Source organism: Urocitellus parryii, unplaced genomic scaffold (assembly GCF_045843805.1).
Source record: "Urocitellus parryii isolate mUroPar1 unplaced genomic scaffold, mUroPar1.hap1 Scaffold_315, whole genome shotgun sequence".
Classification (NCBI taxonomy): Eukaryota; Metazoa; Chordata; class Mammalia; order Rodentia; family Sciuridae; genus Urocitellus; species Urocitellus parryii.
The window spans coordinates 142,156-205,120 of NW_027552900.1; the positions used below are offsets into that span (position 1 = coordinate 142,156).

The 62,965-nt window shown below is 37.2% G+C and overlaps 1 pseudogene; it reads left to right on the plus strand.

The window, feature by feature from the left end:
* Positions 1 to 436: 436 nt before the first annotated feature.
* LOC144251954 (broad substrate specificity ATP-binding cassette transporter ABCG2-like) lies at positions 437 to 28,658 on the plus strand (annotated as a pseudogene).
* Positions 28,659 to 62,965: the final 34,307 nt, after the last annotated feature.

Here is a 62,965-nt window from a genome sequence, read left to right on the forward strand (position 1 = left end):
CAGAAAGAATTTCTTCTGTTCACTTGGAAAAAGTACCAGAGGCTGGGGTTTTGGTTTGTCCCTGTGTGGTTAGGTACAGTCGTCATGGATTCCAAAGGAAGGTGAAGGTCCACTACTTGTGATCCCAGAGCTAGTTTATCAAGGTCGGTCAGGCTGCACCACGCCTTTTGCCTTCTGCCCCATCCCTGACCCAAGGAGCCCAAAGCCTGAGCACCACGGTGCGAAGTCAGGTTCACATGCCTGCTTGCTGTCCAGCTCGCTGCCCACAATCCTGAGCAGGGCTGCTTGCACCTTCCCAGGCGGACTCTGCTCCTCCAGTGAAAAGGGAGGATCAGGAAGGAGCAGGCAGAGACCTGGAGAAAGTGCTTGAGGATTCCCAGGGCAGCACTGATGCTTGGTGTCCTTGAGAAGTGCAAACTTCATGCTTCAAACTAACATGCTTCAGGGCATGTTAGAAGATCAAGCTGAAGCCTTTGGACCTCCCTATCCCTGCTTTATATCCATGTGCTTCAATGTTCTGCCTCTGAGCGCAGGCGTCCTGAGACTGGTGTCCTTGGTCAGTTGGACTATTATTAAGTGAGCAAATTTGTGTGACAGGAAAGGTGGATGAGTGTTAGAAAAGAGCACACTGCTCAAATGACATGACTGAGATGTACCCTTGGCAGTTTGATTTGAAAGTAGGAAATAAAAATTGCCCGTTCAGAATGTTTCTTCAGAAAATAATGTGGCAATGCAAGTGATCCTGGGTCTGGTGGGGAGTCCTGCACAGGTCTGTTAAGATAAAACTCTTTTATTTTACAAACATTGTCCCCAAATGTGTGATGAGAAGGAAAGTTAATAATGATAAATGAAATGAGAGCTACTGCTGGTGGAAGAAATACTTGTTAGCATTAGTGTTTTGAAGGAATTGTCCAAACGACTCTTTTTCTCATCCCTAGGACATAAAGTTTGCTCACAAGTTTAGGTAACTTACTACAGAGTTCTTGAGTTCTGTTTCAGAATTTTTCTGTGGCTACTTTAATTTTAGTAGCTAATTTTAAAATTTAGCCAACTATTTAAAACATTTATTAAAAATAATACTGAAAACATTCAAATATTGCAAAAATACAAACCAAAAATCTAAATTTTATATCTATCAGTTTAAAAAAGCATATGTATAACAATGATATATATATTAATTATATATATATAAATATATATAATATAATTTATATATTTATATATAATAATACATATTTATACTATATATTTATATTATATATTTATATTATATATATATATATATATAATATTAGAATTGTGAATGTTCACTCCGTTTTCAAAAAATGTTCACTTCTTTTTCAATAAACAGAGTTTCATAGCAACAAATGTTAATTGAGTGTATTTGTTCCAGGGCCCTGGACATTATTCAGGGGGTTCCTTTAGGGAACACTTTTTTTTTCCCATAAGGTGTATCAAAACACACACACACACACACACACACACATATATGCAAAACCTGTTCCTGCATTTATTGTCATTAGGCATCCATGAAACATTTGAAGTGAGCGTAAGAAAGGTAAATGGAAAATAAAACACCACTCAGAGAGGAACATTGTCCTAACCCTGAACATTGGAATGGATACAGGCGAACTGAAAGGCCCCCAGCACTTAAAAAAGTTGCATCTTGGAGGACATAATAGAAAGGGAATGATCATTCATTTCCTCTGAGGCTGACACTTTAAAGAAGCTTTACCTGGTATTTACTTTTTTTTCTAATTTAATTTTTTTTCTATATTTTTGGTGTATTATATTCAGACATAATGGTGGGATTCACTGTTACATGTTCATACATGTATACAATATAACAATATAATTTGGTCAACATAGTTGTCTAGTATATCCCTTTCCCTCCCCTCCTCCCTCCCACTGGTCTCTTTCCTCTGCTCTACTGATCTTCCATCCATTTTCGGAAGACTACCCCACCCATCACCTTTCTTTTTCATTCTCCTCTTTACTTTCCACAGATGAGATAAAACATGTGACCCTCTAACTTTTTCCTATTTTGTTTAATATAATACCTTCAAATTTCATCCTTTTTTCTGCACATGGCAGAAAAAAAGAGTTTTATTTTATTGTTGAATAAAACTATTTTGTATATATACCATGTTTTCTTTATTCATTCATCTGTTGATGGATACCTAGCCTGATTCTCTAGCTTGGCTATTGTGAACTGGGCTGCTAAAAACACGTATTGTGTGTGTTTCACTGTATTATGTTGACTTTAATTCTTTAAGATAAATACTAAAGAGTTGTTCAGCTTAGAAATATGAGGGTTCCATTTCTAGTCTTTTCAGCAGCCTCCATAGTGGTGGTACTTTTGTACAATCCTATCAATAGTGTAGAAGTGCTCTGTTTTCTCTACATCCTCTTTTTCAACATTTATTATTGTTTGTATCCTAAATAACAACCATTCTGACTAGGATCAGATGAAATCTCAGAATAGGTTGAATTTTCATTTCTCTAATTGCTAATAATGTTGAACAGTTTTTCGTATATCTGTTGTCTATTTCTATGACTTCTTTCTAGAAGCGTCTGTTTAGTTCATTTGCCCATTTATTGATTAGGTTATTTGCTTTTGTTCTTTTTGTTGGCGTTAAGCTTATGAAGTTCTTTACATCTTATGGATATTATTCCTCTGTCAGAAGCATAGCTAGCAAAGAATTTCTCCCATTTTCTAGGTTCTATCTTCACATACTTGTTTCCTTTGCTGTACAGAAAATCTTTAAATGATGCCATCCTATTTTTTAACACTTGGCATTATTTCCTGAGCTTTAAGAGTCCTATTGAGAAAGTAATTATATTTATATTGGTAGAGTGTTCACCAACATTTTTTCCTAGGAGTTGAATAGTTTCTGATCTAATTCCTAGACCTTTGATCCATGTTGAGTTCATTTCCATATGGGGTGAGAGAAAGGAGTCTAGTTTCATTCTTCTATATGCAGGTAACCTTTTTTCCCTAGCATTGTTTGTTTTAAAGGCTGTCTTTTCTCCCAGGAATGTTTTTTTTTTTTTTGTTTCCCCCGAAAAGGATCAGGTTACTGTATCTGAGTGGGTTTATCTATGTGTCTTCTATTTCTACCATTGTTCCATTTGCCTGTTTTTATGGCAATTATTTTTTAGGGAAATGTTTTGTGTGTGTGTGTGTGTGTCACATGGGGGTGTAGAGGGGACTTGGGAATGGCAATGGAGAACACCCTCAGTACTATCTATAACTCATGCAGTAGTACATGTTCTAAGTGCACGTTGTGAGATGGCTTGTTGCAATTGTAACTGTCCTTACCCTAAGTGTAACAGCACACACTTGGACACTAAGACTCTGGTCACATATGGTACTGTTTAATGGCTAGGCCTTATTTGGAGATAAACCTAGATTTTATAGAGGGATTGGTGGGCCTCCTGTTTCTTTCTTTCTCTCTATCTCTCTCTCTCTTTATTTTTTTAAAAAATATTTTATTGTTTGCTTTATTTTTTTAAGTAGGAGTAGACTCTGTAATAATAAAAGTATAGTAAATATCTAACCAACAACATCATCACTTACCATTGCTATAGAGTGTTATGTACTATACAGAACTTCATATGCTATACTTTTTTGACTAGCAGCAATATAGGTTGTTTATACTAATATCACCCCAAACATATGAGTAGTGCATTTGACAGAACAAGATGACAGCTTCCATGTCACTGGGCGCAGGGATTTTTCAGCTACTTATAATCTTTTGGGATAATTATAGATGCAGTCCATTTGACCAAACTGTCTTTATTATTTTTTAAAATTTATTCCACTGATTTTGATCACATAAAACTATGGGGGTTTTCTTCAATAGTCCAATTTTTTATATTTAATATTAATTATTTAATCTATTTCAAAGGATTTTTTATTACATCAAAAGTATTTAAGTCCCTAAACCAATGGAAAATTATTCTCACCTACAATTTTATCAAAACTATCACCACTAAAACTCTGATATATAACATACATGTAATAATGTTATAATTGATTACAAAGAGTAGTTTTCCATTTCTTTTTAAAGAAATTTAAAGATGTGACCTACTGCTTTTTCTAGTTCTCTTAAATTTTTTGTTCTCATAAGATCACAAACCTTTCCTTACTATTTGGCTGTTTTAATTTGTTTTTTGTTTGTTTGTTTGTTTTTATTAGTTGCTCAAGACAATACAATGATTTTGACATATAATATATTTGATTCAAATAGGGTATGAATTCTCATTTTTCTACATGTATAGATTGCAAACTGTCTTTATGCAACACAAGTCAGTGGTTTTTATGTTCAGTTCACACAGGTGCAATGCTGAGTTGAACTAGGTTGTGCTGATTTTATGCCACTAGATCTGTCCATTTCTAACAAAGGAATATTAAAGTCTTCCACCATGGATTCATCTTTTTCTCCATGCATTTCTACTAATTTTTGCCGCATATAGTTTAATAATCTGTTGTTAGACATATTCATGTAAAGGGATGTTTCATCTTCTTGAAAACTGACCATTTGTCTTTATGTGATAGTCTTTTTGTCCTGATAACTTTACATTGAAGTATGCTCTGTCTATGTTAAATATAGCTATTTCTTCTTTGGTATTATTAGTGTAGGCATGGCATATTTTTTTTCTGTATGTATATGTATTTACTTTTAACCTCTAAACAGGTTTTTTTTTTTTTTTTTTTTTTAGTGCCAGTAATGGACCCAGGGTTACTTTTGCCATTGAACTACACCTCCAGTTCTTTTTATTTTAACTTTCAGAGACTGCCCTTGAAATTGTGATTTTTTTCTACCTTAGCCTCCCAAGTCTCTGTGAATACAGGCATGCACCACCACATGGCCATGTGCATCTTTATATTTAAAGTAAATTTCATGTGGGCAGTTTATAGTTTGGTCTTTTTGTACTTGTGTGTATCTATTTAATTTATCTATTAGAAATCTTAGCATATTAATCAGACTTTTAAAACTCCCTATGATAATTCTAACATCCTTGCCATCTTTGTTTCTGATAACCACCTTGTTACTTCAAAATGTTTTTCACCATTTAGAAAAGTTTTAAAATTTCTTTTCTAGCACAAAATGCTTTTAGTAATGTGGGGGTACAGCGTGAGGGGAGAGAAAGTTTTAAGTCCAAGAAAAAGAGCCAGCAGTTTCCATGTACACTGAGGTCTCTTTACAGAGAGCCCCTCTTATGTGTTTTTCACAAACTGGAAGGGATAAGAAAGTCCCTTGGAATGTTTTTTGATGGCACTATTGTCATTCACTAGGAGAGCAACCTGATGGCCTGACCACCTCCAAAAATCACAATGTTTTAATGCTTGCACTAGGCATTAGATTTCAATATATAAACTTTCAAGGGACACAAATATTCAGACATTAGTACAACAGTTCTATAATTCTATGATTGGTTAACAGCCTTCTCGTTGGCCTTTGACCTTGTAAATTTCACTAATGTGTCCCAAGTTTTTGATTCCCTCTAATAAAACTTCCTGTTTCTTAAATACTCTGTAAATGTCATTAATTTTCAAAACATGTGTGTTTGTGTATAAATATAAGATTGACCCATAGAAATTGAACATATGTATAGTAGTATATGTTGTGACATTTCCTTCCACATCTGCCCTGTGTAATGATCAGGAGAGGGTAATGATCAGGAGAGGGTAATTGTTTTATCTGTCAACTCAGACATTGTGCTGTTTTTGATATGGATTTGGTAGCAGATAAAGACAGCATCAATGAGGAAGCTTTACATTGTGTTAGTATAAACCACATACTATAAAATGAGAAGTTAGGATTGAATTTTTTAGTAAAATTAAAGAGCCTGAATGGCCTCCCTATCTGTATCTGTGGGTTATATAGACCTACAAAACCTCATCTGTTCTTGAAAATAATCAATGCTGACTTCAACTCAGAATGGGAAGATTGATAATCTAGATGCTTTTGGTCTCATAACATTTTCCTTTTCAGTAATGTCTGATTTTATTCATGTACCACCCATCTCTCCTACTTAAAGTACACTTCTGTGATTATTAACATATGTTAACATTAATATTATTATATAGTCAAAGTCATTCATGCATTATGATCCCAAAAAACCCATACTGATGAGTAAACATTCTCCACAAGGGATAGGAGACTGATAAGAGTGGATATCTAATTCTGAGCTACACAGTTATCTGACATACAGAAATAAAATATTCAGTGAATAATATTCAAAATTAGTAGTGTACTAGTTGTTTAAGTCAGGAATAGGTGATAAATACAGAGAAGAATTGCTATTCTACCTGATGCTTCCATCCTGGACTCTAAATAAATTTGTTTTCACAAGATGGGAATACAATCTTGGCTTGGTCAGAGACCCTGCTGAACCAGAGTTCCTGCTCTTTGTTGCTCATAGTTCCATCTGTTAGGTTTCTGACTGAAAAACCTTGCTGCTGTTAAAGACATATATAGCTGGAATTTAAATCTTAGGCCCAGCTTGCATTTGGTAATTCATTTCAATTTTTCCAAAGGATGAAAAAGTAGATTCTAGAAAGGAACGTGTCTTATGATCTCCCATTGAAGCCAAGGGAGGTAAGAGACTTAGAAAGAAAGAGGAGGAAATGACTGAGAAGTGCCAACTTTATTTACCCTCTCACAGAAGGTCTAAACAGGGTGCCAGTAGGGTGGGGTCAATTTGGTGATGAGAGGAGACAAAGGGTGAGGACTTCCCAGGGTGTCCTCCTGACTACCCCTCAGACACACACTCCCCCAAGTCTTAATACCTACTTCTCTTGTTTGGATTCAAAGGAGTGAATACATGAGTCTTTCTCTAGATTCCATGGGACCAAAAGTCAAACATATTATGTATGTACTCTTTTTATTCCCCAAATTGATCATGGGCTGGGTGAGGCAGGGTACTGGGATGGTTTGGATCAAGTTAAGATCATAAAAAACCCTCACAAATCCTCTGTTGGTTATGTCCTTGATGAGGAAATGAAGTTCTCCTCTTAAAGTTCTATGCCTTTCCCACCTGCACCCCCATTTTCTTGTAGAACAGGAGAGAGTGCTACAGGTGATGTGCTCTTGGTGTGTTGTGTCTGATAAACCTGGTGCTGTTTCTGTTCTTGGAGTACCTGAGTGGTGTTGCACAGGGGCAGCACATACAGAGATAAAGAAGTCTTCCAAGATCTTCCAACAAAGGAGAGTTCAGAAGAGTGTACCCATGCTGACTCTTGGATTGTTACATTAGCCTCTTATGTGATCTCCTTGCTCCATCTCCACCCCTGATAAAACTCAGGGTGGTTCTTGTAAATATAGTTAAATCGTGTCATTTCTTCACTCCGAACTTTCTGGTACCTTTCAGTCTCATTCCCAGTCCACAACAAATTCCTTATTGTGGTCCATGGTAGGATCTGCCTGAGGTGTCCTTCCTTTGACCTTATGCCCTGTCTTCTTGCCCTCTCTCACACTTCAGACACTCTGGCCTCTTTGCTGGTTCCTTAGACTAGTGCTTATACTGTTAGCACAAAATTACTGAAGGATCAGTAATTTTGTGCTAATAGTGGATCATGGATCAGCACAACCTTTAATCAGCAGGGGAGTCATGCCTCTGGTGGACTCACTTTCCTGATGGAAAATCATCCACTGGCCAAAGGGTGAGTCTGTGCTTACATATGCTACAATGAGAATGACTTAATTATTGACAGATGTGTCAGTTTGAGCACTCAGAAAACAGGTTTGTGAGAATTTGAAATTTGTTTTTACTGGGCAATATTTTTACTTGGGGAAGATGGAAAGTCTGGGGTCAGTGTTCCGTGCTTATCTCTTTCCCTTTAGGGTCCCATTGTACTGTCACTGGGAAAGGATTTATTTGGGGAAGGATCAATGCTTTGGCTTTCTCCCAGAGACTGCCATTCTAGTCTTGATGGGTATCTCCTTCCCAGGGATTGTTTTGTCACTGGATGATTACTTCCTTGCTAGGGATTGTCCCTTCACTGTGAAAGAATGTATTGGGAAAGGATCAATGTTATCAATGATCCTTTCCCAGTACATGCCTTCTTCCTCACTCCCTCTTCCCAGGCCACATTATTTTGGGGTTTGTTATTCTCTTTATTTTACATAGATTTGCACTGCACATCCCGATGGTCACCCTCAGTGACTGCTCAACAGCCTCATTGGAGAGCCCTTTTCTGACCGCCCCCCGCCCATCCCACCTCAGTCTCCTCTGTAGCTGGGTATAGTGATTTGCAACACTATGTCTAATTTGAATTTTTAACTATTTTTTTTAAAACTACTTACTTGGTGATAATGTATGTTTTCCTGAACATATTAATCAGTGGTTCTAATGTCTGTTTTATAACTCTAGTCTGCATTACCTCTGAGTCTTATTTTATGTTCTGATTTTTAGAACTTTAGCTACTATATTCTGGCATGCCTTGTCATTTTAAATTTTAGATTAAAAATTTGGATGATGAAGTATGTTCATGCCATTTTATGCCATTATACATGTGCTTTTTTTGCATTACAACTTTTAGTACAATTTTAATATACCACAATTTTTCTTATCTCTGTATATAAGGTATGTTGACACCCAATTCAAGTCTTCATACATGTACTTGAAAAATTGTGCTCTATATGTATAATAATAATTGTAATGCATTCCACTATTGTCCTATATTTAAAAAAATAATAATAAATAAATAAGTGGAAAAAATTTGGATGATGATATCTTATTTTGTTTCATTAACAGGGATTGAATCTGAGGTCCCTAACAAGTGAGCCATATTCACATCCCGGTTTTTTATGTTGCTGAGGCTGGATTTAAACTTGTGATTCTGATACTGCTGGTTATCAGTGACAGGAGTTCTACTTCTCAGATGTGAAGATTAAACCCCAGAGAAACACTAAGGCAAGCATAGAATTCAAGTTTTATTTAAATAATAATAACACAGACTTCTCCAGGAAGAAGGGGTCATAGGCTGGTGTCCTGGTATCCCAATAAGTGGGAGTGTCATGCCCTTTTTATATATTTTATATTTTCTTTGTTCTCCTGCCCTCTTTCTCCTCTTTTCTCTCCCCATCCTGTGTAGGTGACTAGGCTGGAGTAAGCCAAAATTTGGGAATCAAATGGCCAAGTGGTGGAGTGATCCAGGCAGGTAGCAGGCCAGGAGGCATTAATTCACAGCTCCTACCTGGAGGAATAATTCCTGGGCCAGGTTATCTCAGTAAAGGTGGAGGAAGGGCTCAAGATACATTAGCATATCAATCCCCAGAGGCAGACTCCAACTTCTCTGACCCACACCAGCTTCTATCTTCCCAATCAGACCTGATCATCCATCTACACTAACTTCCTATCTTTAATTCTTGCTTCAATACTCCTGCCTCAGCCTCTGAGTCACTGGGATTGCAGGCATGTGCCACCATGGATGGCTGTTGATATCTTTTTTTTTTTTTTTTTGAAAGTGGATTTAACTTTCTTCTAGCAAAGTCTGAGCATATTACCTTGGTCAAGCAGAGTATTGTCTCTTTGGGGTTTTCCCATATTTCCAGGCTACAATGTTTCTGGGGTCTTAAAAGCTTGGGTTTCCAGAATCCTTACCTTTGCTAGCCACAATCTTTCAAGGCTGGAAGACTGCTGAAATATTTTCTCAGATATATTAGGGGCTTCTGGATGATCCTTCTAGCAGTTTCTTAGTACCTGGCTCCAGAGTGAAGTTTGCACTGGCAAACCCTAGAGAGGAGAAGGCAAAGGGTGCTGGAATTGCCCAGTGCTGTTCCCTCCTTGCTGGGATTTTGGTTCCTCCAGTCTTTGTGGCTTTGCTGCTCTCATCAGGGAACTCTTCACGCACTCCTCATGTTCTGTCTTCTTCTGTGGCTGTTCTCAGGAGGATTATTAGTTTGGAGCAGCCAGTCCACCATAGGCAGAGAGAAAGTACTTCATAAATGACTTTGACGTTAAAAAATGAAAACTAGAATTATTGCATTTAGAATTTCAAACCTACTTAACAAGCTCAGTTCAGCTTGTTAAGTCCTTTTAAGGGATCTTTTGTAATTTTGATACTGCTGGATATTATTGATGAGTTCTGCTCCCTCAAATGTTAAAGTTTGAACATTAGAGAAGTGGCCAAGGCAAGTGTAGAAAGCAGGTTTTATTAAAAAAATTGTAACACAAAAACTCCAGGGAGAGAGATGGGAGTTGGGGGGCGTGTGTGTGTGTGTGTGTGTGTGTGTGTGTGTGTGTGTGCTCGCGCGCGCACAATAGCTGGTGTCTTGGTATCCCAAGAGGTGAGAGTGTCCTGCCACTTTTTTTAGGTTTCCTTTGTTCTCCTGCCCTCTTCCCCTTTATCTCTCTCCTCCCAGCGACTAGGCCCAGTAGATGCTCCTGGGAAGGTCAAAAGGTGAGAATCAGATGGGCAGGGGAAAGGGCCAAAGTGGAGTGCTGGGGCAGGTGGGGAGTGGCAGCCCAAGGAGCATTAATTAGCAGCTTCCTGCCTGCTCAGGAAGTGCTTCTTTAACAATCTTCTGGGAGGGGCAGTATAGGCAGGTAAGCCAGGTAATCTAAGGGCTCTGGAAGCATTAATATTTCAATTTCCCAGGGGTGGTCTCCAACTTCCAGAACCCTAACCAGACTCCTTTTTTCTATCTGACCGATTACCTATCTACACTAACTACCTGTTTTTAATAACATCACTCATTAATATTCAATTTTGTTTTATAGCCTTATTCTGCTTGACTATTGGTTAAATATAATTCATAATTTTCATATGTTTGTCCATTAAAGAAATATAATAATGTCAGTGCAAAACAATAAATGTTGGTGTTTATCTTTTTAGCTGATTGAAAGTGCACAATAAGGGTTGTACAATTTTGAACTATTTATTCAAAGAAATCTCTCCTGCTCCTGCCTTAGAGGCTAAGCTCCTTTTGATAGTAACAATATTATTAACTCTAACATTAAAAAAATACAGGAGCTGCATAATGATCATGTAGGCTGTCTCTGAACTAAAGTTGTATCAAAGTATGATTTTTAAGCCAGACAAGACTCTCAGGTGCCTTTTTCCTCTTTCATGGATTTTGAATAATTTACAGATTCTTTACTCATTAAGATCTCATAATTTGGGAATTTGACCTTTAACTGGAATGCAGGTATTCCAATTTTCATCTGCCTCCCTTTACAGATTCTAAGTATGTTCTTATCACATTAATGTAGTCTGTTCATTGTAAAGACCAGTTTAAAACAACCTTGGATTAAATGTGTTCTGTTAGAATAACTTTCAGTTCCGTCTGTGAAACCACATCCTCAGCACTTGTGGTCAGCATTGCCAAGCTATCAGACTACCAGGTCAGGAAACTGAGGGTCAGATGCTTCAGGGCATAAAACCCCCCAATTCATAAAGTCCCCCTCCCATAGGAACAAAGACCCTTCCAGACTGCCTTCCATCATGACAGCAATATTTAGTGCTTCCTCATAGTGTGGTTACATTAGGCATAAGATGATTGGCTTATAGATGTTAAGTTGCTTATGTGTGGTTGGCAGGCACACCCTACCTGAATCCTATAACAACTGTATGCATTCCAAAAATAAATTAGCTTGCCTGGAGGTTAACTGAAGTTGTCACCTGCCAGCTCTCACCAGCTCCCATTGTCAGTGTGTTGACTCCCTGTCTCTACTCCCTGCGACTGAGGTAGCAGAGTGACTATCGACCACACCAGTGACTAAGAACACATACAGTGTTCATGTGTTGTTATCTGATGTTTAAAATCTCATTTCCCTGCACTATCAACTTACTATTGCTTTTTTTTTTTCCTACAGAAATACAGAACTCTCCAGATGTCTTCCAACAATGACCTGGTTTTAATCCACATGTCACAAAGAAACTCTGATGACCAACCTGGGACGACCACCAGTGACCAGAAAGGGCCTGTGTTAAGTTTTCACAGCATCTGTTATTATGTAAAAGATAAGAGAGGCTTTCTGTTTAATCAGAAAACAACTGAGAAACAGAAACTATCAGATGTCAAGTATGTGCATGAACTTTTTTTAAAGGACCACTTTATTGAACTATAGGGAACTTCCAGGTTTGGGATATTACCAATAAATTGCTATGAATATTTATTTTTAAGATTTAGATTATACAGATATATTGATAAATGCTTTCATTTCTTTGGGGCTAAACTAGGACTGAAATGATTGGATCACTTGTTAAGTATGTGTTTAGCTTTGAAAGGAACTGAAATGAAAAAAAAAATTCCTAAAAGTGGTTATACCCTGGGCATCAATCTTTCTTTGAGAAACTGAACAATTAAAATGCCATTTGGTTTTTCATAGATAAGCCTTGTATTTTGTTGGAAAAAAGGCCTGGTGGTATAGTTTATTGCTTTTTGATTGTCGGGATATAATTGTAACCCTAATTTTTCCAAACAATGAAATAGAACATGTTTTTATTTCACTACTCCAATGTGCTTTCTGAGACAGACACATTTTAGGTAGTGATACCACGAGTTATCAATGATGAGTTCCACTTCCTCAAATGTTGAAGTATAACATTAGAGAAGCACGCCGAGGAAACAAAAGCATGTTTTATTTAAAAAATAGTAACTCAGACCTCTCCTGGCGGGGAGAAGGGAGCATAGCCTGTATCCTGGTTTCTCAAGAAGTGAGGGTGTTCTGCCTCTTTTATACATTTTAGACATTGCCTAGTAGATGCCTGGTGCTATACAAGATGCTAGTGACAGAGATATGCCCTCTGTTCTTGGAAATCTTGTAGTCTAGTGAGATTCAGAAAACTAGAGCAGTTTCCCTGCATTGTTTGCTATGATTGATAGAAATATTCAGACACAGAGCAGAAGCCCCTCACATTTCTTTGGAGAGCCAGGTGCATGGAGACTGAGAAAATGAAAATTGTGTGTGCGTGTGTGTGTGTGTGCATGCGTGCGCGCACGCGTTTATGTAGGTTGACTATGCCCCAGGAATGACATTTACCTCTTCTGACCATAAACAAAACAATACCAAAGAGTGGACCTTTATTCAGTAAAATGTAATAGATCCAACAGGTGTTATTTAGGTGTCTTTTATGTCGTGTACTTAGTATTTGGGATTCAGTGTGCTGTGTGTAATGGTGGGGAGCAGGAGGGAGAAGTGGTAACAGTAAGACACAGTCTGGTTGGCGCCGGTTTAGAGTATGAGGGAAGAGTTCTCCAGGCACATGCTGTAAAGGAGAAAATAAGGTGGGTGTGGCTTGTGAGGGGCTAGAAAAAGGTGGAGAGAGGATGGGGAAACCAAGAATGGTGGACCATAGTTGATGGACTTAACTGTCATTGTAGCATGAAAGCAGCTCTAGACTCTACTTAAACCAATGAGCATGGCTCTGTCCAATCCCAGTGTTTGTGAAAATAGAAAATAAGTGACAAGCTGTAGGGTGCTTATCTCTGGACTAGAATGTGTACTTCAGGGGTCTGGGACTTTGTCAGGTCTGCTTGATTTATTCTCACCACTAGCCCATGTCCTAGACCATGCAGAATAGGCAGGTCATGATTGTGTTGCCTGAATGGATGTGGAATTAGCCACTGTTCCACATTGGAACTGTGGCATTTAGGATTCTACCCCTACCACTGTTTGCTATAACACTGGGATTTAAGTGTTAGAGAAAGCCAAACAGCAGTACTGTGAAATGTTTTGTCTTAATACATTCATATTCAATTTCTGGCTGAGTCATTCAGGATGTCTTGTTCCTTCCTTGAGTTCATTTCTTAAAAACCTGGGGAGTTTTCTAGGCAATAGAAAATAATAAGTTTTGTTTCTGCTCATTTTAGAAGCAGTTGCTGGGTTAATAAAAAAAAATAATAAAAAAAAATGTAACTGTAGAAAAATGCACTTTGAGTGTTTACCCAAGCATTTTGAATTTGGAGGGTTGCTAATTATTGAACCTGAGACTTCATGCATGCTAATTACCCACTCTAACACTGACCTATATTCTAACACTGACCTATACCCCCAGACATACCCAGTCACTAGCATGTCTTTACACTGGCAGAGGAAGGTTACCACAAGAGTAAGATTTTTCTGTGTTACAGCCTATTCCTGGTTTACCACATCCTCATTATGGTAGTCCAGTGATTGAATGAGATCCTCCTCAGTCAATGAGCAAAGTGAAAATCACATTTCACCCCAGTCCCCAGCAGCCCTAGTATCATTGTGACACAGATCAGGTGTCCCAGGCCATGAATGCCAAAATCCTAATGGATATGAGTGCTGTGGGGCAGATGTGCTGGAACACATCCCTGGGAATCAGTATATGAGGAAGCATAGCTGTGGCTTTGAGCTTGTGCTTAGAATAAAGACTGATTTCACTGTAAAACAACACATCTTGATGTACACAGCAATTCTGAAGAGAGACTGGCATAGACACCAGAGCTATGAATGGGTGAAGTCAGACCGCTGTTTCATCATTTCTGTGCACCTGCAGTGTTCCTGCCTTTAGGTCTCTCCCTCCATTTGGTTCCTCTTGGTAATTTTACCTCTTTTATTTAGGACTAAATTCAGCTCATTTGACTTTATCTTGGCTCCTAACACAGTCTATACTGCTACTCTGACTTTATCTTGGGTCTTAACACAGTCTATACTGCTACACCTCCTTCTACTCTGAGTGTTCCCTACCCTCATGGACACACTTAATTTAATTGAAACATACTTGTATCTGTTCTGTTCCTGTGCATCCCTAAAGGACATCCATGCTAGAAGGATGCAGAGCAATTTCCAGTCCATTTATCAGAAACTGAACAAAGCAGTAAATCATCTATCATGGTGTGTGCTTTGCTTTGTTAATTGGTAAGATATTTTTCTCAAATGTAAAGAACAGGTGATAGCTTCTTATACTCTGGAGTGCTTTGTTCCAGGCTTTGATTGTTATAGTTAAAGGTTCATCCCGGGGTTTCATAAATTGACTTCCAGACCACTCATATATAATTGAATCAAGCCTTTATTGAAGCACACCGGTGGCGGCTGACCAGAACATAAAGCTGTTCCCCTGATCAGCCCCGAACTATTGCAAGGGCGCTCCTGATAAGCCTGAACACTGCAAAAGAAATGCTGGGGGGGGGGGTTGTCTAGCCAATGCAAGCAAGCCAGGTTACAAAAGCCAGAGAGTGCAGTCAAACAGCAGGAAGCCTAATCAATCACAGTTAGCCTAATCACCCTAGTTACAGAAACAATGTCCCATTAGGTAGTTCCCTGTTCTTAAAGGCTTCTACAGCAAAAGGAAAAGAACATCTTGCCCCAGTCATGACCCTTGTACTCAGCATTGTTGTTTTACAGAATGGAGTCACAAAACAAAATGGAGTCACATTTGCTTTTATTATCACAGATGCTACTTACGATATGTTGATTTTTGTTCTGAATACATTTTAAAAGTAAGAACACTACTGCTGATAGTCTACAAATCATTAGCTCATTAATTGTGTGTAACTTGACTGAGAAGCAGGATTTGAAGAGGCTGATCATCAAACATTATTCAGAAACTATTTTAAGAAGAGTAAGAGTCATGGAGATTATCCAAGAGAATTAGCTAATTATTTCATGGACTGTGGACATGGAATGTGTCATTTCCCAAAAGGGATTAGTAGTTTCAAGAATAAGTGAAAAGAATTTTTAGAGCTCTAAGGTATTTTTCTTATAGTTCCTGACTAGTGATTGATATCCTATGTATGCTAGACTTTTAATTAATGATGTTTTTCTTTGAGCTGTAATGCTTGTTATCTGTCTGCAATTTCATCAGCCTTCAATGAATGCAGACCTTAAACCATAGTGAAGTAGCACCTCCTTTCTCCACAGAAAAGCACTCTTAACCTGGCTGATTTTAGGACTATTAGCAAAAGAGTCTCTGAGAAAGAGTCTAATGTAGATTAACTTCCTATTTTTGTGTTGCCCTGTTTACTTGGCCACTGGCTGAGAAGATACCAGCACTCCAGGTGCTGGACACTCCCTTACTTGTTTTTCACAAGTATATCCAGTATAATATTTTGAAGAAATATTCAAACAAGGCCTCTGGCCTTGAGCTGGGCTTCATGGAGATGTCTACATTTTTAAGATAAGTTACAAATGGGCTCCATGGGTAACAGCTGGCAGGGGGAGGAAAGAAAGGGGAGAAGAAGCTCTCCCCTTCTCAGGTGTTGTCCTTGAAGAGTTAATTTGCCCAGAACAGTGAAAGAAAAAGCTGCTTTTATGTGAACTTCTGAGCTCCTCCCCTTACACACTAGGTATAAAACTCTGAAACTCCCTGAACTCAGGGTTCAGGGGATTAATTGATTACAGCAAAAGCTATGCCCTCTGAACCTGGCTGCAGCCAAATAAAACTTTTCTGCTAACTTCGGTGCCTTGCCTTCTTTGTCCCCACAACAATAGAACTCTTTAAAAAGTGAAATAATACATCAGTATGTTTTTGTGTTTACAGTGGGGTCATGAAACCTGGCCTTAATGCCATCATGGGACCCTCAAGTGGAAGCAAATCTTTGTGAGTACAAAAGAAAGTGTAAATAAGTCTTTTTGGTCCTGTTTCAGTGTGCTTTTACAAATCACATGCATTTTCTGTTCATGTCCTGTCTGATCCTAGGTCTTGAGGATAACTTGTATTTGAACTAGCTTTAATCTTAGGATCAGATAGTCTTATTAAATTTGGTGTTACAAACAGAGCATAATAAGATCATTAGCAAATAGCAGTTGGCCATGTTATGAGCTAATGAGGAAGAAAGATAAGGAAATACTATTAAAAGGGTAGAAAAGGAGCTGAAGGTCTCAGTGAAGGCATACATCAGAGATAAATGTGCCTACTGCCTGGATTGGGTCCATCCAGGTGAGGGTCATTTGAAAGGGTTATACTAGATAAGCCAGTAATGTCTTGCTTTACTGTTTTGGGGCTTTCTTATAGCACATAATGAAAAGGAAATAAAGGATTTTTGTGTGTGCATGTACACACACACATTAAAGCACAGAACTTTCTGACTAGTTCATTTTCTAACATGAACAGAATTTGAATTCAGAATAGGTGAGAGATGTGGCCTTTGTAGGAAGGAAAACTCACAACAAATATGTCCTATTATAGGTTGCTAGATGTCTTAGCTGCAAGGAAAGATCCCAGGGGTTTATCTGGAGATGTCTGGGTACATGGAGTACCTGAGGAGGCCAATTTCCAATGTAATTCAGGATATGTGTTACAGGTAAGTATTAGTGGGTTTTCCTTTTAGATATCCCCTGTTTCTGTTTAGGAAGAGCCTTGGCTTATAGTTTAGCATGCTTCCAATTGAACATGCTCAGAACCAACTTTCTTTACACAACCTTTACATAATCTCCTTTAAGACCAAGGGAGGAGTTAAAAGTAGAGGCAGAAAAAACCTGGAATATGAACCTGTAGGCAGTGATAGCAATTCTAGATTTCCAAAAGGTTCTACTATTGTCCTTTTTGCCCTTCCTTCACCATTCTTTTTATCCTAAAAGAAGCCTCCATGAAATCCTCATACAAAGCATTCTGGAAGTTTTTAGAAGTCATCACAATCACCTGTATTCCATCTGGGTGTGCAGATAGGGAAGGAAAATTATTCCCTGGGCTCTGAAGCTCTGTGTAGAGTCACTGAAATGTTTAGAGTTGAAAGTTCACCATTACCTAGAAATTTTTCTTGGGTTAGTTATTTTTGTGCATTAACTTACATTCACTGGAGTAATGGTCTGACAAAAAAAAAAAAATCAGTGTTTTTTTATTGAAATGGCATTTGCCTTCAGAATGACGTCATGTTGGCCACCTTGACAGTGGTGGAAAACTTGTGGTTCTCAGCTTCTCTTCAGCTTCCAAGAACTATGACTATCCTGTGTAAAAAAATAAGGATCTACAAGGTCCTTACAGAGTTAAATCTGAGTGAAGTGGCATATTCCAAGGCAATATGAAAATCAAAACCAGTAAAGAGGACTTCCCTCTGTGGGCAATGTGACCTTAATCAGAAGTTTCCTAAAGTTTAGATTTTGTGTGTGTGTGTGTGTGTGTGTGTGTGTGTGTGTGTGATGCTGGGAATTGAACCCATGGCCTTGGGCATGTAAGGCAAGCACTTGAGCTACATCCTCAGCCCCAAGTAGTTTCCTAAGGTGTGTGTGGTCAAAACTGGCTATTTTTTGTAGTGATGAGAAAAGTGACCAGATTCCTATTTTGAAGCAGTAAATTAAGTGAAGAAACAATCTCAACTATGGTGTAATCCTGGGGATGGAGAGTGGGCTATGTGGAGAGAGCCCTAAATGGCCTTTTCCATGGTTCTCCCACCCTCATTGTTAAGAAACAGCACCACATACAAACAAAGATGTTGTGTCTGCCAATAACTACAAAAAATAAATATTAAAAAATTCTCTCTCTCTCTCTCTCTCTCTCTCTCTCTCTCTCTCTCTTTAAAAAAAAGAAACAGATCATTTGATATGTTTGCACTGACTTTTCTTCTCTTTCCTCTTTTAGCTGCTCTTCTCCCTTTCATCTTCTGGGGGACATTTTTGCATGGTTTTTGAAATACACTTCTGGATTTGATAAGTGACAAGAATCTAAGGATTCTTTTTTCATGTGTTCTTTTAGTTATAGATAACACTCTGATTACTTTTGACATAATTAGAAAAGCATGGAATATGGTTGTTCTAAATCAGTCCCCAGTGATTCATTTAGGGGACTGATACTCATATAAAGGCAGCTGTTGGCTTCTTAGAATCTTATAAATAAATTGATTCAAATGATTTTTTTAGCTTTTTATGGTATTTAAGCATGACATAAATGTATAACTATAGCCTGATTATTCAAATGATATGATTGATTACCTAATAATTACTGTCACTATATAATTAATAATACCATTCCTTTGGATTTTTCATTTGTTTACCTTTTGTTACATAAGCACATTTCCTTACCTTACCAAAACCATTATCAATGAACAAACTGAAAAATGTTTCTGTATCATCAACTGTTTGAAGTCCATCTCTTTTTCACAATCATTTGTATTATTAAAGATACAATAGACAATTGCTTTAGATTAATGATTAATGAAGATTTAATAAAAATGATTTTTAAATTTCACAATTATTATGCTTTTCTTAACCTTAAAAAATATTTTTTGTTTTAAAGGTTGTAAATAAACATGGATGTAAAGGGAAGATGAAAAAATAGGAAAGACATTTGATATTCAATATCTTGTTGACTTTTTTGTTTGCAAATTAATCTCTGTTCAGTACTGACTACCTTCTCAAAAGCTGAATATCATAAGACTTCATGTCATTGGTCATAATTTGCTACTTAAAGTAGAAGAAAACTTCAAGTAAAGTCTCCTGTAGGCAAAGGTTTCCTACATGCCCAGCAATTACATTTTTAGTATATTTTTGAAGGTTTTTTAAATTTTTTATCTATTTAGGGAGCTATGTAAAATTAACTAGAGTGATAGTAGTGGTAATATCATGTATTTGTGTAGCACTTTAAAATTTTTAAGCATAAAGTTCATATTTATACTCAAGAATTTTTTATTAGTTTATAATAATTATACAATAATTATATAATCTATTATAATACATTTCATTGTGGATGTTTATAAATGTATATGACACTTTGATATATGTACCCAATTATCTTCTATTCTTTATTTGTTAATAGTACCTAATCCAGGGCCATGAGTAGCATTTGATTATGATGTGTTTGGAGACTCCAAATCCTGGATCTGTTTCCTACTTCCTAAGCCCCCAAAACTTTCTTTCTCCTCTCCCCCCTCATTTACTGTTATAAAGATTGGGCCAGTTGCCCAGTGGAATATCCACTTTTCTGGATTTTTCTGAAAAGATGAATCAGGAATTCTAAGGTAAGTTAAAGTGTAGAAAGCATCATTTTGGGAAAAAATTATGAAATTGAAGATATGCTAAAATGGCATAATATAAAGCATACACTCCTGGCTCCAAGTTGACTCTCTTCTTATCAATCTACTTGGGATCATGTTATGGAGGTGGTGTGTCAATGGGAGGTGGTTAGATCAATATGAGTAGTTTCCTTTTCCTCTCCTATCTTTATAGGTATTTCCTTTTGTCAGAGTCATATTCTTTAGTGTTGTACCTTATTAAAACTAAATACTTGACTCAGTAAGGAACATACAAGACTATTAAAAGCCTGAGCTTCATATCAGGTGCAGTCACTTGACAACTCTGCACTGGGCCTCAGCTTATGCATATGGTAAACTGAGAAATCTCCTCCTTCTCCCAGGTGTCATTTACTTGATATACAGAATAATCAGCATAATAAGATAACATATTTCTATGAGGAATGGTACAGGTTAATTCACCAAATGACAATGACCATGTTCATTTGTGTGGATGATGATAATAATTTGTATTTTAGGTGGAATCTAAAGAATTAAGAAAAGTGACTAGTATAGGAATGGAGCTGATCCTTGATCCTTCTATCTTGTTCCTGGATGAGCCCACAATTGGTTTAGACTGGAACACAGCATATAAGGTCATTAAACTCCTGAAAAGGTAAATGCTATGACAACATTGCTTTGTTTTTGTTTTTGTTTTTCCATTTATTTATTCTCTGATCACTTCTATGTACCTGGTATTCTTGGTGCAGGAGTTCAGAAGCTAAAAAAAAAAGTTCCTTCTTGGTTTGTGAGATACAATGAATAAACAAGAAATGGTTCAAGAAATATGAAACATTAGCACAGGGAAAGAAGGCCATGGTGAGAATGGGAAACTTTTTAAAATAACAGCAGGGTCAGGGAAGACCACAAGCATGTGACATATGAGCTGGGAGAGAGTCAGATGTGCTGTAAATTCAGAAAGACTTCTGGTTGAAAGAAGCAGGCAGTGGCCCTGAGGCAGAGCATGTCTGATGTGTGTGGAACATGAGAGAAGCCAGAGGGACACACCCAGAAACTAAGAGTAGCAGAGGTTGGCTGGGGGCTTAACAACAAAAATTAATTTACTTATGGCTCTAGAGGCAGAAATTTGAGGTGGATGCATCCTCAGGATTGTTTCTTCCCTGGCCTCTCTCCTTGGCTTGTAGATGGCTGTCAGCTACCTTGTGTGTCTTTGTCCTAATTTGCTCCTAATTGGAAAGGCAGATGACAACTTTCAAAGACCACATTTAACCTTAATAACCTCTTTGAAGGTGCTGTGTCCAATGTGGCCACATTCAGAAGCACTGGGAGATAGGGTTTCAATACCTGAGTTTGGGGAGTATGCAGTTCAGCCCCTCACAGGTAGATTAGGATGTGAGGTGGAGTTGGGCAGGTGGCAGATTGCATAGACCATGTAAGAAGTATGGCTTTTCCTGTCCCTGGAGCACACAGGAAGTTTTGAGAGTTTTAGAGCAGAGCAAAGGCTGTGCAGTAGAGCGAGAGTGAGAGAGGGCCCCAAGAAGGATCTGTTGGAGGATGATGGGGCTTTGACTAAGAGGGTCATGGTGAGAAGTGGATGTTTTCTGGGTCTGTTTTCAAGGGAACCAACAGGATCAGCTCAGGATTGAGTTGAGATGGGAGGATTGAGACAAACTGCTGAGCTTTGGAGCATGAAGGTATGGAAGAATGAAATTAAAGAAATGACATTTCCTTCAAGAAAAAAAAAGTGTGAAGGAACATTTATAGGAAAATTTTCAATAGTTGAAACTTAGATATCTCATCTTTAAAAATAAAGAAACATATTTCCAACTGATAGAAAGTCTCCAAGAACAATACAACTGAAATCCTACTCCTCTCACCTGGATTCCCCGCTGTCACAGTTCACTGTATCTGCAGCCTCTCCTTCCCTCTCTGATGCTTCCTTTTTTTCTACCCATGCCTGTTTACCCCAAATACACCTTACTGCAGACTCCAATCAGATAGGACACACTATTGTGTCTGCACTCCCCAGTCAATAAGCATGGCTTTGCCAGGTTCTAATCCAGGGCTCCTCAAATTTCACCAATCCTCCCTACTGTCTCAGTTTACATTCTGCCTCAAGATCCTCTCCAGAAACACACTTTTCCTTTCTTCTTCCAATCTGAAACAGTTCATGGTACGACTCTCTGCTGGGAGCATCCAGTGGGTGTTGCATGAGCTGACTCAGGCATGAAAGGATGCTGAGTTCTCAGTGCAACACACCTGGGAATGTGCCCCCTGAAGGTGGAAGCAGCCTCCATCATCTGATGGTGGTGGTGTCTGCTGGACATCTCTGCTCTGAAATTACTATTTTTACCCTGAGTAATGATTAGCATTTTCTGAGGGAATACAACTAGCTCTTATGCCTTGATTTGACAAGTGGAAAATTCTTCAATGTGGCTTTGGTATTTTCATATGTTCAGAATGATTCTTTTATAATAATTTACGTTGTGGTCACTATGCTGCTTTAGGCTTCTCTTGTACATTTCCTGAGTAAACAGTTTCTTCCCGGCGCCCTGGTTCATTCTGGTGTAGTTAATATTTAGAGATCAATATCTGGTTGCTCAGTGTGCTCACTGATCCTAGAGTGGCATTGCTTCTAGGTCCTTAGTAAACTGAGAAGTACATGTATAATGTGTTTGTTGTATATGTACACACACACATATATAATATAAATATAATTTCACATTTTACTTAGAAATATATTGATTACCAACATGTCATGTGGGCCTTTGTATGTGAGACTGAGATTATATATATATATATATATATATATATATATATATATATATATATATATATATATTGTTTGTTTGTGTTTCCAGTGCTGGAGATATCACTCAAAGCCCTGTGTATGTTAATTACCCACTGTATTAATGAACTACATCCCCAGTCCCTATCTATTTTTTTTTCTATAAAAATACATGCACGAACATAGATCTATAACTCTAGTTGTTTCTGTTAGTGTGTATATTGAAAAGCCCATGAATTCATAATACTATTTCTGATTTCAATCTAACACCTCTGTCTTATTTTTAGTCTTTGCCATTTTTATGTTTATAAGTGATTTCGAACAAGGAGAGATTTGGTTCCCATTATCTCAAAGTGTTTACTTATTTGCTCAGTGAATACTTCAATTGTTTACTGGAACCAGCCACCAGGTAGTTCTGGTCACTCCCTTTTGTCCATCACCCCTGGAATCTCTCTGGCCCATTTTTTTTTTTTTTTTTTTTTGTCAGCTGCCACACACTCCACCTTCATGGCTTCCCTTCTTTGTCACGACCTTGCTTTCTCTGATGCCCATAACCTTATAACCGAGTCTTTATGCTAGAAGAGAGGAAACAGCAGAAGGAAAGATATCTATGGGTTTAAACACCTGAAGTTTAAAATGTCATTTGCACATAAAAGTGAAGATGCCCAGTTATGGGTCCAGAGTTCAGGCCCCATTACAGAACCCATGTATGATATTTAGATTCATAGACATTTTCTTTGTGGTTTGCTCTGCTTAGCACACAGGCATCCTTCCTCATGCAGAGAGCTCTGATCTCTGCATGATCTCTGATCTCCCAAACAGTGCTGTGCACGTTCATCACCTGGGGTCTGGTTGAAATGCTGATCCTGGTCTCTGGAAGGGTTCAAAATTCAGGAGTTTTGAAGAGTAAACACTGACAGTGATGCAGCCAGTCCTCAGAGCACACTTTGAGTGGTATGGATCCGAGGCAATCCCATTTCCATCCTCCAGTCCTTTCCCAACTCTTTATGTCCTTTAAACTAAAGTTCCAGTTTCTAAGTGAAGGGTTCTTCATGGGCTTTTGCTGCCCATTAGTTATCTTCTTCACCCAGTACAGCACCAACAACAACAAAAGCACTCACATAAACACTGTTTGTTGTGTCACGCTGAACTGCTTCTTGTAGTCTCAAGAGTAGACCTGTCCACTTCACACTTTGTTCACCTTGTTGTTTCACTGTGAGTATCTCTTCTTATTTCACTCCTATTGGGACTTTCAATATTCTACTTTTATCTTTTTCAGATAGGGTTGTAACTCTCTTTTTTGTTTACAAGGAGCCATTAGTTATTTCTAATCCACATCATATTCAAATCAGAGATTCCTATCTCGTGTTTCTCTTTGAGTCAGAACATCCTTGGATATATTCCTAGATGCATAAGGTGCTTATAAAATTTTTAAATTAAAGTGATTCCTCTCTTAAAATATTTTAAATAACTGTTTTGAATAGTGATTGTGGCCTTTGTGTCTTCTACCCATAAGTAATAACTTCTATAAAGGATAGTTTAGAAGTGTTCCTAGCTTAGCATTAGATCAGAGCTCAGATCTCAAGCTTGCCCCATTAGTAACTGTGAGTCCTGGGTCAGTTGCTTGACCTTTAAGCCTTACCTGTAAAAAGATGAAAATAATAATAATAATAATAATAATAATAATAATAATAATAATATAACTGCCTTATAACAACATGTGTAAGTGGAAATTAGTCTAACTCTAAAGCATTTAGCAAAGACAGTCTTGCGTGCTTAGTAATAATATATTAACAGGACAGAAGAGTGAAAATCAATTCCTAATGAGCCAGAATTTTGCAAGGATCAATGAGAATTAGTTATATGATATTCTTTTAATCCTTAGTCAATAACTAGTCCTCAAAATGAGTGTACTTAGAGATAATCTGTGATGCTTATTAATAATATAGACTCCCTATACACACCTCCTGTGATTATAATTCACTGTCTGGGAAGACTATTTAGGAGTCTGCATTTTCACTAAAATTCTAGCCAATTCTAGATTTTTGGTGCACCAAATTTTAAGAATCTTTAGTCTTTTTAATAAAAGCATTGAATTTAGGTTACCACTTACCAACTATATAAGTTGAAATGAGAAGTTTGTAAGAGAAAATCAAGTTGAACTGAGAGGATAATGTTCTACTAGTAAGAATAAAATAATTTCCCAAGAAGTTTCAAGTTCATATGTTTAATGACACATTATTTTCCCTTTTTCACTTAGCATTTCAAAGCAGGGATGAATAATCATCTTCACCATTCATCAGCCTTCATATTCCATCTTCCAGCTGTTTGACAGCCTCACCTTATTGGTCTCAGGAAGATTAATGTATCATGGTCCTGCAAAGAAGACTTTGGAGTACTTCGAATGAGCAGGTGTCGTTGACCTCTTCATGTACTAGATCCTTCCTTCATAGACTCCTGGGGAGACCCGAGGGGTCAGCAAGAGTGCTTTAGACCTTGCATAGACCTAACTGGATTTTTACCACTCTGAAATATTTTGATCAGTTTGGTGCCAGAATTTTCTTCATTTTGCAGTACTTGCTTGTTGTTTAGATTTCTCTCCTCCTATTTGAGTATGCATGGTGTGTGTGTGTGTGTGTGTGTGTGTGTGTGTTTGTATGTGTGTATAAGTGTTTCTCAAGGAATTTTGTCTGTTCTCTTCCCAGTTATGGTGAACTTTCCATGACAGTTTAGTAATTGACTCACAGCTAGTTATTTTGTCAGTTGAACATTTTAAAAGTCTCAAATCATTGCTTTTATTTAATATTTATTTTTTTAGTTTTAGGTGAACACAATATCTTTATTTTGTTTCTATGTGGTGCTGAGAATCAAACCCAGTGCCTCACACTTGCTAGGCGAGTACGCTACCACTTGAGCCATATCCCCAGCCCCAATCATTGCTTTTTTGACCATGTAACAGATTGTGGTTTCCCAGAGCTTCCCCTGACAGGTGATGTGCTCTGCCTTCCTGGGGGTTCATAGAGATACTGCTGCATTAGATTGCATTAGATTGAAGATGAAGATTGTAATTCTTTTGACTGACTATTACTAAAAAGAATGGCTCTTTCTGAATCTGACATTAACGGGCCAATATTTCCAGGTTGCCTGGTTCTGTATATTTCAGATTGAAGTATTGTTGATTTTTTTAATGGCTTATCTATCTGCTTCATTTTAGAGGTTTTGGATATGATTATAGATGTTTCTGCATGACTCCAAATAAAGTTGTAATTAATCATTCTCTTTTTTAAAATTTATTTTAATTAAATCTCTGTCATTTAAAAAATAACCAAATACAGGTAAGTCTGGGGAACCCAGGGAAGATGAACTAAAGAGTCAGAGTTCAGGCCAGTTTAGATGATTGTGCCACAGGAAGTTGAGGTGAGAGCTCAGGTGTGCTGTGCTGGTCATGTTTTCTTGATAATGCTGCTCTGTAAATTTGTTGTCTCTTTGGAATTATAGCAGCTTGAGAGATGATCATTTCAATCTCTGATATTAGTAGGTTGTGAAGCAATCTCTGCTGATAAAAATTATACTGCTATCCCAACATTCTCTAGATGAATTCAGGCTGCACAATACACACATACTCAGTATTTTTTTCTTGGATCTATATTTAGATTTTTGAGGAAGTACTGAGAAGCACCAGAGCATATTGATAGCCACTTGGGATTTAAAGATTTATGAGAAGTAAGGACTAGTGTAAGATGTTCTAAAGAATTCAAGAATGTTTTGAAATATGCTTTTTTATTTACTGGAAACAGATTTGTTGAAATATTGTGTGACTGAATAAATAAAAACACAGGATATATTAGTGATGGAAAAAGAGAACAAGAAGATAAGGAAGAAATTATTGAGTCAGTATCTCACCTCCATCAGGCTTAGTGAGTCCTCTCTATTTTCTAAGACCTAGGGTGAGTTTTGGGGGGTTTCTTCTTATCTTCCTTTCTTTCTGTATTAACTTTTTAAAGATTGTTCTTTTAGATACACATGACAGTAGAGTACATTTTGACAATATTATACATACTTTGAGTATAAAATATTCTAATTAGGATTCTTGCAGTTGTAAATAATGTGGAATTTCACTGGTTGTGTATGCAGACATGAGTATAAGAAAGTTATTTTCAACTCATTCTACTGTCTTTCTATTTCCATCTTCTGCCCTTCCCTTTATTCCCCTTTGTCTAATCCAATAAACTTCTATTCTTCCCTCCCCCACCTCTTATTGTTTAGCATCTGCATAACAAAGATAACATAACATAACATAAACATTTTGGTATTGAGGATTAGTTTATTTCAATTAGCATAATAGTCTCCAGATCCACCCATTTATTAGCAAAAGGCATAATGTTATTCTTTTTATGGCTGAGTAATATTCCATGGTGTATATATAGCACATTTTCTTTATCCATTCATCTGTTGAAGGATATCCAGGTTGGTTCCAGAGCTTAGCTTCTGTGAATTGAGCTGCTATAAACATTGATGTTACCATGTCACTATAGTATGCTGACTTTCAGTCCTTGGGAATAAACCGAGGAGTGGGATAGCTTGGTCAAATGGTGGTTCCATTCCAAGTTTTCTGAGGAATCTCCATACTGTTTTCCATAGTGGTTGCACTAATTTGCAGTCCCACCAGCAATGTATGAGTGTACCTCTTGCCCCTCATCCTTGCCAATATATTTTATTACTTATATTCTGCTTTTTGGGGGGGTGGGTACCAGGGATTGAACTCAGAGGCACTAGACCACTGAGTCACATCCCCAGCACTATTTTTTATTTTATTTAGAGACAGGGTCTCACTGACTTGCTTAGTGTATTGCTTTTGCTGAGGCTGGCTTTGAACTTGCAATACTCCTACCTCAGCTTCCCCAGCCACTAGGATTACAGGCGTGCACCACCTCTCCTGGCTTGTTACTTATATTCTTGATAATTACCATTTTGACAGGCGTACAATGAAATCTCAGTGTAGTTTTAATATGCATTTATCCAATTGCTGAAGATGTTTAACAATTTTCATGTATTTGTTGACCGTTTATATTTCTTCTTCTGTGAAGTGTCTGTTTAGATTCTTTGCCCATTTATTGATTGGGTTATTTGGTTTTTTGGTGCTAAGTTTTCTGAGTTCTTTATATATCCTGAAGATTAGTGCTCTATCTGAGGTGCAGGTGGCAAAGATTTCTCCCATTCTGTAGGCTCTCTTTTCACACTGTTGTTACTTTTACTGTGAATAGATTTTTCAGATTGATATCATCCCATTTATTGATTTTTTACTTTTACTTCTTGTGCTTTGGGAGTCTTTTTGAGGAAGTTGGCTTCTAAGCCAACATGATGGAGAGGTGGGCCTCCATTTTCTTCTAGTAGGTTCAAGGTCTCTGGTCTAATCCCTAGGTCCTTGATCCAATTTGTGTTAATTCTTTTGCAGAGTGAGATATAGGTTCAATTTCATTCTGCTGAATATAGTTTCCAATTTTCCCAATAATTTTTGTTGAGGAGGCTGTCTTTTTCTGATATATTGTTATGGCACCTTTGTCTAGTGTGAGATAACTGTATTTATGTGGGCTTGTCTCTAAGTCTTCTATTCTGTTCCATTGGTCTTCAGGTCTGTTTTGGTGCCAATAGCATACCATTTTTGTTACTATAGCTCTCTAACAAAATTTAAGGTCTAGTATTGTGATGCTTCCTGCTTCACTTTTCTTATTAAGATTTGCTTTGGTTATTTTGGGCCTTTTATTTTTCCAAATGAATTTCATAATCACTTTTTCTAATTCTATGAAGAATTTCATTAGAATTTTAATAGGAATTGCATTAAAACTGTATAGCACTTTTAGTAGTGTGGAAATTTTGGGGTGTCTTCTTTTCTGGGTTACTTCTGTGATAGCTATATCAGCCCTGCGGAATTCTTCATGGGTGTCATTACTGGTACAATAAAGAGTCAGAAGACCAGGAAGGTATGTGTATCTCTTACATATCCATATTTTTGCCCAATTGAGTTGGTTGAGGTTTGGTAATGCAGCAGCTCATTAAAGCATGTCCTTGTGAACTTACACAACAGTGTGCTGAACACATAGATTTTGTTGTCAGTGAGTGCTGTGGGTATTTTTATTTAATTTATGAATGAGTATGCTAATTTTTTTTGTACTCAAGTTAGGAGTTATACAAAATAAGAGGAAAAAGAAAAACTGGTGAAACCAGTAGTAATCTGTTAATAATGAGGCAGTAATTTGTGACCTGTTATCCACTTTTATTCCAAAGCCAACAAGACGCAAGTGCCTTTGAGTAGAAAAGAGTCAATAATAGAAACATTAGCTGGTTTTTATGCCAAATCCTCTCTATATGAAGAAACTAGATCTGAACTGGATAGATTCTCAAAGGATCAGAACAAGAGGAGCTTATTCAGGAAGGAGATCTCAGATGTTACTCCATTTGGTCATCATTTTACAGTCATCACCTGGCGTTCATTCAGAAGTTTGGTGGGTCATCCATCTCCAGACCTGGATAGTTCAGGTAACTAACAGATTCTTCTAATTATGCTGTAAAATTATTATACGAGAACAATCTGGTTCTGATATGGACTCCAACAGGATTATTTCATCATCTACCCATCCTTCCATTTATTTGTCATTTCCCATTCTATTTGAGATATAGAGAGTCAACTGAACCAGTGTTATGGTTTGGATATGAAATGTCCCCCAAAGACTCACGTGTTGAAGGCCTAGCCCCATAAGCAGCAGTGTTCAGAGATAGGGCTCTTGGAATGTGGCTGGATCATCTGACCTCATGTATTGATTTATTGATTGAGAGTATTGGGAGGTGGAGAAACTGTAGGAGGTGAGGCCTAGTTGGAAGAAGTAAGTCACTGGGGTAAGGGGTGCCCTGGAACAGTTCATCTTCTCTCTGGCTGCTTCCTTGCCCTCTCTGCTTCCTGGCTGCCACAAGGTTAAGATGAGCAGCTCTGCTTTATCATGCCCTCCTGCCATGATGTTCCACCTCACCTCAGGCCCAAAATGACGTAGCCAGGAGACCATGGACTGAAACCTCTGAATCTATGAGCCAAAATAAATCTTATCTACTGTTTTAGTCAGTGTCTGTGTTTCTGTGACAAAAATGTCAGACAAAATAACTTCCAGGAGGAATAATTTATTTGGGACTCACAGCTTCAGAAGTCTCATAGAGGACTGACTATTGTTCTGGGCCCAATATGAGGAAGCACATGGAGTGTTCAGGAAGCAGGGACCCCAGGAAGATCAACCCTGTCAGGGCATGCTCCCCAGTGACCCGTCTGTTTCCACCACATCCCAAATGACCACAGTTACTACTCAGACATTCCATTCCAACTATGATGGACTGATTAGGTTACAGCCTTCACAGTTCATTTTACCTCTGAATATTCCTGCATCATCACAGAGGGTTTTGGGGGGATACTTCATATCCAAGTAAAAATATCCCCTTTAAGTTGATTTTCAGAGCTGTTTTGTCCCAATGACAAAAAGCTGAGTAACACAACAGGTAACAATGCAATTAAACTTTTACTCATGCAATGCCTTTTATGTGCTTTCCTGGACTACATAACTCAAAACTTTTGATGATATAGGCAAACTCTAATGGAGAATCTTCATCAAATTTTATTTTTTTTTAGAAATGTGAAGCAAAGAAAATATCAAGTAAATATGACATTTTCTTGAAGCTGTCATTTATCGATTCATTCCAAAAATTCAACCCAAGTGCTCATGCTCCATTTAGATACTCTACTACAATAGTGAATGAAATGGGTAAAAATAAAACCCTCTGCTGGAATAGATCTTATTTTCTTAAGAGGACAGAGATGATAGTTGAACAAAGAAAATACATAGCATGCCAGATGGTAGAAGGGACTATGAGGAAGGTTTAAGGAGAGAGAGGTAGACAAAGGGGAGGGAGAGGCCTGAAGGTAGATTGATGAGGGTTGATTTGCCCTTGATATCAGGTGTTGAAAGAACCTAGTGTCATTGACTACACCTGTGTACTGTCTGAGGGTAGAGCCTATAGGTAGAATGTTGTTCCTTATTATTAACCCTCCTCAAAGAGAGATTCTGATGTTGGTAAAGCAAAAGATGTCTCATTGTGCAGTTTATGCACAGGAAGTAACCAGACTGAACAAGAGTATTCACTGTCCACATAACTCCCTTGTTCTTTTACTGGTTCTGTGATAGTTACTGATTATCACTCCTCAGGGCTTTTTGTTTCTCCCCAGTGCTGGGGACTGAATCCAGGGCCTCACACATGCTAAGCAATGGCTCTGCCCCTGAGCTAGAGAGTCAGCCATTGTTTTAGTTATTCTTAGCCCTTATGTCACACAAAACTAGTTCTCCCAGTTCATTGGCCCATTGTTTATAAGAAAATTAATTTAGCTGGCTATTTGGTGGTTATTATTTCATTATCAATCATTGACGTTCTGTGGAGTAAACAGATGTGTCATGTTGTTGACTTTCCTGCGTGAGCACATCACTTTTTATATTTCAGTACTGTTGCTTTCTGAGTGCCCCTGGGAGCCAGCATCCCCTTTTCAGTCATGCTGTCCATCCTGAAAACATTTTTTTTTTTTCTGCAAACATTTTTGATCCTTGTGCTTTGGTGTTTCTCCCAGAGCACAGGCATTTTTGTGTCCTACAGTTTCAGTCAGCTTTTTTGCTGCTGTGACTAAAGGATCCTACCAGCACAACCTTAGGGGAGGAAAAGTTTATTTGAGGCTCACAGTTTCAGAGGTCTTGGTCCAGAGAAGGCCGGCTCAAGGTGAGACAGGACATCATGGCTGGAGAGTGTGACAGAGTGAAGCAGTTCACATCACAGTAGTCAGGAAGCAGAGAGAGAGACAAGCCACTTACCAAATATAAATATATACCTCAAAGCCACACCCCAATTCCCATCTCCTCCAGCCACACCCCACCTGTCTCCAGTTACCACTTCAGTAAATCCCATCAGAGATTAATTCACTGATTAGGCTAACTCTATAAACCAATAATTTCTCCTCCAAACCTTCTTCTGTTGCCTCACAAGTGAGCTTTCATGGGACACCATGTCTAAACTGTAACACCTATCAACCAAAGGTAACATTGTATTCTTTCATAATAGAACTGATGTCATTTGGAAAATCATCAGGTGAATTAGATCCATGAACCAAGAGAAATAATATAGTGAATTGATACTTTAGAGTGATTTATGTATTAGTTTTTTTTTTTCTTGCCTCTACAATGGGTATGTAAGTGTCTAAGACAGTTATGGGTAAAGCATGATTACAACACAGCTCCTTGTAATACATTGGGACTGTGTGTGTTTTGCATCTAACCTTCCTTAAGGTGCAGACACCAGGCCAAGAGGCTCCAGGTTGCATGTTCAGCCTACTTGCCTCATCAGTGAACTCAATTTCACAAAAGGAATTCCAGCAATGTTCAAAGAAGAAGCAACTTCTAGACTAAGGGTAGAACATTGTAAGCTACCTGAGTTTAGCAGGAAAATTCTTTTTTAGAAAATTTGTTTTAATTAGTTATACATGACAGTAGACTACATTTTGATACATCATATATAATGAAGTATAATATCTCATTCTTCTAGTTATACATGATGTAGAATCCCACTGGTTATATAGTTATATATGTTCATAGGATAATAAGGTCTGATTCATTCTACTATCCTTTATACTCCCATACCCCCTCTTCTCCTTTTGTTCCCCTTTACCTAATCTACAGTAACTCTATTCTTCCCTAGATTCCCCCCCTCCATTGTGAATTAGCACCTGCATATCAGAGAAAACATTTGGCCTTTGGCTTTTTAGGATTGGCTTATTTTGCTTAGCATGATATTCTCCAACTCCATCCATTTACAGGCAAATACCATAATTTAATTCTTCTTTAAGGCTGAGTAATATTCCATCCTGAGCTACATACATACGCGCGCGCGCACACACACACACACACACACACACACACACACACACATATAGATATATAACACATTTTTTATCCATTCATCTGTTGAAGGGAACCTAGATTGGTTCCACAGTTTAGCTATTGTGAATTGAGCTTAGCAGGACAATTCTTATCAGCTTTGTACATTCTGGAATATTAGCTCAGGAGAAGGCAAACATTTTTTGGTTAAAGGCCCAGAGGTAAATATTTTGCACTTTGAGGGCCACATATGGCATTTGGCATTTGTCTTGGGTAGTCAACCCTGCTTTTCTTTATAAAAGCAGCCACAGCTAATACATATATGATGAACGTGGCAGCATTCAAAAAAGTTTTATTCATGGACACTGAATTTTGAATTGTATAGATGTTCAGTATTGCACAAAATATTATTCTTGACCTGGTCTGATGTAGGAAAGACAAGGCTGGACACGGAGGAATCAGCAGGAAGCAGGTTTATTGGCTGCAGCCTGTCCAGAGGGGCTTTCACCTAAATCAATCCATCCCTCTGAACCCCTAGTCCAGAAATTTTTAGAACTTTATACCCAGTGTATGGGAAGGGGGATGTGCTCAGAGACTCACAATTTGCAGAAGTCTACATAAAAGTAGGTTTTTTACTGTAGTGGGTAAGTAACCCAGGCCTGAGTACAAAAATAAACCAAGGACACTCTCTCTGAAATCAGTGCTTGAGAAAGGGAGGGTTCCTCTTCCTTGTCCTCCACAGCTGGTTTTGGAACCTAATTAGCACCATTCTCTGGATTGTAAAGGACTTTCCCTAGGATCTAATTACGTTCCTTTGAAGTGTAAATACCCCTGTGCAGGCTCCAGGCTCAAGGCTTGAGGCCTTCTGAACTGAGCCAGTCTCCCTGGAACACTCTCTTGTAAACACACTTCCCTCCTAAAAACTCTTACTAACAATCATAGATTGTTTTAGACTAGAAAATTTATGACACTAGGTAGCCTATAAATGTTGACAAAAACTAGTAAGTGGTGCTCGGAATCTGGAGTGCTGATCTCCTCCAGGCCCTGGAACACCTTTAGTTGTTGCAAGATAAAGCAAAAGGAAATCAGAAGCCTAACCACATTTTCTTTTGCAGAAATTCTTGCTGGTCCTCTAAGAACAATTATGGTGAGGGTCTCTGGAGAAGCTTTTCTGTGGAGGAGAGAATGCCACTACAGTTCCTCCCAATTATCGGGAAAAAAAGAAAACCATTCTTTGTTCATGGGCTTAGGAAAAATACAAGCCTAGCCCTGTTTGGCCTGTGGCCACAGTTTACTAACTCTTGGCATAAAGTTTTTATTCTTGTATTATTTTTATTCCTCTAAGTTTTTGAAAATGGAGTTGCTAAAGTGAATTATGGCTTCTTGATGATAATCCTGTATTTATTGCCTCATTGTTCTAATTTGTTCTGGTCTAGTTATTTATTGACATGATTCAGACTTGACATCTAACCAGATGGTGTATAGGGAAGATGTAGGTATGCATGGATTACTTGAAAAAGGTTTAGTGTTTATTTAATGTGCCAAGTTTTCTTATCAAATCAACTTGGACAACATTATAATTAATCATTGGGAGAGTCATTGTATTTGCATATTTACAAATTAAATATTTTACTTTTTTTTTTTTTTTTTTTTTAGTGCAAGCTACATTCCTCAATCCCTCAGAACACACTTTGAGAAATGTTGTTTAAGTACTTCTGAACAAATGCAGAATAAGGTGTTGGAGAATTTCTTTTTTTAATCTGTTTTGAACAAATTAGAGTACAGACACACAAAGATCATAGATAGTGTCATTTAGTCTATGGTGAAATGTTCATTTTGCTCAAAGATTTTCTTTTTCTTCATGGAAGAAGGAACAACACATGTGAACCTTGTAAAAATGTGCTATGATCTCAGGATTCATCATTTTTCAATATGTTTGAAAATAACTAGAAAAAAATTCTAATGATATTAATATCTAATGATATTAATGTAAAATGTCAAATTTTAATGCAAAAAAAAATGGAGAAAGCAGAGCATCTATTGGGAAGTCTGAATATCTTAGAAGCCCTACTGTGTAAAAAAACAAAAACAAAAACAAAAAAAACAAAAACAGATTCTTGTATACATGAGCATGCTGCATGTCCATGGAACCATCTGCATTTATTTTGAAAGTCTGATCTGTTGAAATGAAGCAAAGCATATTCTGAGGGTGTTGGAAATGGTAGGGTAATGGGTCCCCCCCTAAATTTCTCTTATTAGCAGAGGGATTTTAAGGACATGTCATGGGTGAAACATTTAATTAACATTGTTTCCAGAGTCCAGTTTTTACAAACTAGCCTTTACAGATCATGATTCTGTTTTTGCATTTTGTTTAACTTCTTGCCATAGTGTGCTTTACAATTTAGTTCGTGGCTTGATATTGTGGTAACACTGAGATTTTCTTTACTCTGACATTTTCAAGATATATGGCAGGATATTTTGCTTTCTTTACATTACAATTTTCTCTATTATTGTATTTAACCCAAGAATAATTATAAGTAGAATTCCTCATGTTGACTATATCACAATGTAACCTTTTGCCAATTAAAACTTTTTTAAGTCACTTTTTATTCTATAAACAAGTGTGATGGTGGTTCATTCTCTCTGGGACCCATTTACACAGACCAAATATGTGAAGATGGGTGAGGATGGCAAAGAATTGGAGGTTCAGGTGTGCCAAGTATTGTAGACCTCACTGACTGGGGTTGACAGACCAGCAATGTCAGAGGAGATGGTAATGGAACCTTTGAGTGTACTCAGCTGGCTGAATGCATTGGTGACAGTGACAATGCCCACCAGGGCAGGTGGAGACTCCCCACCTGAATTGAATAGGTGCATGTTGCTACTTCTGTATCATTCAAAATTCCTTTGTTAGGTGTGTTTGGGGGTATTAAGTTTTTATTTATCTGTCCATTTTGAAGAGATGGGGATCAAAGTCTATATGTGTCACATGCTAGGTCAGCATTCTTTTATTGAAATTTTATGTATTTGTACTGATCAGAGTGAAGCTTCCTGTTTTCACTTGAACCTCTTCAAGCATAAAGCTGAAGTTCACTGGCATAAAAGTTGAGAACTTGTTCCATCAAAACTCTGATTTTGTTTCTGAAATTACTTTCCCCACACCTGCATCACTCTGCTGCAGCTCACTATGCCTAGAGAATCTTACCTTGTCTAGTCCTCTCTCTCTTGTCTTTTCAGTTCCCAAACAACAGAATCCTCACATTTTCAATATGACTTAGAAAGCAATGATACTGTGGCCACATCATTTAAAGTGTGCATCTTAGTGGAGAGATTTGATTGGGTAGCCATATATTTTATAATAATGAAATTTTTACATGCAATTGAAACTCTTTCCTTCTTATTTTCATTTTTCTCTTTGAAAAGTAATTGCCACATTCATTCTTGGAAAGTGATAGGTACCACTTTCCTTTTGCTGAAGGATTATTCTATTGAAATCCAACTTAGGTAAGTAAATTTGGATCTTGATTTTGAGAAAATTCTGACATTTTGTTCAATCTCAAGGATACCCATTAAGAATTTTTATGACAATACAGGGTAAATGTTGCTGTTTTATTGTGGGGTAGCATCAGTTAGTGTATTACAAATCAATGGAACAGCTAAGTTTGGGTTTTGCTCAGGTATGAATATGTGTGGTGGTAAATTGCACACATCTTGTATACTTAACCATTTTTAAGTGCATATTTGGGAGGCATCAAGTATATTCACATAAACTGTCATCCAATCCAGAGCAACTTCATCTTCCAAGGTAGAATCTTCAACCCACCTAATGAATAAGCACCCACACTCACCTTTCCCACCTCTGTAACCATCTTTAACTTTCTGTCAATTTTTTTTGAACTTGGCTATTACAGGAACCTCACGAATGTGAAATCATATAGTACTCATCTTTTCATGACTTCTTTATTTTCTTTAGCATAATTCCTCAAGGTTCTAAATTGTAGCAGGTATTATAATTTCTTTTCAGTTTTAAGGCTGAGGAATATTCTATCATATGTGTATTCTACATTTTATTTTTCCAATTATCCATTGCTGAAAATCTGTTATTTACATATTTTGGCTATTTGTGTGATGCTGCTATGGGCATATACATACATGTTTGAATTCTTTGTTCAAACAGATACCCAGAAGTAGAATTTCTGAATCATGTGGAAATTCTGTTGATTTTCAGAACTATTGCCATACACTTCTACTTCATTTTACATTGGGTAAAACCAGAATTGTACAGAGTTTCAATTTTTCCACCTTCTCATCAAAACTGATTCTTTTTTTTCTTTTTTGAAATAACAGAGGTTATAGGATCTTTAGAGATATGTCTGTTATAAGTCCTTTGCCAAATTTAAGATAGAATTATTTAGTTTTGGGTTTTTTTTTTTTTTTAGAGAGTGAGAGAGGAGAGAGAGAGAGAGAGAGAGAGAGAGAGAGAGAGAGAGAGAGAGAGAGATTTTTAATATTTATTTTTTAGTTCTCGGCAGACACAACATCTTTGTTGGTATGTGGTGCTGAGGATCGAACCCGGGTCGCAAGCATGCCAGGCGAGCGCGCTACCTCTTGAGCCACATCCCCAGCCCAGTTTTGGGGGTTTTGTTGTTGTTGCTGCAGAGTTGGAATCCTTTAACTTATGAGTTATTAATGCCTTTTCAGATACATGACTTACACATATTTTATCCCATTTCATGGGGTTCTTATCTCTGTTGATAGTGTGTTTTATGCACAGCTGTTTTTAATTTTGATATAATCCAGTTGATCTGTTGGAGTTTGTGAGCCAATTTCTTTTAAGGTTCTATTGGAATGACTTTGGAGTATAGGGCTCGTGGATGGGACTGAGTTCTTTCTAATTCTCATTTGGAAAGTACTTGTCAATGTTATGATCCTTTCTAGTTTCAGTCATAATGTGCCCTAGAAGTTTTCATTCCAGGATGTCATTTTAAACAGCTGCATCATATTCTGAGTTAGATTCTCAACAATATCAGAGATCTCCCATCGTAATGCATGAATAGAGAACCACTTCTCACTAGGCTGGTTTTCACTGTCAGTTCAGTTGTTTGGTTAGGAAGGGAAGCCCCTCCCTGTTTCAGGGATGTTGGCATGCTCTTAGGAAATCCTTATTTCTGTTGAAGTGTAAATTAGGTGAGCGCTTTTCTTTCTAAACCTAAATTATTTATGAAGAAATAAGCATTAATAGTCTTCATACATGTGATCAAATTACTTTTTTATTATGAATAAGCATGAGATTGATTTCTGTTTTGAGCACTTTGGAAATCCTGTAGGAAAGTGGCTGTCCCACATGTAGGATAACTGTCAAGTCTACTGATGGTCCTGTCCTGGGTGACTGCAGTAAGGAGCCGAGAGCAGGTTTCTTTCACCATCTCATTTTCTTCCACATGTCTTACTTTCTTATTACTTCACTTTAAAATCACCTCAATTGATAATTAAATATTTTAATCCTTGGGAGCTTTATTTAGGTTAATGTTTCACTTTTCGTATGTTAGGAATGATACTCAGCATTTTTGTGAATTAAATTGAAGATGAAGAGGGTTTTTGTTTTGTTGTTGTTGTTACCTCAGGTTGTCATAGCAAAATCCCATGTTTTTTTTTGTGTGTGTGTATTGTGTGTGTGTGTGTGTGTGTGTGTGTGTGTGTGTGTGTCTTATACAACAGAAATTTATTTTCTCTCAGTACTGGAATCTGGAAGTCTGGGGTCAGTGCTCCCTTCCAGCAGGTCAGGCTCCCATGAAGGTGCTTCTCTGGCTCTTAAATGGGGCCTTCACTGGGCATCCTCTCACGGCAGAGAGCAGCTGGTGTTCTTCCTCTCCACTAATTCACTGATTCCATCATGGGGGCTCCACTCTCATGACCTCAGCTAAACCTTATTACTTCCCTAAGGACCTACCTCCCAGGACTGTCACGTTGGGGACTATCTCCTCAACATACAAATTTTAGAGGATACAAGTCAGTGCACAGCAACCCCAAACTGGTATTTCAATATGTGCCATAGTGTGGAGTCACAGGGGCACCACTGAGCTGGGGGAGCAATTAGAGAGGGTCATACCTTACCTATCTGTTTAAATTTAAAGAGCTCTACTTTTCTTTTTAAAATATATTTGATGTTGCATTATTTCTGGAAGGAGTTCTGTGGGAAGAAACCAACCTAAGAGTGCTGAGTTGACTGAGGTGCCTTTGTTCCCATTCTGTCCTGGCAGAGCAGCAGTGCTGTTCGTCCTGATGGTCCACCAGTGTCTCAACAGTGTGTTTGCTGTGAAGCTCTTTAGAGTCCAGAAGCAGCTCTTTATGTGAGTTGGTCTCAGTGGGGATTGCTGACTGGGGAAAAAGTGTTTCCATTCAGAATTGGACCAGAAATGTGGTTCTGGGGATTACTGAAATTTTTCTTTTATTTTCCCTTGTGTTCTTTATGTTTTAAATTGGCATATATAAGTTGTACTTATTTAACAGGTATAATAAAAGCTTTTTTTTTTTTTTTTTTTTTTTTTTTTTTTTTTTTTTGGAGGGGAGGTGGTACCAGGGATTAAACCCAGGGCCATTTAACCATTGAGCCACATCCCTAGTCCGTCCGTTCTTTCTTTCTTTCTTTCTTTCTTTCTTTCTTTCTTTCTTTCTTTCTTTCTTTCTTTCTTTCTTTCTTTCTTTCTTCTTCTTCTTCTTCTTCTTCTTCTTCTTCTTCTTCTTCTTATTATTTAGAGACAGGATCTCTAAATTGCTTAGGGCCTTTCTAAGTTGCTGAGGCTGGCTTTGAACTCACAATTCTCCTGCCTCAGCCTCTAGAGCCACTGGGATTACAGGTGTATGCTACCACACCTGACACAACACAAACTTTTGAACTAGGATAAAGATAATCAATATTAATTGAGGAAAAGCAGTATTGATTGAGGTGGAAAATCAAGAGTGTGTGGGGCTGCTACAAAAAAAAAAATTTAAGGTGAGGGTGTGGTCAGCAAATACCAATTCTACAGAGAGAAATAAAGGGGCTGAGAAGTATCTTTTCCTTTTAGAAAATAATAGGTCATAATGACCCTCTCAAGGAAATTTTCAAGGACTTTGGTAGAGATTAAGTGGTGGATTAAGCAACAAATTGAAAATGGGATATGAAGTTGACAAAGTAAGTGGCCAAGCACAGAGCCAGAGGGCAGCCTTACAGGAAAAAGCAGGATGGTTTTGTCCCTTGTATTTTTCAAGGATGGAGGAAATTTACCCAGGCCTAACATGCCCAGGACAGGAATCTCCAGAAAAGGAAGGAATAAAGACACTGTTGAAAGAGTTTGGAATTGGGGGAGAAAGGTGTCAGGAAGAAGGGAGACAAGGGTTTGATTGCTGACAGTCCCGCACCTTGGAGGCAGGGTCACTGGAGGAAGAAGTCTTTCTTAACAAGGGAGAAGTAAACAAATTTAGCCATCTGAATCTGTTTGTGGGCCTTGGAAAGTAACAGTGTTACTTTCACACTCAGAAGTGGGGAGAAGAAAAGCCTGTTACCACCAAGATTAGCCCCTGAAGCGTTCTCTTTAGGCAGAGCTAGCCTCAGAGGAGAAGCAGGGTCTCTGAGGAGAGTGAGGAGATGCAGACTCTGTCCCTGGAGGGGTGATGTGGGGTGAGACTGGGCAGCAGCAGGAGGGGTGCTGTCATGAGAGAAGATCACAGCAAGAACCCTGTGGGGGTGATGTCCCAGGGAGGCTGCACCTGAGGTGGAGAAGGGTGTGGGGGGTCAGGCTAAAACCCAAGGGCATCTGCAGTGTCAGACCTGGTGGCAGCAGGAGACTGCACAACAGCATCTCATCTTGGCTGTGCCTTCTTGGACCAATCTGGGATGTGTGGTGTGTGTTTTTCTTTCTTTCTTTCTTTCTTTCTTTCTTTCTTTCTTTCTTTCTTTCTTTCTTTCTTTCTTTCTTTCTTATTCTGTAGACAAGAGTCTAACAGTGGATACTACAGAGTGTCATCTTATTACTTTGGAAATATTTTATCTGATTTACTATCCAGGAGGTTCTTGCCAAGTTTCATATGTTCATGGTGGGTAAGTAGCAAGACTTACTAGATGTCTCTGTCTTAGATATGTGAAAAATTTAAGTTCTCTTTGCAAACATGTTTTTTGGTTCCCCAAACTATAAAACAAGCTATAAGGGAGGAAGATAGACTTTTTCCCAACTAAACTTTAAAATGTATTCACAAAAGTATATTTTTCTGAGAGATGCCATGTGTCATACTCAAACATGGAAAGCATTTGTAGAACAAAAATTTGAGAATGCTCCAGAGATGCTGGGATATTTATTGCCTATCTCTATTTTTTTTTCTCTTCTTACTACATGTATCTCTATAAAGAGATAAAATATACATAGGAGGGTAATATATCCAATGTATGTAGAGATATGTAGAGACACATAAAAAACAGTATATACATATATTCTCTCCCTGATTAAAAAAATTACTTGTTTGATGAAGTAGACAGAACATTTCTGCATTATGCTCTGGCTTTACCTAGGGTCCTTGAATTACCATTTCTATATGATTCACTGATATGCACATGCACAACACACAACTCAGAATTTCCTTTTTTGAAAACACATTGCAGGAGAAGAACAAGTGATGGAGCTTGAATTTTTCATTTTACAAATCAGAGGTATGTTGTAAGAATTAGACTTGGAATCTAAAGTTGTAGATACCTCATCAGTGTTCTTGCAGCTGTTTGGAAATCTTCAGACCATATCACACAGAGCATTAGCTCATGATAGTTATAAAGCAGTTTAAGAAACTTAACAGCCCCATTCTCAATCACAGAGCCATGTGGCAATTATTGTAGGGGGACTTTGGTTTGGGAAAAACCTCCACTCATTGAAGGGAAACTGTGAAATTTGTGACCCAGGGTAATTGCATAGTGAGTGAGATTTTTGTTCTCTTCTCAGTTTACTGAGTGCTATTGGCACACACACACACACACACACACAAAAAAAAAAAAAAAAATAGTTCCAAATACACAGTGAGCTACACAGCTGAACTGATCTCTTTCTTTCTTTCTAAGGATCAAAACCATCAGTGGAGGCTTTCTTCATTATTGTCTTTACCCTCATGATGGTGGCTTTTTCATCCATTTCCATGGCACTGGCCATAGGAGCAGGTTATACTCACGTGTATATATAGGAAGAGGTGCCATGGATGATGGTGAGTGTGTTCTGTGCTTCTCTGTGACAGAATTTTCTCCTTTGTTTGTCCTTGTACCTTCCTGTCATGTAAAACCAACTTTGAGGATTTTGTGAGTAGGATCATGATGCTTTCAGGAGGCCCTAGACTGAAATATACTTTACAATATACAACTTAACCACTTTCCTCTCTGCTCTTATTCAGTTTTTTTTTTTTTGCTAGTTTCTAATATAGTTATTTAACTTAGGGTCCATGTCATTAATAATGAGCTTTTAAAGGAGACTTCTTGGTGATATATAAAATCTTGATAAATTAGTAATTAAAAAAAAACAGAATAATTGTCTGATTACCTCACAAAACCCACAGGTTCTCCTCCTGCTGGTGTTAGAGAACTGATAGCTGTTTAAGCAGCAGAGGTGGTTTGGTTAAATTCACTGCTCCCCAAGGTTAAAGTCAGCTTCATGAGAAGTGTAACAGGGGGTCTGGCTTGCACACCTTTTATAACAGCAGTTCTAGCTGAACATCTCTTGCTTTTAAAAATGTTTTAAAATTACTGGAAAATACTAAAGTCCATAATATTAGCTCACCTCTTGTCTGGGTTCCTAAGAATCTCTTATGTTAGTATATTTCCATTTCATCTTTTTAAAATAATGGTTACTATGTCTTAATTTTTCATGCTCCTGAAATTTGTACTCACATAGATGAATCAACAGATGAACAGAACCCATTACCACATTTCCCCCTTACAACATCAGCCAAACAGACATGCTCAGCCTGATAGGAAGAGATGTCTTTCAGAGACACATATATAGCACATGCACTTTAAATTTTTTTATTGGTGTGTTATAGTTATCCATAATATTGGGATTCATTTTAACATGATCATATAAGCATGGCTTACACATACTCTTGCCAAAGTTTAGTTCTTTTCTTTCTAAATTTGGAATCAACCAGTGTATACCACTGAGAAAGTGATATTTCATCTACTGTAAAGAAAATTTCCTTCAATAAATAAAGATGTTTTGTTTGATTACTTTGATACACTGATTGTCATTTAAAGGTTTCTATGTAGAGTTTTAAAAGCCAGTCAAAACTTGCATTTCACTCAGATGGTGTGTTATATACCAAGCACTTGAAAGGTCAGTTCTGGTACATTCAGGCAAACCACAGCACCATCCCTGTTGTGCATATTCCAGCTCACCTTCAAGGTTGGGACATATGCTGTGCGGGCCCCTTAGCTGCCTCTCATTCATCTCCAACATTCCTTCCTGCATCAGCATTGCAATACCACTTACTCACAGCTTTAAATGGAGGGAATTACTATATTTTCTGCTGTATTACATGGCATCATGCTTTTATCAGTTCTACATTTTGGAAAGTCACATTCTGAACCCCAAATTATTTATTTATTTCTTACATACATGAAAATGGTGGAATGCATTACATTCATAATTATCCACTCATAGTACAATTTTTCGTAACTCTGTATGTAAAGTATGTTCACACCAAATCATGCCATTATACATGAGCTCTCTTATTTTTTTTGCATTACAATTCTTAATATACCTTTATACCACAATTTATCATATCTCTGTTTGTATATAAAATATGTTGACACCAAATTCACATCTTCATATATGTATTTTATATAATGATGACCATCTCCTTCCACCATCCTTGCTATTCCCCTTCTCCCTCCCTTTCCCTCCCACCCCTATTCCCTGTCTAGAGGTAATCTTCCTCCCATGCTCTCCCTCCCTACCCCACTTTGAGTCATCCCTCTTATATCAGAGAAAATATTCAGTATTTGTTTTTTTGGGATTGGCTAACTTCACTTAGCATAATCTTCTCTAATGCCATCCATTTCCCTGCAAATGCCATGATTTTATTCTCTTTTATTGCTGAGTATAATTCCATTGTGTATATATGCCACATTTTTTAAAATCCATTCATCCACTGAAGGACATCTAGGTTGGTTCCACAGTCTAGCTATTGTGAATTGTGCTGCTATAAACATTGATGTGGCTGTGTCCCTGTAGTATGCTGTTTTTAGGTCTTTTGGGTATAGTCCGAGAAGAGAAATAGCTGGGTTATGTATGCCCCAAATTATTTTTAATGTCATGGATACAAAATGCAAGCCCTTGAAAACAATGAATTGTGTTGCTCTTTGGAAGAATGTAATGCTCAGGAATGTTCTTATATCTATTCCTAGTTTTTTTTAGGATTATTAGGGGGTAAACGTGTTAGTGGTATAATTAGCAGAGTAAGGAGTCAGCTCTTTGTGTCTGTGAGTTCTGCATTGGAAGATTCAACCAACCATAGATGAAAAACATATTTTTAAAAAAGAAAGAACTGTGTCTGTATCTACAGCATGTACAACCCAAGAAATGAAATGTTGTGCTCCATTTGTGTACAATAAAACAAAATGCATTCTGCTGTCATGTATAACTAATTAGAAAAAAATTGAAGTTTTAAAAAAGCATGATTTTCATATATGCATTTTATAATGTTGAGGAGGTTTCCTTCTATTCCAAGTTTGCTGAGGATTTTCTTTTTTCCTCATAATTGAATTTTAGATTTTGTCCAATGTCTTTGTCTGCATCTATTGAGATGATGATTTAGTTCTTCTTTTCATATTATTAATTTTAAAATGATGAACCAACTTTGTATTTACAGGATGGTACTCAATTGATCATGCTGCATTCATAGAGCATAAAGGATATACTTGGGTTTACAAATTTTCAAAATATGATACTATTTTAAAATAAAGGGATTTGATCATCTGCATTATTTGGTATCTATTTGTGGACCCTGTAGCTAGTCTCCCTTGGACACCAAGAGACAAGTGTATTTCTTAATCTTTTATTGTGCACAAGTACAGAGAACATTGTTGACAGAGGATTGCCGATTAAGGATCTTCCAAGGAAGTGGAATATATAATAGACATTATAGTCTACTTTTCTTAACTTAAAATCATAAACAGGTTTATCCATGCAGAGGTTTACATATGCAAAGGAAGATTAATGTTTAAGGCAAGCACAAAGGATTTAAAGAATTGTTCCTAGAGGAAATGTTTAGAAGGTTGTAGGGTTTTTGAAGCACATCTTCTCTAGAATTCCTAATGAAATTCCTGCACCAGTTCTAACTCATGTTTTTTGCTTTTGTAGATTTTTATGGGGTCTGACATTGTATTTTGGAAGTATGGCACCTCAATACTTCAGCATTCCTTATTATGGACTAACATTAAGCTCTCCTTGACTGTCATTATGAATGGGTCTCCAAGGTGGGAACAATGAAAATAAGTCTATACATATCCATTTCCCCTGCCATGACCTATGAACACCTCACATCTATAATTTCCTTTTAGCAGCAATGGATGAGGATTTGCTAATAGCCTTCTTTAGCACAAGGTCAGGGAGTCATTTGTAGTTTCCTTAGTCACCCTGTTGTTTGAGGGCAAGGAAGAACCCAGAGATTCAATCTCATAGTATAGCAGAAAGATGGATGAAAACATTGTGTTTCAGTTCAATGAGGAAATAAATGAGAGGATAGGAGACTGGGATACTTAGCTTATGATTAAAGGGAAAATATGAGAGAAGCAGAGGTTGAATAACACTCCTAGCCCTAGGGCTTTATGAAAAGAATTAACTCCAAAGAAAACTGTTTCTTAATATAAGTGTAACTGAAATTCTAACTCCTATAAGTGATCTTAATGAAAACAAGACATGATCATTACTATAAGTCAGAAGTATTCATTGAGGAGTACTGTATCATTTGGTTATAAAGTTTATAGAGTTATACAGTTAAGGAGAGAAGAAGGAAGTGGTTATGTGGTCATACAGTAAGAGGTCTCCCTTCTTGGCCAATTAGAAGCAATATCTCATCCTTAGGTCTCTTGATTTCCAGGAGCAATAACTTTAGTTAATTTTCTGTGATACATTGTGAATATATATGTAACTTGGTATGTCTTTGGAAAAAAAATAAAATTAAACTTGAGGATTTAATTGTGATAATTCTTTGTAAACCTTTTAAAATTTAAAACCACCTTGCCTTGCTCTGTGTCACATAGGCTTTGCAGCATAATGAATTTTTGGAACAAGACTTCTGTCCAGCACTTGGTGCAACACAGAGCAATAACTGTTCCAACTATACAATGTAAGTTTGTGTTCAATGTCTTAAGGGTTTTTTCATATTACTGTTATGAGATATAGATTCTCGTGGGTTTAGAGCTGGTACATGTCTTTTCAGGGACAACAAACCTTTCAAGGCCTACATTTTCTCACTTATAAAGTAAGTCATTTTGCACTAATGCATATGAATTTGTTGTACTTGTATTCTGCTATAGTAGAAATTATTTTTAATGTGAATAAATGTTTATTGGTGGATTTTTGAAAGATTATTTAATATTTGAGTTTTGAGTGATTTTGAGTTTTCAGTTTTCAGAGCATTTGAATTTGAGACAGGCTGCTTTGATAGTTAGTAAAGCTATAGTCTCTGGATGTATGGATTCTGTGCTGTCAGGACAGCCCATGGACCATAGTAGGTGCTAAAAGGGCAATAATACCACAGAGGAAGTAACAATAAGATCTGGATCTACTCCTTCTCTCTGCTCATTAGTGTGTGTGTGTGTGTGTGTGTGTGTGTGTGTGTGTGTGTGTAAAGTGACTTGGAATTCTTTCTATCATTGCTTATATTCTTTAGTGAACAAACACATATTTCAGCAAGTTGAGCAGGAAATTTCATTTTTTTTTTGCATCATGTCCTTAAAACAAAAAAAAAACAAGTTTTAATAAAATTAGAAGATCTTATTTTGTTCTTTTAATATTTTACTCTTGTGTTATTGCTGTTAATCATTTGAAATTTATAAAAAAAATGAAAAAAACGGGAATGCCGGTATCCTAAATCCCTTTTGGACATTCAAATAATATAGAAATAATTCTTAGTAATATGAAAAATTTCCATTTTCAATTACCAACCATAAATACCTTTAGGAAGACAGGTTTTCTATACTGTTCCCACTCTCTTTGGTTTGATCTGGGTGTGACATTTTTGTAACACAGAGTCACCTCCAGGCCTCTAGGCAGGATGCAGTGGTTGAAATTGTGGAACCAGATGAGGAGAAGCCACTCCAGTCTTCATGCTCACATAGGGCTCATCCTCTCAAAAGGAAGGAGGAACTACTCTTACAGCAGAGAGGCCATGGCTGTTTTAGAAACTGTACTTGCCAAGATGCACAAGAATGGCAGCAGGCCACCACTGGGGCTGCAGCATGTGTTTTAATACCAGGTGCTTTTCCACCTGTGGAAGAAGCACCTGTGGGCCCCATCCTGCTCTGCTCCAGCTGGCTCTTCAGGTCTAAGTCTGTTTCCTGGGCTGGTAGGTAACATTCTGCAGCTGAGTATCTGCAATGCTCATCACAGTGTTGGAGTGACAACTGACAGACATGACTCTGGCTGAAAGCCCTTGTTCCCCTCTGGTCCTAGTTTTAGAATTCTTAGTCTGAGTTTTTAGGACGGTGGTCTTGAGGGTAAGCAGAACTACAGCCAACGTTGATCATCTTAGGAAGGGGCATAGACGTCACAAGTTAGGCTATGGTTTTCCCCAAAAGGAGTAAATGAAAGGTCAGCTGATAAATGTTTCTGCCCTTTGAAGAAGGTAGCATTATAGACTTGGAAATAGATGAATTTAAACAACCTAGAAATTTGGTTCATAGTGTGACTGTAAACTTAACCAATTTCATTAAGTCTACTTCCCTTCCTCTTTTAAATGAGTATGATATCTACACCTCTTTCAATTATTTTAGGAATTAACTAAGGTAGTAGGTGCAAGTTGCTTAGCATAGTATCAAGCAAAATCTTAAGCATTATTAAAGACTGGTAGCTATTGTGTATAAAGAAATATTTATTGAATTTCTTTGCCCTCTAGATTTTTTTAAGGAATAGCATATATTGACTAAAATTTTTACAGATACTAGGAATGAAGTTATATTCTTTCTGTGTTTGATTTCAGATATTCTGGTGAAGAATCCTTGATAATGCAGGACATGGATCTCTCACCCTGGGGTTTGTGGAAGAATCACGTGGCTTTGGCTGATCTGATGATTATTATTCTCACAATTGCATACCTAAAATTGTTAGTTCTGGAAAAACATTTTAAAATTCTGCCTCAAATTTCCTATGATTTACTTTCACATTTAAAAGATTTAAGTATCTAATAAAAATGTTTTGTTGTGTTCTATTCAGTTTTATTACACTATAGATCACCAACAATTATTTTTAATAAAAAGTTTCAGAACAATAAATTGAACTACACATCAAATAACTCAAGCCAAACTTAATGATATCACATATTGCATATTAATTTATCTCATCAGCTAGAATTAAGAAGAAATGCTGGCTAATTTATTGACTAAAAAAAGAGAATTTATCTCTAAAATTTCTTGACAAGTTGCTAATATATCTGGTATCAGTTTCTTCATATTCAAAATGAGTAGGCAGAGTAGTAGTCCTCCAGTTGTAATAGTCTATGTATCTTTGATCTGCCAGTCTTCAATAAATAATAATGTGTTAATGTTGTTCTGGAAGTAAAAAAAAAAAAACCTAAAATACTTTGGTTTCTCTGCTGATATTTCTTGGGTAAAAAAAAATACATGTTGATAGAAAATCATGTCTTTGGTAAGCTAATTGGGGTTTATGGAACTTGCTTATAGTTCTTTAGTGGATCTGTAATATCTCAAGATTCTTGTCTGGGGGCTTTGGGTTGCAGGTGGAGTAGAGGGCCAGGGGCTTGGGAATGAGGCTCTTGTGCCATTTCTAGGATCTTCTGGCTCTGAAAATTCACTTCACCTCCACAGATGTCTCAGTAGTATATGATCTGGTTTCATCTAAATCTCCTGAGTTGATTTGCTAAGATACAAATGTCTGTCCCTGCCTGTCCTACCATAGTGCTACCTGCAAAGCCATGTGCAAGAACTTCCCAGGGCTAGATTTGGGCATTTCTGAGTCCTTTCAGCTCTGAAATCTTAGACTTATGGTTTATTACCTGCTATATCTGTTCCTGCACAGGATATCCCACCACTTGTACACCTCATCTATTTCTGTATATTGCCTGTATTGTTATTTTACCTGTAACAGGGAAGTATTTACCAGTACTATGCATGTGTTTTAAAACTTCTCTTTGGTAATATAACAAAAAGGACAGTTCATGAATGATCATAAATTGAAGACACATGTGCAGCAACCAATCTAGGTCAAGAAGTGGAACATGACCAGGACACTGGAGCCCTTCATTTTCCTCCCCAATCACTATTCTTCTTCTCTCCATGGTTGTTTGTGAAAGGTCACTTGGGATTTCATCTCTGTTTTTGTTAGCAGAACATCACTACAGCTCAGGAGTTGATTTTTGGTGCACAGGTATATGCTTAAGACCCTTTTAAACTTTTTTTTTTCTTTTTAAAAAATTTTTATTATTAGTTGTTCAAAACATTACATAGCTCTTGACATATCATATTTTATACATTTGATTCAAGTGGGTTATGAACTCCCATTTTTACCCCATATACAGATTGCAGAATCACATCGGTTACACATCCATGTTTTTACATACTGCCATACTAGTGTCTGTTGTGTTCTGCTGCCCTTCCTATCCTCTACTATCCCCCTACCCTCCCCTCCCATCTTCTCTCTCTACCCATCTACTATAATTCATTTCTCTCACTTGTTTTTTTCCCTTTCCCCTCACTTCCTCTTATATGTAATTTTGTATAACAGTGAGTGTCTCCTTCCATTTCCTGTCTCCTTTTCAACTTTTAATAAACTTTTAATTTTATTTTAATTTTAAATAATTCTATATTTATAGAAAAGTTACAAAAATAGTGTGGCAACTTCCCATGTGCCCTTTGCCCAGATTCCCCCAGATTCCACCACTTTTTGATTAGTTCTTTTATTGTTCTGGGATCTGATTCAAGACTTCACATTGCATCTCCTTCCCCTTTTTAGAAGAAAATACTTCTAGGAATTAATGGATCTGGGGAATCACCAGATGTAGACCCCTGTGATGTGGTCATCTTGGAACGCCATTTAGCCATCAGTGGGTACCCTGCTAGATTGTTGCAATGTCAGTCTAGAAATGTAGTTTAGATTTTTATTTTTAAACTTTAAGTATCATTTATTTCTTGGTACAATGTTTCATTAATGCATCATATCATAACATCTTCTTTATCTGGTTCCTATGTAAATATCAATGTCAAAGAATTTTTCTTACTCTTGGAAGAGTTCCTGTCTTTTCTGTAACCATTCCTTACAATTCCCTACCTGTACATTTCATTACACACAGAGAAATAAATATCCATACTTCATGCCTGATATACACCAAAAAAATTTAAAAGCAGCCAAAACTATCAATATCTTATTTTAAGAGTACTAAAAATTTAAACAAACCCTAGTTTATTTATTCTTTGTATTATAATCACCTATGTGTATACTTTTTATTATGATAAAGAACACATAATAAAATTTATCATCTTATCCACTTTTAAATTGAGGAACATTCAAAGTATTTTTGTTTTCCATAAGTTGGAAAAAAATAGTTTATAGAAATTTACTTAAAACATGTATGTATTCTCATGTAATTTGCTTTTATTTCCTTGGATGTAAGAACTATAATGGAGGAGACTGATTTATTTAGTTTAAAATAAAGGAATGCACAGGAATAAATAAAGTGTCACTTAATATTTATACTCCAGTTAGTTTTCTTGGGATGCCAATCAATACTGCAAGAATACTGCTGCTATGGAAAGGTCCTCAATATGTTGGGGAGGGATGAAGAAAGGGAAGAAAAAGTGAATAATTTGGAGAGATGTGAAAGAGGAAATGCACATACTACTTCCCCTATTTTTGAAGCCATTCTCATGTACCTTAGATATGAAGTTTATTAACATCTATTGCATTTATATATACTTAAAAGTAACAATATTTATTTATAAGCTGTCTTTTGCCTATTCCAGTGCCTGTTTAATGGGTTTTAGAAGAGAATTGTCAAGGGGGCAGGGATGGAGGCTGTCAATGGATCCTACAAGAGATGGGCTGTCACTCGGCAAGCAATTTAGTACAGCTGAAGGTAATGGCCAACAATGAGGAAGTACTAGAAAGGATGGTGGAAGAGAGAAGTAAAAAAAAAAAATGTGATTCTGACCTGTAAGTAGTAGCAGTAATGAGGACCAGCTAGTTCTACTGAACCTCCAGTATTGTATTTTCTAGAAATTACAACTGGCCTCTCTCTCAAAGAGTCCAGGGTAGATTTAAGTGGACATAAGTGGATCTGATGGTGTGAGGAGTGGGCTGAAGTGAGTGCTGTTGGTGTTGTCACATCTCCTCTGTGCACCTCCACTTTTGGTTGCAGCTGTGGTGAGCAATTCCATGTAAGCTGAGCTCATCCCTCCTCCAGCCTGTACCATACCTCTCTCCACATTTCTGCTATTTAGACCTGTTTCTAAGCGGCAAGAAACCAAGCTTGTGTGCAAGTGTGTTAAAGAAGATCAAGGTAATACACTGTGAGCACCTGTAACCAACAGGGAGAGGACCAAGGAGAAATGCCCCAGTATAATGTTTTTCAGACATTAAATTTTGAGTTGGTAGGATGCATTTCTGTTGCTGTTAGAAGGAGAATATAGCCTGTTGTCTACAGAAGCAACTTCATCAGCGTACTTGTGTATTGGCCTTTCTTCCTTTCTTGTCTCCCCCTTTACTGCAGTTTTCTAATATCACCTCCAAAGTATATTACCTTTACCAAATCCTTGTCTTGGCTGTTTTTTCTCACATGAATGGAAATCAAAACCCATTCTCCTTAAGACCAGAAACAAATATATCTACTGTGACTGCTGTTCTCCCACATACTACAGTCCTTATTTACAGATCAGATGTTCTATAGGTAACCTGAGGACTCAACAGTGATTCAGAGCTAGTAAAGAAGTTCAAATATGTGACGAGTGTCAGTATAATATAAGAATATTATCACTTCCTTTATAATAGTAATATCTAACTAAAAATATAATGGAAGACAATACAATGTTCATCATAGCAATACAATCATAAATTAGAATTGAAATCATGTCTAAGAAATCATTCATATTTAATGAATGCATAATATCTTTAAGAAATGTTAAGAAACATTTCAAGGAAATAAATCAATATCTAAATAAATGGAGACTGTGTTTCTGATATGACGGAGAAGTCAGTTTTTCCGCCAAACAATAAATTCATCACAATTAACAAATACATCTTATGAACTTTTATCTATAGAACCTCATTCACCATGTTCTAACATTTATATGGAAAAACAAAAGTTCATGAAAATAGTTTAAAAAATATCAAACAAAAACAAAAAGAAGTATAACCTTATTGTGTATGAAGTGTCAAGACATTGTAATAAAAACAAAATGTTCTAAACATTGTTTGCATGCACATACACATTTGAATCTGAATATATCAGTTTATGTAAAAAACAAAGTAAACATAAGGCATCCATGCTTTACCATACAAAAAGCTTCTATAAATCAACAAAAGGGCCTTGACCCAGTTGAAAAATAGACTATAAACAAAAACACAATTGTTTCCATATCAAAACATAAAATTTTAAGGATTTGTATAGGCACCTTGTAAAAAGAGAAAATCAAGTGCTTCACAACTATATGAAGACATATTTAACCTTATTAGGAATCAAGAAAGGCAAAGCAAAATGAGTTCTCACTTTAGACCCATTCCATTAGGAAGCTGACAGGTACTATTCCTGGTAAAGGGACAGGTAAAACTGGTGTCTCATCCCTATACTGGAACTGTAAACTGAACATTCTTCAGGACAACCTGGCATTTATGGGTAAATGTATTTATATATGTGTTTCTCAGCTCTTCAACTCCTGTTGAATATCTACAGATAAATTAACAAAAAGTGATGGAGGGAATTGTGTATATAAAAAGATTTTTAAATGGAGGCATGAGAGACAATCATTCACTACATCCCTGGATAGATAAAACATGGCAGCTGCATGCTAGTAAATATTACACAATTTTCAGAACAACTTGCTAGAGCTATATAGTAGAAAACACACCATATTACACAGTGTCATGCTGGTATAATAGCATAAAACCCTGTCTTCTACACATAAAGACTTGTTTTTTTTTTATGGATCCAAAATTATCACAATGGACCCCTGTTAGACTGAGGCTTACCCCAGGGAAACAGATTCAGGATCCTGGCCAGTGAAAAAAAAATGCAAGACACAGTTGGAAGAATAGACATGTTTTATTCAGAGGCATCAGCAGCCCCTAGCCAGTCCCTGACTTTCAGCCCATGAGTCATTCTATAAGTCCTTTTTATATGTAGGCCAGACAAAGAAGGCATATTGTCAACAGGTTACATAAGTGAACACATGCTCTCAAGCAGAAGTTTATGAACTTGAGTACGTATTCCAGATCAGGGTATTTAGGACCTTGGCAACCTTCTAAAAACAGAGCCCACCAAAAGCCTAGATGAGGAAGTGTAACTATAGCCATCTTGAGTTTACCCAATAATCCACCATTTTAGGATTTCTTGCTGTTCAATCTACACTGTTGAGGGCTTCCACAATGATTTCTTTTTTTTTAAATTTTTTTGTTTTTCTTTTTTATTGGTTGTTCACAACATTACAAAGCTCTTGACATATCATATTTCATACATTAGATTGAAGTGGGTTATGAACTCCCAATTTTACCCCAAATGCAGATTACAGAATCACGTTGGTTACACATCCACAATTTTACATAATGCCCTATTAGTAATTGTTGTATTCTGCTACCTTTCCTATCCACAATGATTTCTTAGCAAGGAGGGCAGAGTCCTGATCCATAGGCCATAACAACAGTACAAGCTGAAGACCAGCCCTACCACCTAGAATTATTAAACACCATTGTTAGTTTCATCCCATATTGAGATGACAATAAAAGTCTTTTTCAGCCTCATCAACTTATCCAGGGACTTAGTTTGAATTGGTCAGGATAGTTCGGCAGCAAAACTCAGAGGTTGTTCAATGCATAACCAGCAGGCAGGGATTGGGTGTGTGCCTAGTTCACAGTGATGTTAGCAAGAACATACCTATGTCAATGGACAAAGCAGTCACAAGCACTAGTACCAGTAGCTCACATCCATCCAAGAGAAGGCATGTCAGCTTTCAGTCCCAGTAAAGCACAGGGGCTACCAGTGGTGGCTTCCTTGGGTTGCAACACTACACTCATACAACTTTGTCCTGAACTTCAGCAGGTTCTGTGTGTACAATCATGGGGGAACTCATAATTGGTCAAAAGGGAAATCATAAAAGTGCCCTTTAAAATCTGTGTGACATCAGCAGGACAGAGGAAAGTTACATGTACCCAAGGGGAGAGAGGATTCTGTAGTCACTTACGGTATCAGAATGAGATCATCTGCCAAATCTTTTCCTCCAGGTGCCAAAAGAGCCACCCAGTGAAGGTCAAGGGACTTTATTGTCCAGGGCCATGTTACTCCATAGTTTGTCCCCAGTTCAATACAGCAGAAGCAGGCAAAAATTTTTGAAAACCCCTTGCTTCCCAAACCCAGGCTTAACTACAATATCCTTTGTTGTCATCTGGACCTGTACTGGGGGTGCATGCTGTGCAGCAAAACCTCCACAGGAGCTGGTCACCTTCACCAGAGATGTTGTCTCAGAGATCAAACAACTGCCCATAGACAATGTACCCAACCTTTCATAGACGGTGAGCTGACTGCAGTTTAAAGTCCTTATAAGCAAGCCACTATCTTTCTCTCATGCCTACAACCAATGGATGGTACAGGTTGTGCAGCTTCCATTAAATCTGTAACTGAGCTGCCCATTGCTGCACATCCTGACCTATGAAGTGGGTACCTTGATTACTCCCTAATGTGATGGATCTACCAATAATACCCTCAATGCTGTCAGGGGATGAATTGTAGTATGCTGATTTAATTGACTACTGGGCCAAACAACAAGCCTATAGCAATATCAGCTGCCATAAAGGCAAATATGGCCCCCTTTGACCTCAGAAAAGGGTCAAAGTAGTCATCCTGCCATTATGTCAAGGGGATGCATCCATATATTACCTGGTTATCCATGGCTCCAAGGAATCAAGGGTATGGCTATTCCTGAGCACAAACCACACATACTTGGTAGGCATATATTACGGCATTCCATGTTAAAGGCAGACCCAATTGTTTGACTATATTCCACATGGTTTTCACACCTGTGTGCTGTAGGTGGTGGTGTAATCAAGCCACCAAGCTGTTGGGAGGTGCTTGCTCTCACCATAGCAACCTAGCCAAATATTTGCTTCATTATTCCCTGGGATAGCAGGGGGTCATGGCCCATAACATGCTCTATAGTCCCTGTTCCTGGGAACCTAGCTCCCAGAGCTCTTGCCACCAAACAGAATCCTCTCTCCCCTTGGGTACTGTCAAACGAGATACCTCATTTGCTATCATCATCCAGATTGATCCAGATTCAACTCATTGGCTACTTTGTCCTGTACCAACATCAAACCAGGGAGTGTCTGTTTTTCTTTTTTTTTCCACAGCTATTGCTGACTACATAGGTGGTTGTCCACAACTGGAGTCATCAGTGTAACAAGCACTGGACAGTATATGTGTCTTACCTTACTTCCAAGTTATGGGCTTGTTTCTGGTTCAGCTACATAGGGAATAGGTCTCAGCCCCTCCTGAAGTCTCTTGGCTCCTACCAGGTGGTAACACACCTGGACTCTTTTTAGCCACTTCTGGCTCCTTGACATCTGGGCTCTTTGTTGGTACTTGTTGGCTCCTAGCACACTTGGGCTCTTTGCTGGCCCCTGATGGTTCCTAGAACACCTGGGCTCTCTCTAAACACCTCCATGGTATTGATAGTTTGGCAGTCTCTGCTGTAAAAAGGATGTTCCTCCTCTCCAATTTTAGGGCATACACATAATGGCATTTATCCTTAAGTCTTACAGGCATAAGAACCAGGAGAGCCCCTGGCCTCTGTCTAAATTGTTTTAACAAGCTCACCACCTTCACTTGACAGGCAGAACATTGAACTTGGTTACCTGGCTGGAACCATTGTCTGCTGTTGTTTCATTTTCTGCACTACCAACCCCCTCCTCCTCCTCTTCAGATTTCACTAGCCCTTCAGAGAAGACTGAGGGAGGACTTTCAAGGTATAGAGATCCCAACTACACCAACTTCCAAGTCCTCCTCATTATCTTGTAACTCCCTCATTTTGGCAGTCTCTTGTAAAGCTGAATCAGGTTTTGCTCTCAGAGCTGTAAGAAAACTCATCCCATGGCCCCAGTTGCTGTGCATGTGGTTCTTTAGGCTGTTTTTCCATCCCATCTGCATTGCTGGGGCCACCTTCCTCTTTGGCTGCAGGCTGGCTCCTGAGCTCTGCCACTCAATTCACAGTCGTCCCCACCAAGTGCATGTTCATCACAGGGCAATCAGAAAAATTCAGTCCACTTGCCTTTTGTGTGTCACCATCTTACAGGTGGGAGCTAACTGCTTGTAAAGCCTTCTCTATGCTCAAAGAGAATCCCTCCATTGTATCCCAGCTTTCCATGGGAGTCCATGTCAATAGGACCATGGTGACTGACTGCCATATGTTACATGGTGGCCACAGGTTTCCCCCCAACTTCACTATCCCTAAGTATTGAAATATCTTTCACCTGCATAAAATCCTGCTGACTTTGCCAATTGCCTGACTGAGGCTCACCTCTGGAAAGAGATCCAGATCCTAACATGTGGAAGAAGATGCAAAGCACAGTTGGGATAGTATACAAGTTTTATTTGGAGGCAGCAGCAGCAGGTCCTAACTAGCCCCTAGCTTTCAGTTTCAGCCCCCTGAGTCATTCCATAGGGCTTTTTTTATAGGTAGGCAGAGGATGATTACATATTGCCAACAGATTTTATCAGTGAGTACATACTCAGAAGCAAATAATTATGACCTTGATTTTGCATTGCTGAATCAGGATGTTCATGACCTTGGCTATATACTAAAATCCTAGCCCACCAGAATCCTTGGTGAGGGAGTCTAAATAGAATCATCTTGGGCCTGCCCAACAACCTATACAGGAAATAGCAAAAAATGGGGGTAATCTGTAGATGGAGAAGGAAATATAAGACTGGTGGATAAGATAAAATCCCTAAAACATTTATTGGGGTTCATAGGAGAAACCTATGGTACAACACACTTGAAAAATATAAATTGCTATGTGCACAGAAGGTACCATACTAGAAATTTTAATTGAATGAAAAGGTATTGAATAAGTAACTGAATTGGCTTATATAAGGACTTTGGACACATTTTGCTTAGTCATATTCAAAGGAGAAAGATGAAGATAAAAATATGGCAATTATCATGACCATGATGAAAACATTTTTATTTTAAACTCAAGATGTGACTGGAGGACTGTTTTTCAAACCTTTACAATCTTATAATTTGTTCTATTGAGAAACAAATACACTTTGTTTACTTGAACAAACTGGAAGGCCAGGAGCAGTGGTACATACATATAATCTCAGCCACTCAGGAAGTTGAAACAAGAGGATCCCAAGTTCCAGGCCAACCAGGGCAACTTGGTGAGACTCTGCCCAAAAACAAAAAAATAAAAAGAGATGGGCATGTAGCTCAGTGAATGTAATGGAATAAAATAAGGTATTAGAAAATTTCCTTTTATGTATTTGTAGGTTTTTATTGTTGTTGTTGTTTATTTAAAAGTTTTGACTCAGAGATTAAAATAACAAGCCTAACAATCTTTCTATATTTACAAGTACATGTTGAATTTAATGGATGCTGAGATTTGTTTGATAAACTAAGAGACTGATCAGGATAAATTATAAGATTTGTGTTATCATCATTAACTTATGACCATTCAATGTCTTTTCAGAGTTGAAGTTCTTGGGCATATGGGCTTGGGGGAACACTTGCTGCCCCCAATGTTTAGTGTATATTGCATTTTTCAAAGCCACTTTGTTTTCCAAGCTACTTAATGGTTTTTAACTATTGTTGATAAATAAAAAAGTTCACATCTTCAACACAACTCTTATCATAATCCTTGCATTTTGGGGGGAGACAGAATATACCCAATATTTCCTCCATGTGACAGGTGCATAAGTGAAAGGTGCTAAATATTCAATTTCTCCACCACTTTTCTCCATCCCATCCTTTCAATGAGATGCCTTTCCCTTTTTACTGCAGCCTGCATATTGTACAAAAAGAGCCCTTTAATCATTTTAATTATGTGCTGGGTCTACTCTTTCCTCAATAGTAATGAATATTTCTGGTTGGTAGAAGAATCAACAGTTCATCAGAGATAAAAATAATACACACGACTCATACGGAATGACAAAATTTTACGAAATTGTAAAATCGATGCCATTTTGACTTATTCAATTGGCAAAAATTAGCATTTTTTCAATTTAGCATTTTTTTTTTCCTTTTAGAGATCTGGTATGGGTGTGACTTCACTTAAAAATGTTGGATGTGTTGTACCCTTTTGAAACAAAATTACATTTGCTGAAATATCTCTATATTGAAGTTTGAATCTGTTTCTTTCTTTTAATCTCTGGAAAAAAGTTCTAGTAAATTCTGTCTTTTGTGAAGCAACATTTGAGGTTCGATAATTTGTTCCATTTCATGCATAAATTTTTTTGTTTCAATCTAACTAAAAATAAATGATATATTTAAAAAAAAAACATTTCCTGTGTTCATAACTGGGAAAATGGGCTCATTTTATTTATTTTTATTTGGGCTTTTGTATTAATCAGCACAAAGATTTTAAAGAATTATGCACAAATTGAATCAAAAGTATGTCTTCATAACAACTGATCTAATTATTAAAATTTCAGACATTTTTCATAAAGCATTCTATAAAGAACCAGAAATTTTAAAAAGAAGTCATATTAGTCATACTATCATAGATAATCATGAAAAATTGAAAAATATCAATATTCATCAATAACAGATAAGGTTAATATGTTTTTATTATTTTGTATAATTTATAAATTCATAACTTACTCATATATAGGCACATATATTCATCAACTGTGTAAAATTAATTTATATTAACACTATTAACAAAATTAGGATTTCAGAGCATGTTTATGTTATAAAATATGAAATGAAAAGGTAGTAAAATATACAAATAGTTCTCTGTTCTTCACTATATTTTATCAGTGCATTGTAGACTTATATAAGATGGGATTTGTTATTATGTATTCATACTTGGGTGTGAATGTACCATATAATGTGAAAACTTTTAATTCTTTAGGATAAATATTAAGGACTGGTAGAGCTGGATCATATGGCACTTCCATGACTAGATTTCTGAAGTGTCTTCACATTGATTTTTCATAGTGATCGCACTAATTTACAATCCTAACAACACCATAAAAGTGTTCCTTTTTCTTCACATTGTCTTTGGCACTTGCTATGGTTTATAAATTTAATGACTGCCATTCTGAATGGAGGTGAAATCTCTCTGTAATTTTGATTTTCATTTCCCTAATTGTTAACGATGTTGAACATTTTTTCCATATAATGGTTGACCATTTGTATTTCTTCTGAGAAGTTTCTCTTTAGTTTATTTCTCTATTCATTATTTGGGTTATTTGTTTTTCTGGGGTTGTTTTTTGATTTCTTTATATATTCTGGACATTAATCCTCTGTGAAAAGACCAGCTAGAAAAATTTTCTCCCTTTTTTCTAACTTCTCTTTTCACATTGTTAACTGTTTCCTTGCTGTGTAGAACATTTTGTTTCATTTTTTTTAAAGAGAGAGGGAGAAAGAGATTTTTTTTAATATTTATTTTTTAGTTATGGGCGGACACAACATCTTTGTTTGTATGTGGTGCTGAGGATCCAACCCAGGCTGCACGCATGCCAGGAGAGCGCGATACCACTTGAGCCACATCCCCAGTCCCCTTTTTTTTTTCATTTTTAATTTGATCTCATTCTATTTATTAACTCTTGGCATTATTCCCTATGCTTTACAAGGCCTATTGAGAAAGTCATTGCCTATGCATATATTTTGGAGTGCTGATCCTATGTTTTCTTCGAGGAGTGGCATAGTTTCTAATCTAATTCCTAGAATTTTGGTCCATTGGGAGTTAATTTTTGTGTATTCTCATTCTTCTACATATAAAACCAGTTTTCTCAGAATCATTTATTAAAAAGTTTGTCTTTTCTCCAATGTGTGTTTTTGGTAAGTTTGTCAAGCATCAGATGACTGCATCTGAGTGGTTTGTATCTGTGTTTTCTATTCTGTACTGTGTATCTGGTTTTATACTGGTGAAGAAGAAGAAGAAGAAGAAGAAGAAGAAGAAGGAGGAGGAGGAGGAGGAGGAGGAGGAGGAGGAGGAGGAGGAGGAGGGAAAGCTCAAGAAGCCAACTAAGTGACTATGTTGGTTACATTCAATTAATATAAAATTAGAAAATACTTTAGGTTAAGACAGAGAACTCTGGAGAGCTTTTGTCATTGACATACATTTATTTATTTATTTATTTATTTGTTTGTTTGTTTGTTTATTTATTTATTTATTTATTTATTTATTTATTTATTTATTTGGAGGGGGCTGGTAACCAGGGATTGAACTCAGGGGCACTTGACCACTGAGTCACATCCCCAGCCCTATTTTGTATTTTATTAAGACAAAGCATCTCACTGAGTTGCTTAGTGCCTTGCTTTTTGCTGAATCTGGCTTTGAACTCTTGATCTTCCTGCTTCTGCCTCTGGATTCACTATTTTTATCCTTAAAAAGAAATATTGATAAATTATTTTAAAAATTTGGTTCCTAAATATGATGTAGTTATAAATAGTAGGAAAATGTAACTATTTTATCCTCCAATTAAAGATATATCTCTTTTATTTTCCTACAGTGGTTAAGACCCAATACTAAATTTTGATTCTGAAAGTCTCAGGATCTGTTTAGCTTTCACTGCTTCAGTGAAAAGGCTCATCTTGGTTGTTCAGCGTCACCTGCTGGACATGCAGGGAAACAAGGCCTTCTAGCTTATTTTAACAGACTTCAACAAACAGACTCAGTCCTTTTCCTGGGGCAGGCCCTAGGGCTGTCCCAGATGTCCTTGAGTGACAGTTTTACACAAGTGGCCAAGAATCAGCTACATGATGAGAATAAGTAGTTGGCTGTTAATTGACCCTTGTATTTGCAGTCAGATGATAGAAACCAGATTTTCAACTTTGCTCTATCCTGAATATCTGCCTTTGAGATTCATGATTGTGGGAGTTTTGACTAGCTATTCACTCTCCAGAGCTTGAATTCTGTTTTCTAGAAACTTGGGTAATAATATCTATGACTTTTGTGAAGCCCAACTAAAGAAATGCAAAGACATTTGCACACTGTAAAATGCAATGGAAACGTGAAAGTTCCACCACTGCTCTTTTCAGTCCTTGATGGAAAGTGCCATTCAGAAGGTGGCACTTACTTCCCCTAAGTGAAAGGAATTGTGAAGAAAACAGCTATCAGAAGACACAGATGACCTGAAATGAGTGCTGGAAAGAAGAGAAGAATCTTAACATACATCAAGTGAAGAACATATATACATCCATTGCACATGATCATTTTGATATTTGGATTATGTCTTAATGTTGTTTTGAATTTTCCATAAATTATACCGGAAAAAAACATATTAAAACACAAGCAAAAAAAAAAAAACAGTAAACTACCGAAAGTTGCCTGTAAACCATGATATATCACTTCAAAATAGTTAATGAGAATTATTTCATTCTTAAAAATAAGAAGTCTTTTATTCTTAATATTCTTTAGAAAATACACACATAAATATTAAATAAAAGATATGTAGAGTTATATCTATTATATAAAATGTACTCACTAGAATAAGAGAAAAGAAAAATCTCTAATCAAAGAAAAGATAAAAAGGGGGAATATATAGGAGTGGGTGAAAAAGAGGAAAAACTAAGATAATAGAAATTTGACAAAAGCACGAAATGTAAATGTATTAAACTCTTGTTGATGACCAAGTTCCAAAAAATGATACAAAATTTAAAAAACAACTGTAGAAATTTTATGACACCCTCAAAATAACATTAAAATAAATCATTGCCAAGTGGTATGAGGAACAAAATATTTTTTAAAGGGTGTTACATGAGGGTATAAGGTGAATATTAGGCCTGATGAAAGATTTTGAATATTGATAAATGGTACCATACTCAATGATGTAACTATCATGAATCATATAGATTCAGTAATAGAGCTTCAACACAGAAAATAATACTGACGAGTAGTATGAGGAGAATTAGAAAAATCACATTGCAATTGGAAACAACCCTACCTCCCTCAATCTTTGATAAAGAATGTAGACAAAAATTACCTAGACATAAGGATTTGAACTGAATATGGGACTTACTATATGTATATCAATTTTCATGTGGTGGTGAGCATCCTTAACCCAAAACTCTGATATCTGAAATTGCTTGAAAATCTGGAAATGTTTGAGTGGTCAATATGACACCACAACTGGAAAATTTTATACCACAAAACTTGGTTTCATGCAGAAACTTCTAAAAGTATTATATAAAATTACCTTCAAGTTATGTGTACAAGGTGAAAATATCTTGGCTCCATCCCCTAAACTACCGAAAGTTGCCTGTAAAACATGATCTATCACTTCAAAATAGTTAATAATAATTCTTTCATTCTTAAAAATAAGAAGTCTTTTATTCTTATATTTCATTATTATATATGTGTTATGATTTGGATGTGAGGTGTCCCCCAAAGCTCATTTGATAAACAATGCAAGAGCATTCAGAGGTGAAATGATTGAGTTATTAGTGTCTTAACCCAATCAGTGAATTAATCTCCTAATAGGGATTAAATGAGTGGTAACTGAAGGTAGGCAAGGTGTGTCAGGAAGAGGTGTGTCATTCGGGTGTGCCTTTGGGGTACATATTTGGTGAGCTGAGCTAAGCTCTCTCTGCTGGCTGATCATCCTTTTACCTGCCACACTCTTACACCATGATGTTCTGCCTCACGTTGAGCCTGAAGGAATGGAGCTTTCTATGGACTAAGACCTCTGAAAGCATGAGCCCCCAAACAAGCTTTTCTTCC